Source organism: Mustela lutreola, chromosome 13 (assembly GCF_030435805.1).
Source record: "Mustela lutreola isolate mMusLut2 chromosome 13, mMusLut2.pri, whole genome shotgun sequence".
Taxonomy (NCBI): domain Eukaryota; kingdom Metazoa; phylum Chordata; class Mammalia; order Carnivora; family Mustelidae; genus Mustela; species Mustela lutreola.
Window position 1 is genome coordinate 27,317,615 of NC_081302.1, and position 72,089 is coordinate 27,389,703.

The following is a 72,089-nucleotide window of genomic DNA, read 5'->3' on the forward strand; positions in this document are numbered from 1 at the left end:
GAAACACGATAGTAATATTTCCCTATTTATCTTTTTAGTATGGTTTCCCAAAGGCAAATCAATAATGATTGTGAAAAAAAATTGTCCATGAAAACTTGGAACATGGATGAGGAGAATATGTAAAAAAGAATGAATCTGTTGAAAATCTGTTCAGTTTGGGGAATATCTGTTGGCGTGTGTTGATTAACTCTAGGAAATTTCATTTAAAATTTTTAAAATTTAAAAAAATGCCTTTAAGTGTAGTCCATATACTGGTCATTGAATCTGAAAAGCTAATTCTTTTGGCAATTCTTTTGGCAGTTCAGTAATAAAACAAAACAGCATTTGTTCAACTAGACTCTGTAACATAATTTAATGAACAACTTGATCTTAACATTTTAGGAATTAGTTCAGTTTCCTAAAAATTTTATTCTGAGAATAAATTTGAAACTATTGCTAATATTGGTTACTGGAATAAATGCATTATTAGATCAGGTAAGATGTAGCTCAAGATTCTGAATGTGTTTTTCCTCTAACTTCTGAGAAAATAAGCCAGACAGAAATTACTCTTTAGCTAACATCAATAACCTCATAATAACAATCCCCACAATTTTGTTCTTTGGACTTGAGTTTCTGCACCCAGGCTCCCGCGGGCTTAAGGACCCATCTTGTCCTCTGACCTTGTGTCTCACCAGCTTTCCCAGAGGCAAATCATTTTCTCTTCCTCTTGGAAATGATGCCAAGGTTGGAGCATCTGACTCTTAATGGTGTGAGTGACAGAAAGTCTCTAGGCTTTAAGATGCAGTTTTAAAAGGGCCATAAGCAGGGCTAACATCCCTCAAGACCAAGGCTTCCCTCTCCTCCTGAGCCTTAAATTTATTACACTTTTATATTGGTGTGCGTGTTCCCACCACACAGTGAATGAAAAATCAAGCTGAGTTTGTCCCCAAAACTGAATGAGATACCCATGAACCTTAGGTCAGACAGTATGTGCTCCACATCCTCACCCTGTCTGTCTTCAGCCCCCAAAGATGCATAAGTTTAGCAGCAAGTATCTGGGGAAATTCCTGTTTATGATTTCTGGAGTACCTTTTAGTTATAAACAGTTGCTTCTAGCCCAAGAGGTAACAACTTACAATAGCTTTGAGCTTCTCCTGATACCAGCTACTTCTGGGGTTGGCAGATGTATTCTAACATCTGTTTTCATGTCATCCTAATTGTCTCATATGTCAAACAGCTCCTAAGGCCCCCTAGAACTGAGGAGTATACCTTCCACAACACAAGACTAATATCTCCATGAGGTTGATTTTACTCTCTTGTGCTACCTAAGCTTGAGAAATGTGACCTCTGATTTCACTTGAATTAAAGTAAATTTTAGTTGAAATGGTGAACCTGCCCTTCTCTGCCAACCTCTGTCCACTCTCAAATGCCCTGACAGATTGAAAATAACCCCACCTTTTCCTTGACTACAAAACCCCCTCCTTCCTACTGTATAAGTACATTTGTGTCATTCTCTCCTAGTGAACAGCCTGAAGGAGTTCCCATAGGCTTTTACAGAATTAAACCAGCATAATAACTAGGGTGACAGACTTACAGAAAATGTTTTTATGAAAAAATATAAATTGATCTATTACTGAGAAGTGGGGGCTGTGACTTTTAAAACTTGCCTGGCTTTGTTCTGGTGTATTTGTTCACCTTTGAGCTCACTCAAAGCCCTAGTAATTGCCACCATAGACTTTAAATATAAATGGAAAATGTCAGCAGTTCACACATTTCAAAACAAATTTTCAAATCCTTCCCTAATTAGAGAACAGCGTTTTATTATTCTCTTTAGAATCACAGAAGAAGATGAATGGTGAGGAAAAAAGCTAACTAGCTAGGAGAGATGAGGCAAACTTGTTCTACAAGGAGCTGTGCTTTCATTTCTCTCCTGGTATATCTTATTTATGAGGTGTCATTAATACATATTGGGTGGAGGTTTTATACAAGATGATCTGAGGGGGAAAAAAATCCTATTTCTTGCAGAAATATCACCCTGTTTGTTATCTAGTGTTTTATTATTTACCTGTCAGAGGCCAGATCAAAAGGTTTAGTCAGTATTCTTACATGCAAAAGGAGCTTTCCTTTATGCCATATTTGAAATTTCCTGGGACCGCCTATGCATTCACATTTCTTCTGAGCAGGTCAGGTTGTTCAATTTTGCTTTTAACGATTCTCATAATTTAATTTACCTTTATGGGAAATTGTACTTTATTTCAAAACAAAAGGTTCAGCAATTGGGAATGCAATACTACAAAATTTTCCATATTATGTCAATATCAATCCAAAATGTTGCATTTAAATTATTACCTATGGCAGTTGCTTTAACTTTTCATACTTCTGGTATGCTGTTTAGGATTCAGTCAGATGACTCAACTATTCATAATTCTCTGTAAAACTCAGTTGCTTTATGCAGTCTTGGTCTTAGCAAAATTCCACCACTGACTGGGAGTATACCTCTTCTCCCAATTTAAAGCACTTGCTTATTTAAAACACTTCATAACATCGAAAGATTGGCTCAAAACCCCCAATATTTTTGTACAGAAGATGCATACTTCTCTGAGAAGTATTGTAAGAATGTATTTAAATTCCGCTGTATTGTTTATTATTTATCCCCTTTTTATAACATCTGTCTCTCCTTGCATTTGATTTTGAATTCCTCAAGTGTCACTCAGTACATTAGTTTTTGCATCCTTGGCGTATAATACAATACATAGCTGACTAAGCAAAAACACTGCAAAAAAATAACCAGTAAATGAATGAATCGATGTCTGACTAGAATGACCTATGTTTCATTCATTTATTCAGAAAATACTTACTAAGCACCTTCTCCATGGCAGGCAAAGCCTGGTTATACAAGTGTTAAGAAAGGAGACACATATCTGTACTGGTTGTGCTTTAGTTTCTATTTGCCAAAAATGTGGTATGGATTACAATTTAAAGGTCAACCAACTTTTTATTTTTGTAAATGTATGGAAGTGGAACCATTAACCGTGTTCCTAGAGTCAATTTTTCACTCTCAGAATTGCAGCAGAAAAGGCAAGGACACTTGTGGAGATCATCATGAAACATATAATAGCTGAGTGGTAAACTTGTGAGTTTGGATTTGGGACTCTGCTATGTATTACCTGTAGAGCCTGGGGCAAATAGCTTACCCTCTCTCTATGTTTTGTTTTCTTCTCTACAAATAGGGAAATAAAATAGTTGTGATACGTATCCAAAGCACTGCCATGAGACTTCAATAAGTCAATGTATGTGAATAGCTTGGAACAATGCCTAGCACATGGTAAGCTCATGATAAATGTTAGCTATTATTATTCTTTGTAGGATTATTTGTCACTAATGAAAGCATTCTAAACTCTCACCACATAATTTGATGTTTAATTCATGGAGAAAAATATGGATGCCTTACCAAATAAAATGTCCACTTATAATCTCTACTACTACTCTTACATAGCATATGGCTTGATCTCTCAAACTCCTAATTCTTTCTTTAAAAAAATAACTGCACAGATATGTCTGAAAAAAAAAATGTTGTTACTTATTTTGTTTTGAGGGGAGGAGGATTGTCAGGTTTTATTTATGAATTTGTTTTTGTATTTGGGCCTGAGATCCTCAAAACTTGGGAAAGGAAGAGAGAGTATCTTAAGGAGGCTCCATGCCCAGTGCGTAGCCTGGCTTGAGACTCAGTCTCATAACCCTGAGATCATGACCTGAGCCAAAGTCAAGAGTTGAATGCTTAACTGACAGAGCCGCCCAAGCACCCCCCAAATCTTTGGATGAGATTATGCAGCTGGAATGATTTTAGCCACCAAACTCCCAGTTAACAGATGTAAAATAACATCGAGGTAATCTTGCAGAAAAGGGAAGCCTGAAACATATAAAAAGGCAAAGGGCTCCATGAGTTATTTTATAGAATAATGTATGCCCTCTCCTCCACCCCTCCTTACCAAAGTTTGTCTGGTGCAATTATTTTCCCACTCAAAATCTTATGAGGAGTTTTCGCCTCTGAATCTGAACACATGTGTGCACACATACACTTCCACAGACACGTACACTTAATCATTCCACCTTCTGTGTTGTCTCTTTACTCTGCATCTTTCATATTATTACTAAGTGTAAAGAAATTTACCACTGTATGTACATCTGTATTATTCTCCTTCAAATATGGTGTCTACTGAGCATCCTAGCACAAAAATTGTGCTCAATAAAGTTTTATTGAACCAAATTTAATTGATCAAAGTGAATGGAAGAGTTGTTAAAGTAAAGATAGAAGTCCAGAAGTCAGATACTGATTCTACATATAGAGAGAGTTTATTGGTATCAGGGCTGATTTATGTACAGCTTCAGACACCAAAGTCTCTTTCTACCCATTTTTTTAAAATATTTTATTTATTTATTTGACAGACAGAGATCACAAGTAGGCTGAGAGGCAAGCAGAGAGAGAGAGAGGCGGAAGCAGGCTCCCTGCTGAGCAGAGAGCACAATGTGGGGCTCGATCCCAGGACTCTGAGATCATGACCTGAGCCGAAGGCAGAGGTTTTAACCCACTGAGCAACCTAGGCGCCCTTCTTTCTACCCATTCTTAAAACAGCTTCAGTTCCCACAAAACATTTACCTTAACTTGACTGTGAAAATTAATGATAGCATAGTTCTACCTCAGGTCTTTGAAAATACCAAATTCCCAGACATCCTGTGACAATTCAAACATTGAGAAAAAAAAAAATGGAAATAGAGAGGCCATAAGGTTATTGTAAGTAATATTGCCTTGCTTTATATTATTTCTATTAAAATTGTAGTTATAAAATACTATGAGCTAACAATTATAATGTCTGTATGCCTATTAACGTTTCCCCTAGAGTGTCAATAAAATTGAATCTCCAAATTACCCTGGGGACCTGCTATTGGTCAATTTTCCAGTTTTCAAAGGAGGCATATTATCACAAAGTGAGTTTTATTAATTTTCAATGACTCTAAATCAAATGTCAGCCTCTATGACTTCTTTTAAAAAAATGTAATTGTTCTTTCATTTATAGCTGTCGTCTAAGGCAGAGTAAAATTAAATTTCAACAGAAAAGAGGTAATTAGAATATAGTGTGTCCTCTGGGATAGTATCCAGAGAGATTGTACTCTGTAGATTGCAAGATTTCTTGCCTCTGAATTTGATTCAAGGGCATGAAGATTTTCAGATTTAAATAAACTTGGAATTATAAAGTAAACTTCCAACAAAACTAGCAAATTAGTGATTATTTCTTCACTCCTTTGAAACTACAAATCTTAATTATAATCTGTTGTCTTAAAATCTCCCAAGTTCAGTATAATCATGTATAATATGTGGGGATTGGCATATACTGACTGTAGCAGAAATATGACTTTCCTACCCACTTTCATAAGATAATCTAATTATTTCCTGAAAAAAGCACATATGACTGATGGTAGTTCTTGGGAAAAATTACTGATTTGGAGATATACATGTATATATATTTTTTCCATAGCAGTGTTTTATATTAAATGAAAAATGACAAGATTTAGACATTTTTCCCAAAGATATCCAGGCTCAGATCTGTTCACACATGTTGTTTCAGACTTAGCATTTTCAGACTCCATTCTGCAAAGACAAATATACTTGTCTGTGGCCTTATCTCTTATTTGTATTTTTTTTCTAATATCCCTTACATTCCAGTTCTGAGATTATGCCTATTCTTGGTATAAGAGAAAAGTAATTTTTATATGTGAAATGTAGGGGGTTTGAGAATTGATTAGAATAATGATAAACAGTGTTGTTCTCAAAAGGAACTCATACCTTACAATACATCCACTGCAAAGAATAGATTCAGCTTACTTTAACATAAATTTGTGTGATTTTGTTTGCGTGTATTCTTATGCTGTCCTTGAGATAGAAGTGAGTAGTATTCTGGAGCCAGATCATGTAGCCTCTCATGAGCCAATTTTATGCATCTCTTCACAACTCCACATTCAACAATGTCACATTTATTACTTGAAATTGGCCATGATTTGAGTATTTACACCATAGAAATTGGCAAACAGCTTTAATCAGCTTCAGAGCACAGCTGTTGAGCATTTACCATCACAGCATTGGTGATACTACATGCCAAAACTAATAGTCTATAAATATCACTTTTGAATTTAATTCTGCAGTTACCCAAACCTAACTTTTAAAGAAAAATCAAGATTGGTGATGAAGATGTATGACTATTTTATTTCATCCATACTTTAAAGAGGGTGACTATATCCTGTTTCCCTATGACTGGGATGTAGAATATAATTAAACTAAACCAGAATCTTTCATTATTTATGGAAATTTGTAAAAGTTAATCTTTCATACATGTGGCTGGTTTTATATTCTGCTTTCTCCCCTACATACAAATAAAAGGAACTTTTATTGGGCAGCTCTTTGGTGCCAGATAATATGCAAAACAAATTATTTATACACGTGCACACACACACACGTGTATTTGTATATATGTTTATTATATACATTTATATATTATTTTAAAAATATCATTGTAAATATATGCAAACTAGTATGGGGATTTTGTTTTGTTCACTGCTTAACTTCCAGAATAAAATAAGACAGATAATAGAAAATTCAAAAATTCAAAATAAAAGTCATGTGCTCTATTTGAATATATATATGAAGTTTCAATGTGCATTTCTATTCCTTATGTAAATTAATACACTCAACAGCTCTGTGAATTATATATTATGAGGTCCATTTTATGAATGCAAAAAACAATTTTCTTTTCCCACTGCCATTTTGTCCAGATTCTTTTATCTGATTATATTTAGTCAATAAAAATGGTTATTATAGGATGAAGTTTCTAGGTTTATCTACAGTTTTCCTAGCCAGGACCAAATCAAAGTATTTATAATTCATAACCTCTACATGGAAGAATGTAGAGTTTTTAATAATAAATTTTTACCATAAAAGAGTCATATTCTTTGGAGCAGAATGGTCACAGTCTGGTTTATCTTCATTCTAACCTCATTAGTGAGAACTCTTACAATGCAAGATAGTTATGGTTCCTCACTAAAACATATAGAAGTCTGGAAAAGAGAATTAGATTAGTCAAAGTTCTCCAGAGAAACAGAACCAATCTGAGATCTATATCTATATTTGTATATCTATATATCTATGCCTGTATAAATATGTATAGAGAGATTATGGATGGTGGCAAGTCCAAAATCTGCAGTATGGGCCAGCCAGCTAGAGATTTAGGAAAGTAAATATTCAGAGTTGAAGTTTGAACACATTCTGTGAGAGAATTCCCTTTTGTTCTGGGCAGAAGATATTTTTGTTCTGTTCAGAACTTCACCTGATTGAATAAGGCCCACTCACATAATGGAGAGCAATCTGTTTTATTCAGAGTTCACTTGTATAAATGTTAATCTCATCTAAAAGCACCCTCCCACTTGACACATAAATCATGGAATGCAAAATATATCATGATAGATGTAATAAGAAGTTTGCATGTGGATAATTATAGTTGGTCTTTGTGTCATATCCCTTCCAGGAGAAATGCGAATGGTCATACTTTACATGATGTCTACCTCTAAGAGTCTGGGGAGGAAAACATGTCAAATAAAGAAAACGTATGATAATATATTGGGAAATTCACAGCTACTCGTAATATCAACCTCTGTCGATATTTTTCTGTAACACAGTAGCATGCCAACACTTTGCCAGCCAGTCTTTGTAAACTGGCTACAAAAATGATATGCTGGTGTGCAAGATGAGTAGGAGTCATAATGTCTTCCTATTTCTGGCCCTGTGCTTGGAAAGGTACTGTCTCTTGCAACTCAGGAAGGGCAAACATGATACCCTATACAAAAGGAGACATGTAAAATCAATCAAAATGTTTTATGCATGTAATATGATTTATTTTTTGCATTTTCCGAATTCTATTTTCTGTATTCTTATATTCTATCACAAATGAAATTTCCCTGTATTAACTTTTAGATTCTAACCCTTATTCTCCATTATGCCACTTTTTCACTTATTTAGTTGTTGGTGACTATTTTGTTCCCATCAGTGACTATTTATCCTCAGTGAAGCTCTCTTCCTTCTAAACTTTGATTAGTAGCACTTGAAACCGGGAGAATATGGCTGGTTGATTTTATGTCTTTATTACCAAAAATAAGTAATATGTTGTATTAGAAAGACAGAATAAGATGCTAGAAAACATTTTGGGTTGGGAATCAGATATGCCTGTTTGAATATGATCCCTAAGCATGCCTGCGTTGGAACAACTGTCTCAGTTTCTCAACCTAGTCATTAAAATAATAAGGTGGTGAAAGGAGCAGAGATGTGGAAATGTGTCTGTGTGATGTATGTTAGGTTATTACACCTGCTTTAAGGTGTGAGACTAAAGACATAGAGGTATACATAGCATTGTTTATTTTTTTTTAAAGATTTTATTTATTTATTTGAGAGAAAGGAGAGAGAGCGAGCATGAGAGGAGAGAGGTTAGTGGGAGAAGCAGACTCCCTGCTGAGCAGGGAGCCGGATGTGGGACTCGATCCTGGGACTCCAGGACCATGGCCTGAGCCGAAGGCATTCACTCAACCAACTGAGCCACCCAGGCACCCCTATTCGTAGCATTGTTATAGAACCTGATAAACACTTTTGGAAAACCTAAGTCCTCCATGGGACTCTCACACTCCCACATGTTTTGTTAGTATGTCAAGATGGTAAACCCCTGACAGTTCATTCTGTGGGACTTCTGTCAGTGTTTTATTTCCATCAGTCAAGTTACCTCTAGAACAAAAACCAGATTTTTTATAAAACAGCAGAGTCCTGAAGTTTTAGTATTTCTCTCCTACAACATAAACCACTGGATATGCAGGCATCTGTTTGGGCCCAAGTTATGTTGCCTTTGTAGGACTGGGGATACAGGGGAGTGGCTATATACACTGTGCCTGCTACTTGCTTTGCCAGTGTTAATAAAGTGCTTTGTCTTTGTCCCAGGAGCCTCATACCTTTTGCCAGCAGGCATGAAACAACGAGAGGATAGCTGTTTGTCTCATAAGTAGAGTGAAATCAAATATCTCAAAAAATGCTAGAAAAAAATGATTGACGTTGAAACACCAAAACCTGTATGAATAATAAAAATCAACATTGATCTAGTCTACTGACTCTAGTGCTAGATAAATCAACTATCATTTGAGAGGTATTTTAGAGGTTTTCATTACTGAGATTTAAAAAAACATATTGATGACAGAGATGAAGGCTAAGATGATGACACTGGAGGCTCCTGAATTTCCCTTTTCCCTGGACACGGCAAAAGTATACTCATACACAGAAAAACCTTCTATGAAAGAAGTCCAGAAACTGGAAGGGGGACTTCTACACATGGGGCCACAGAGAAAATACCACATAAGATTGAATAAGAAAGGCAAGACACAATCTCACCAAAAACCCTAACCCTAGCACAGAACCATACAATCAGGAGGGAAACCCTAACTCCCATTTGATTCCTGAGGAGTCAAGGGTTTGGACTGCGTGTCTAGCCCCTCAGTCTTTAAGGTTCCCACCTGAGGAAACAGCCAACAAAATGAAAATTTATGGAATAGAGGAAAATTTTCAAAATACCTATATGATAAGAGGTTAATAAACAACATATACAAAAAACTCCTACAATTCAGTATTTATTTTTTTAAAAAGTAGGTAACTTGCTTAACAAATGGGCATAGGACATGAGTTGTCATTTTTTTCAAAGAGGACGTATAAATCACCAACAGGTACATAGAAAAGTACTTAACATTACTAAATCATCAGGGAAGCAAATCAAAACCACAAGATATCACCTCACACCTAACAGAAGGTCTTACCAAAAATGCAAGAGATAACAAATGCTGGCAAGGATATGGAGAAGACAGAACTCTTAAACACCGTTGGTGAGAAGGCAAACTGGTATAGCCACTATGAAAAAAAATTATAGAAATTTCTCAAAAAATTAAAACTTGATCTACCATATGATCCAGAAATATGGATCCAGAATCTACCATATGACCCACTTCTGGGATATATATCCATAGGAAGCTGAAACTCAAAAAAATATTGTACTCCCATATTTACTGCAGCATTATTCACAATAGCCAACACATGGAAAAAAATCTAAGTGTCTAACTTTTTGCTTTCACATGGATAAATGAATAAATAAAATGTGATAAAAAAATCTACAGTAGAATATTATCTTGCCTTAAGAAAGCATTTGTGACAACATGGATGAATCTGGAGGGCATTATTTAAAATAAACCAGATAGAAAAAGACAAATATTTACATGTGGAATCTTAGGAAGAAAAAAAGAAAGAAAGAGATGAAAAGGAAAAACAACAACAACAACTCACAGAAACAGTAGAAAAGTGGTTTCCAGGGGCACCTGGTCAGCTCAGTGGGTTAAGTCCTCTGCCTTCAGCTCAGGTCATGATCTCAGGGTCCTGGGATCAAGCCCTGCATTGGCTCTCTGCTCAGCAGGGAGCCTGCTTCCTCCCTCTCTCTCTGCCTGCCTCTCTGCCTACTTGTAATCTCTGTCTGACAAACAAATAAAATCTTAAAAAAAAAAAAAAAGGTGATTTTCAGGGCTTGTACCAGGGCAGAGGGGTATAGAGAACATTGATAGATGGTACAGACTTTCGGTTATAAGATAAATAGATCTGAGGGTTTAATATTTAATATGGTGATTGTAGTGATAATACTGCATTGTATAATTGAAAATTTTTAAGACACTAGAACTTTTTGCTTTCACATACACCAAACAAAACAAAACAAAACAAAAAGGTAGATATATGAGGTGATGGTTATGTTAATTAATGGAATGGTGGGAATCCTCATACAATGCATACAAATTGTCATGTTGCACATTTTAGATATATTATCATTTTCAGTTATACCTCAGTAAAGCTGAGAAGTAGAAAGAAATTATATTTATAAATGTTTACTTCTGCTTTCTTTTTTTGAAGTTTTAATTACAAGCTTAAATATACACTAAGAATTTGTCAGTTTTCATAGTCTTTATAACTTTTATTACTGTATTTCTCCCTCTGCTTCAAATTTATTCCTTCAAACTTGAATCTTTATTGAATTCATTCATTTTTTCCCCTTAGACTTGGATGTCTAAGTAAGAGTATCCTGGATTTCTTTTAATATTTTAGAATTCTGAGATCAGTAACAGACTTAATGATTAGTATGTCAAGGAGAAGCCCAGGAAATTTGTATTTTAGCAAGCAGTTGGATATTTTTTTAAATGACCTGACATTTTAGACAACACTCCCTTATTGTTAGAAACATTAAAGTTTTTAATCTATGGGTCTTAACAATAGTATACTAGTATACTATTAATAGTATACCGCAATAAAACACCGTCAAACATAGGCATTTTAGTTTTTGACTCAAGTGTCAAATGATAACCCCAAGACTGGAGTATGTAGAAAGTACTATTTCTTATGTATTCATTATATTCATAGAAATTATAGGAAACATGCTAAAATCTTTTCTCATTTTTGTCTAGAGTTAAATCTCTTTTTGATTTAGAAGAACTTAAGGTTATTGAATATTTAATGGGGGATTTAGATTGGGTAAAAATCTAGGATACTTGAAGTTTTTTAAGAAGGATGCTTGTATTAGTCAGAAATGAATGCTTTATACCACCCATTAATTGTGTTGGTTATGTTCTATTAATTTTGATGTGTTTCAGGAAGTTATTGTGACATTTCTTTAAAAGAATGTGCTTTGGATTTAGGCAACCTGCCACTTTTACCTCTGTAAAATTTGGGAAAATGTCTGTCTTTAAGTCTTAATTTCCTTGTCACTGAAATGAAGAAAATTAATCTCCAGTATAATTAGGAGAAGTAAACAAGATTCTGTTGTAAAGCACTTTGTAGAACGTTTGTCCCATACTATAGACTGAAAGTGTATTTCATTGATTTACTTCAAAAGCTTGTTCATATTTTCCATTGGACCCTGCAAGATTCATGACCTTAAATTTGGGAGCATAAATATTGGTGGTCTCAATTGTTTTATATTGATCTCATACTTTAAATAGATTACTGTAAAGTGGCCTGCTTACAAACTAAAAAAATTGGAAACTGCAGGACATACATCTCTCAATCTTTCTCTGATTTTAAGTAATTCACTCTATTGAAAAACAAAAGAACTCTGGCAAAAAAATATATACGTGTAATAATTCATCTCAACTTTTTTTTTCTCTCCTGAATGATGCGTTTTAAATATTTTTAATAGATGAAAATTATTGAAAAGACACTCTAAATAGTATCTAATGTGTATTTATAATGATTGGCATGTATTTTAGAATATGTAAACATTTTCAGAGGTAAAAAGTTTTCTTTACAAAAGACCTTGGTCACATCTCACTTCTTAGTCATGTAATTATAGGAAATTAGATTCTAAGCACTGTCCTAGGCACTGGACACATGCTATTGACTAAGGTAGACTCATTCCTGGACATCACAATTCTTTCCCAACCATTCGAGATCCTGGCCTTCTCTGATCCCTATAGAACTCTCTCTATTATATATTCTAGCACCAAAGCTAATACTTCAGGCTGTTCTCTATGTATGTGTCTTACTATAATGCTAAACATAGACTATGCTCAATAAAAAATGGACTAGTTGAATTGAATTAGACATGAGGTGCGTTGTAAATAAAAAACTTCCAGCACAGAGTAACATTTTCTGTTCTTTTCCAGACAATAAAGACAATAAACCATACCACTAGTTGTTAGAAATACAAAGTAGAGAATTTTCAGCTCAGATTATTTAAAAATTAGTAGTATATTCTATACGTGGTGTATTCCACATTCATTACTCAGAACTATAAAAATTGCACAAATTCATCTGGACATCTTTCAGCGTTTGGTTAGTTTTCTAAAGATTTCTTTGGAGAATTATGAGCTTTCTTGATCCACTTCCTGTTTTTCATTGAGCTCTATTAAAACATTTACTTTTTTTTTAAAGATATGATTTGCTCACAGATTTTAACAAACTGTTTTTCACAATAGCCAGATTTAAAGATTATTTACATTTTATGATAAATGCACTCTGTGTGTGTGCATTGGTATATCTATCTAGCTATCTATCTAAATACCCTATTTTTAAAAAGGCAGCATATGAACTAAACTTTGAAAATATTCAAAGAATAACATATCCATGGTATTTTTTTGCAAACATATCTTCTGTCCTAAAAATATACTTTCATAAATCTACATTATGGATTTATAAAATAATACTAAATTTTATTTTACTATGTGTTTTAAAATACATGTATCTGGTAATAAAAGAATTTATTTTTATTGTATAAATTTAAAATACCATAAATCTTAAACAAATTTTAGATCACCCATTATATTGTTTCCCAGATATAAACTTTATTAAGATTTTCTTTTATTGGGATGCCTGGGTGGCTCAGTGGGTTAAGCCTCTGTCTTCAGCTCAGGTCATGATCTCAGGGTCCTGGGATCAAGCCCTGCATCAGGCTCTCTGCTCAGTAGGGGGAGGCCTGCTTTCCCCCCTACCGAGGCTTGCCTGCTTCACTGCCTACTTGTGATCTCTCTCTCTCTGTCAAACAAATAAATAAAAATCTTAAAAAAAAAAAAAAAGATTTTATTTTATTGCTTTCTCTCTGTCTTTTTCAATGTGTGTGTAAATCTGTGTGAGTACTTATACATCTGTGTATGTATGTATGTTTTTATGTGCATGCATCTACACATATATTACATTTAATATTGCATATGGGTTGTGTTTACATATATACATGTTATACGTCATAAACATTTTATGTGGATTGTGACATGGGCATGCTCAAAGGATGCACACTTTAGTATTTATACTCTTATTTTTAATTTAGCAACATACCGTAACTATTTTAAGTCAAAAATATATTTTATCATACAAAGTTACTATTTAACCAAGCCCCAATGGTTTTTTGTGGGGTTTTTTTTGTTTTTGTTTTTGTTTTTTACCAAGCCTCAACTGTTGAAAAATTAAGTTACCAATTCTGTCATCACAAAAAATTCTATATAAAACCATCTAAGTAATGAATATTTGTGTTTAATTTTTATTTTTGCTCTTCTCTTACATTTATTTTTCTTCTTTCTTTTTCTGTCTTATCTGTGAATATAGCAATAAAATTAAACTGTGTATCCCTTATTTTGGTGGTTTTCATGCTCTTTGTAAGGTGAGGATAAACCCTGTTGTCCTTCACTGATTTCTTCTCATTCTTGGGCCTTGACTCACGATTGGTGCACCTCTGAACACCACTCTGGATACTGGAGGAGATTTTAGGCACCAAGGTAGGCAGGCAAGTAGGCCATAGGAGTTTTCTGACAATTTACAGATTCTCTTCTTTGGAAATAATAGCATGATCAGTGTCTAGGGCATTGAAGAGGGAGGTGATTTTTTTCGGATGAAGGAGCTGATCCCCAAATGTTGCTTTTCACATAAGAGAGAAAATGAAAATCAATTACAGGGCTTCAGGAGAAAGTAGAGGAAAGTAACAACAGCACAGCTTTCCAATTTAATCTTCGTATAAGGGTTAATGTAAAAAACATTTTTTAAGGTAAGAAGAAGCCTACATCTTCTTTGGAAGCTCCAAAATCAGTCAACAAAGAGAAGAATAGAGAATTATATTGCGTCTAAGTGTAGATAATTAATGCTTTGTAAGTACAATAAGAATATTGAGGCTATTATGTTGTATTAAGAAATGAGTAAAATTCATTGTAATTGTAAATATCAGTGTATGTATGAATTAATCAACATTTAAACTTTCAGAGAGATCAAATAGAAACATAGATGCATAAACAGATACTTAAAAGGAATTTTACTGAGTATTTGTCTAGCTTAATTATGAAGTACGTAAGAATCATTGATTTATGAAATGCATAGATTTTTAAAGCTGGAAGAATCTTTACAAACTGAGTAATTCAGCTGCTTTATTTCACTAATTTGGTAACTGAGATTTAAAAAATGAATAGCAATTTATAGGAAACTTAATCTATAAAGCAAAATTTCTACTGTTTGAATGAATGTAAATTAAAATAACTTTGGGAACAATTCAATTTTTGAAAACTTACTAAGAATCGTTGGTAATACAGACTTTATAAAAGCTACAAGTCAGGAGGAATCCTGCTTTTTTTTGAAGCCTATTGAAGGTTTATAGCAAGTAAATGAATGTAATGCACAAGCGTTTACATGCATTTCTAATACAATAAAGTTAAGTGATATGTGAAGACTTCAGAGGAAAGTCATAAATGCCATCATAAGTGGGGTTAGAATACAAATTAGGAACAATTTAGCCAGTTAGAAAAGCTAACGGAAAGGTCAAGGTATTCACGAACCATGAAAATTTCAATTTTCCTGACATTTCCTCCAGAGATGTGAAGTTCACAATATCCAAAGGAGCTTTTAGATTCTCTCTCAAAGACTAGAAGACATTCTTTTTTTTTTTTTTCAGTCAATAAGCAACTAATAAGACAAGTGAATAGAGAAGCAGCAGTCCTAAGAAACTTAGTGAATATGGGAAAACCTTGGAGCTGCTTAATTTGGAAGGTCTACTGATTTCATCAGATCTAGATAGTTTGGAAGATATTCCAATTACTAAAAATACTGCAGCCTGAAGGAGATATACCAAATGTCAGAATGTTAGATCATGGTCATAATAAAGAATAGAAGCTAACTAAATTTTCATGCTGACATTAAGGAAGGCACATTCCAGTTATTTTATTTACCTATTGTCTTGGGCAGGTTATTTCATTTCTCTGAGGTTCAGTTTTCATATTTAGGAAAATAAAATAGGCATATATTCTTTTCAAGATCCTTAAGGACTCTAAGGACTGATGGAATATATGGAAGTTCTTGATAAACAGTGAATGCATATTGACTACCTTTGAAAAACATAGCCCAAAATTTAGATTGTATGATATTTTATGTGATTTGAAAAAATAATTGGAAATGAAATACAATTAAAAATAAAATAAATATATCACTTCCACGCTTACATACATAAAGATGAGTTGAGTTTTTTTCTTAAAAAAACTAACACTATGACCCAGCAATTGCACTATTGGGTATTTACCCTAAAGATACAAACGTAGTGATCCAAAGGGGCACGTGTACTCGAATGTTTATAGCAGCAATGTCCACAATAGCCAATCTATGGAAAGAACCTAGATGTCCATCAACAGATGAATGGATCAAGAAGATGTGGTATATATACACAATGGAATACTATGCAGCCATCAAAAGAAATGAAATCTTGCCATTTGCGACAACATGGATGGAACTAGAGGGTATCATGCTTAGCGAAATAAGTCAGGCGGAGAAAGACAACTATCATATGATCTCCCTGATATGAGGAAGTGGTGTTGCAACATGGGGGCTTAAGTGGGTACGAGAAGAATAAATGAAAGAAGATGGAATTGGGAGGGAGACAAACCATAAGTGACTCTTAATCTCACAAAACAAACTGAGGGTTGCTGGGGGGAGGGGGTTTGGGAGAAGGGGGTGGTATTATGGACATTGGGGAGGGTATGTGCTTTGGTGAGTGCTGTGAAGTGTGTAAACCTGGTGATTCACAGACCTGTACCACTGGGGATAAAAATACATGTTTATAAAAAATAAAAAATTATATTAAAAAAATAAATTAAAAAAAAAAACTAACACTAAATCCTATAAATCTGATTATTTGAAACAAAAACATTCTTATTTAATGAAATTACATGTTCAAAATACTTTTTTTTTAAATTAAAATTTGGCCAGGTAAAGGAACACACTGTATGGTATATTTTGTAAAATCATGTCTTCATGCTGCATTCAATAAGGCCTATCCACTTTACTACAAGCAATATATTGGAATGAGGAGAAAAAATAGTCTTGCAATGTACCTTTCTATTGCTACAAAAAAGGAAGAAGTGTTGGTTTTCATATCAAATTATATTTTCATTGAAGAATTGGAGAATTCTTTCCCCTGTGTATGGGGATAGCAAAGTGTAAAATATGGCTGTTTGGAGGCTACAGATGCTAAATGATATTCAAGGTATCAGACTAGAAATGGGGATACGATGAAAGGCCCCCTCAGTTTCTCTGTCTCTGAATGCAGAGTCACATCTGGCTGGTGTGTCTGCAGAGGTGATCTATACAGGTAGCATGCTGCTTCACTTCAGTGCTAGAGAAACTCAGAGAAAGAAAATTCTGGACATTTGGGAGCCCTTCTCCACAGTGCCTGCGGAAACTCCATCCTGGACTCACAGCTCTTAGACGCTATTTTCCTGAAAGCTTGATGGAAAATTCTCAGAGCAAATAAGAGTGACCACTAGGGAGGGGTTTCTTAGAGTCCTCTCCTCAGGGACTCCGATGCAAGTAATAAAGGCTGTAAAACTGAATGGCAGGGAATATATGCTAGAAGTAAGATACAGAATATTAAAAGACAGTTGGATGGTGTCTAGTCTTTCAGTAACGGCAGACATGCCAGATATATTACTACAAACACTATCAGATATGTAATAGTTTTAATAATTTTTTTAGTATTGTATTTTTTGCTTTTTAATGTGTTGTAGTCACCAATTTAAAAATATACCGCAGAAATATACCCTATTTTGTTTTAACTGTAGAAGGGAGAAAATATATTTTCAAACGGCCAGCAAATACATGTAAATGTTTTAAATGCTTATCACAAAGGGTATCTTTAACATTTAGAGTACTACTCTGCCATCTAGAGGAATACAGAGAGTCTGACACATAATAGGAGGAAATAAAACTAAAATGAATTCTTTATGCATAGAATGTAAAATAATGATAACACGGTAAATAAATAATGTAAAAGCTCCACAGACAGTGAGATTTCCCACTGAGCTTGTTAACATAGATAACACAGGCAATAATGATTAAAAAAAACATACAAATAAATAAATGGACACAGGCACACACGGCAGCAAAGAAGTAAAATGTGCATTTTTCAGCTTTATTGAGATACAGTTGACACATAATATTGTGTAAGTTTAGGATATACATGATTTGATGGTCACATATATTTTAAAATCTTTACCCCAATAAAGTTAGTTAACATAGCTATCACCTCACCTTGTGGTCATTTTGGTGTGTGTGGTGAGAAGTTTTTAAAATCTACTTTCTCAGCACATTTCAAGTATATAATACAGTATTATTAACCAAAGTTACCATGCTGGACCAAAGAGCCCAGAACTTAGTTATCTTATAACTGGAAGTTTTTGTATTCTTTGACTGTCTTCTCCCATTTTCCCCCACCTTTGACAGACACCAGTCAACTGGTTATTTATTTTTTTAGTCTGATTTTAGATTCTGCGTGGAAGTGAGATCACATAGTATTTGTCAAAACATGTACATATTGATCTTTGTTTATTTTTTGTTATAGAGACAATAAGCAATTTTCAAATAAATTACACCTATGAATCATTTTCTCTCTTTCTCTCTCATGAAATTCTTTGGCTATGACTCTGCATCTTGGAATACAGTGTCTTAAGAGTTGATGTCTCCTTTCTAAGTGACTGACCTTTATATTCGGAGCCATATATATATTAGAACCCAGCTTGCACTCTAGTCACTTTCTTGCATACACAGCAAGAGAAAAGAGCACAGTGCCTTCTCAGGTCTCTTCCATGGAAAGCTTAATTCCTTTCAAACATTTCTAATCTGTTAGTGTTTATTCTGAACGAAATTAGAAGGTATAATGTTTAAAGTATTTTTCTGCTCTAGCAGTCAGTATGCTGGTTACTTAATAAAAATATATGTATTTTGACAATACAATGATATACAGATTTTAATGTATCCCTAACTTTTGTTGTCATTGTTGTTGCTCATCTGTGTTCAACACAGCGCATTCCAATTGAACTATTGTATACAGTGTGTGATTTCAGGCAAAAAAAAAAAATAAAGGAAGGTACATGGAAAAGTCACTCTCCACTGTATTGAATGAATTTATGTCAAAGAACAAGAAAACAGTCGGTAGCTATAGTAAACTCCTGTTGTCTTTTAAAAAGGTCTCTGTACAAATTGACATTTTTGTATTGGTCACCTTGTGAACAGAAGCTATTCCAATAAAAGTCGATTTACCTCAAAGCAAGTGTGAAACATGTAGTTTGGAGAATTGGCCTATTCGTTCATTTTGTGGCTAAAAAAAGAGGAAGAAAAAATCTTGCTTCGGGTGGAATCAAAATATCTAAGAAAATGATCATCCTAAAATAAAATAAAATAAAATAAAATAAATGTGTACTTGCTCAAAGTAATTAGGTAATAGGATCTACCAAGTCATCAACAAAGAACTCTTAGAAACTGTCTTCAAAAAGGAATATATTAATATTCTGTGATTCTTCTCACATAAAGAAAAGCATGCTCTTCTTCTGTATTATTATCTCAGTAAGTTTCATAGTCCCCTTCGGAATTATCAAATCTAAATATGTTTAATATGATCTAACTTTTAAAGACTTTTAAAATGTAAAATAAAATGCAGATGCAAAAATCTGTATAAAACCAAATCTAGGGGCACCTGGGTGGCTCAGTCTGTTAAGCCTCTGCCTTCGGCTCAGGTCATGATCCCAGGGTTCTGGGATTGAGCTCCGCATCGGTTCCCTGCTCAGCGGGGAGTCTGCTTCCCCCCACCCCCCACCACCTGCCTCTCTGCCTACTTGTGATCTCTCTCTGTCAAATAAATAAATAAAATCTTAAAAAAAAAAAACCTATATAGCTTCATGGATTATCAGTTTTGATAAAGCAAATACCACCAAAGTCAAGAAAAATAATTAAGCCAGAACTCAACAAGTCCCTCGTAGATTCAGATTCAATCTCAAAACTGGGTCTTTCCTGTCAAGTGTAGCCCTTCTCCTGACCCTCACATTAACCATTTCCTCTCATATCTTCATAACTTTGCATTCCAGCCCTCAGTTTAGTCCTTCCTGTCCATTTGGTTTTAATTAATGTGACTTTAAGTCTTGTTTAACCTACAAGTCTCCCTTCTATACTTTTCATTTCCTTGTAACTAACCTGTTGAAAAGCTCGAAGGATTTTGTAATTTAGGATTTCCCACAGTCTGCATTTTGCTGATTGCACATGTATATACAGTTCGGTATGTTCCCCAACACCCATGTTTCTTGCAGATTGGCAGTCGGATTTACAGTTTCATTAGCGTTATGTACAGTCCCTTTGGCAAGACCTTAGGTAGTGGCGTATTTTATTTTGTTTCATTTTATATCAAGAGATCATTTGTCTCGGTGTTTTTATCAGTTACTGTTCTTCCACAGTTAGATCAATTGGTGCATAGTGCATAGCAAATTGACAATAGTGAAAAAGAAAAAAAGTGCTTCAATTACTATTTTTTTCATTGTACTATAACTCATTTTATTTTATTTTTTATTTTATTTTATTTTATTTTTTCAGTGTTCAGTGTTTCAGTGTTCATTGTTTATGCACCACCCCCAGGGCTCCATGTAATACGTGACCCCCTTAATACCCACCACCAGGCTCACCCCAACCCCCACTCCTCCCAAACTTAGTTTGTTTCTCAGAATCCACAGTCCCATGGTTTGTTATATAGCTCATTTTAAGGGGCAGAAATTTTATTTATTTTCTTTATATTCATTTTAAAGATAATTATTTGCTTCTCTATCATCTTCTGGAGTTGACCAAAAAGATACTCCTATTATTATTCTTATTAAATTATGAATTTAAATCAGTCTTATTTATTATATCATTTAAGAATCAAATGTAGGGACTCCTGGGTGGCTCAGTTGGTTAAGCAGCTGCCTTCGGCTCAGGTCATGATCCCAGCGTCCTGGGATCGAGTCCCACATCAGGCTCCTTGCTCAGCAGGGAGCCTGCTTCTTCCTCTACCTCTTCCTGCCATTCTGTCTGCCTGTGCTCGCTCTCGCTCCCTCTCTCTCTCTGATAAATAAATAAAATCTTAAAAAAAAAAAAACTGAATCAAATTTTATCATATTTGTCCTGTGGAATCCTCTTCATTGTAGCACCTAAGTTCTTTGGTATATAACATTTAACAAACTGAAAGAGGAAGCATGCCCATTACTAGACATAAAGATTTTGTAATTCAACCTCTACTGTTCATACAAGCTAAATGGCCAGCACGCAAAAACAAACAAACAAACAAACAAAACCCTCACCCCCCACACCCAAAGAGTAAATCAACCACATTCAATAAATAAGGCCATCAGCAGAACAAGATATAAAGTGGGTCTAGAGTTGGAATTATTAGGAAAAATATATTTTTTAAAGATTTTATTTATTTATTTGAGAGAGAGAGAGAGAGAGCATGAGAAGTGGGAGGGTCAGAGGGAGAAGCAAACTCCCTGCAGAGCAGGGAGCCTGATGTGGGACTCCAGGATCATGACCTGAGCTGAAGGCAGTCGCTCAACCAACTGAGCCACCCAGGCGTCCCAGGAAAAATATTTTTAAATAACTTTTAATATTATAAAGGATCAGTGGAAAAGGTGTAGAATATGCATTAACAGATATGGAATATCAGCACAGAGATAGAAACTATATGATTAGGCAAATGAAAATGCAAATATATTTTATATATATATACTTGAATGTTTTATATATATATATAGAGAGAGAGAGAGAGCGAGTGAGAAAGAAATGTCTCAGTGGGATTATCAGCAGACTGAATATAGCAGAGGAAAAAAATCATTGAACTTTAAGATAGGTGTATTTAGTTTATTCTGATGGAAAAACAGACTTTTTTTGCAATTAGGAAAAGAAACAGAGCAGAAATATAACTGGTCTCAAGGAAATGAACTTACTTCAACTCAAAAAGTTTTATGTGCATGTTCATTAAAAATCTTATTGGTAATATACAAACCACAAATAATACAAATTAGCACATGGGCTTGAATTTTCCTTCCTAAATCCAAGTAAAGGTAGCTCTCACTGTAACATGTCACATAATATATTTAATGCCTTTTAAAACTATTCACAAAATTAAGCTATTTCCATTATCTTTTTATTTTGTTTCAATATTGCATTTTTAAACCTTTTGAAATAATTGGTCCATACAACATTTATAAATTTTTATATAATTATGCCAATAGAACTACTCTAAATTTTATGGGAAATTCCAGGTTTTTTAAAAAAATTGTATGACTGTATTCTCTGCATTAGAGTAAAAATTATATAATTTCATTTTCATTTATTTAGTTATTTATTTATTAAAGTTTTGTGGGTTGTTTTTTTTTTTTTTTTTTTAATTTGACAGAGATCACAAGTAGGCAGAGAGGCAGGCAGAGAGCAGGCTCCCTGCTAAGCAGAGCCCCATGCGGGACTTGATCCCAGGATCCTGGGATCATGACCGGAGCCAAAGGCAGAGGCTTTAACCCATTGAGCCACCCAGGCGCCCCCAAACTTATACAATTTTAAAGACTTGAGCTTCACTAAGCCCAGAAATGTCATAATACATTTAAATATACTTAATCAAAGTTCAAAAATATGAAATATTGAATAAAAGGAATATTTATAATGTGTGTTTGTTCTCTAATACAAGATAGTTTTATCTTTTCTTATTTATTTAAAGAAGAAATTGATTTTCCAAGGTTTAGAAATTATACCATTTTGTAGTTAAAATTGTAATATGTAATCTTGTAGATGTTAGGCAAACACTGAGAAAAATTCATTTTGTTTCAACTCCTTTGCTAAATAAATTGATTTCTCAAAAAAAAATTAAGAATTCAGAAACTCCCCAATAACCTGAGTTAATAATATTAAAATATGGCTATATGACACGGCTGCGACAGTTATAGTTCCTTTCACAGAGCTAGACTATTTTCCAGATGAACTGTGGCCTCTGTTACAACTTTATTTCTACGTTTAGCTAAAAATTTCCAAAATGGAGTGAATCAGTATTCTATTGTTTCAATAGGTTTTGGTAATTTGCCTACTGATTAAAGGCTAGGATTTAGTTTAGGAAATCAAATATATATTACAGCAGCTAGCACTTTTTCTGTCTTTGATCTGTAACTAATGATTCACAAACCTGAGCTCATCCTTAGATGAAAGAGAGTATTTGGCCATAGCCACTCTGATAGGACCATTTACTTTTTGTGTTAAAGTATCATCATATCAGCCCCATCAAGTCACACAATTATTGTATTGCCTTTATTAGGAAATGTGTACGGGTGATACTTTTCACCTTATTTATCTCTAACCCCACCAAGTTTTCCGGAAACTTTGAGTATCCACATTTATATTAATGTTTTTGTGTAACTTGATTTTAAGAATGCATTATCTTTAAATTTCAGAAAAAATATGAATCACATTTTTGGTCTGTTCAAACTGTTTTTTGAGTATAAATTAGAGTAATACTTTCTGGAAAGAAATTGGTTATATTTTGAATTTCTCTATTAGATAATATAAAACTTCTCTCTCACACACACATACTTTTTAAGTTCATTTTGCCTGACATTTTATAAAGATGCATGTCTTCTTTTATCTGGAATAAAGTTTCTTCTCTTATTTTGCTGCTTATTCTTTTTTATCTTCTATTTTTTCCAGGTTTCCTAATACACATATATCATAACTAGTTCCATTTTCTAATTTGTTCCTCTTGCCATTGCTCTTCGTGAAAATTCATGTATTTCTTCTAAATTTAGGATAATTTATTAGTCTCAGTAAATCAGTGCCTCCTTGGTATTATTTCATTTCAGTGTGTTATTTGTTTCTCTTGTGAAAGCAAATTCTCTGAACTCCAGTTTTGTACCATATGCAATAAAGGGACCAAAAAAAATCTCTTATATATGAAAGCATTTTCTTTTCAGAATCCTAAACTAATTCTTTTTTCCAGCCTTTATATCATTTAGTGTGTCTCTTGGTTTTTCTGTATTCTCTCCTTGACAAATTCAATTTCTTGTTGGAAATTCCAGTGTATTCTACGAGGGACCTCAGAGATCTCTCTTGAGATACTTCTATTACAGGCAAAGGGAGAAGCTTATGTTTACCTGATTTCATTTTGATAGTTGGCTGATCCAGTTTCAGGAAGCTGCTAACTAGACATGGGGTCCATGCTTACAGCAGCTCTTCTTGTATCAGCTCTGGTCGCTATGGATTCTAAGTCATACATAGGGAACATCTCCTCCCCTCTTATCACCACACTTAATAGCCTGGAGCATCTTCAGTGGCTTTCAAACTGGGAGCTTAGTAGGGCTCTTGTCAAGTTAGAATTCTACTGAGATGAATTGCCATGAAGAACACAAAGGGGCAGGAAATGAGACAGCACTGCTCAAGGTTTTATTTTGTTTATCTCTGTGTTTTGGGACTACATCAAAACTAGTTGGTGCATGGCTTCTCTTCTCTTAAGGACACAATTGTCCTTTTACAAAGCCCAGTATGACAATGCCTTAATCTGGCTGCCTTCCATGTCCAGTGATGGCTGGGGATGAGGTCTGTGGCCAGAGCATCTCAGAGGTAGCACCTTCACTATTTTCTAACAGCTTAACTTGTCCCTACCAACAATGCCATTTCTTCACTTTGATCCTGTCTTCTGCTAATCCGACATCAGAGGCTTCCTAGTGCTGTCTTTGATAATCTCATTTATTTCCTTCCAGAAGGTCTCTGTTTGAAAACCAAACCAAGTCAAACCAATGCATCTTCTTTATCTTCTTTAATTATCTTCTTCAATTATGTTGATAACCTTGCCAATTCATTTCTTCATATCCAGTATAGAAATTCCTAGAAGTTTCTAGTGTATTGTTAAATCTCTTTCCTCTTCTGATTTAGGAATTTTACTCCTCTTTATAAAAAAGATCTTATTTATTTATTTGAGAGAGAGAGAAAGAAAGCATGAGTGGGAGCGGTGGGAAAGGCAGAGGGAGAGGGAGAATCAGGCTCCCTGCTCAGCGGGGTTCTATCCCAGGACCCCGAGATCTTGACCTGAGATGAAGGTAGATGCTCAACTTACTGAGCCACCCAGGCATCCCAAATTTTTATTAGCTTTTAGATTTCCTTAAAATACTGATGATTATTACAGACATGATTTTGAAAAAATAGAAGGCCAAGAAGAAATTACTCATTGACATGTCCCAAAATATAATTTGTTTTCATTTGTTTACATTATTTTCTATGACATATCTTTGACTAATAAATATTGACATATTTACAAGTATACATAATGCTCAGATACAGTATTTTATATTATTCCTTAAATATGCCTAGTTGTCTATTTGCTAACATCTTTTTTCCCCTTCCCTTACATCATCTCTCATTCCCTCGCCTGCCCACTGCCGGTGAACAGGATTAGCATTTTGGTGAGTGTTGTTCCTTGCTCATACATACATACATACATACGTGTGTGCATACTGGTATGCACTTTGGAATTTGGTGTTCTGTTGGTTGTTGTTATTTAATTGCTTCTTTTAAAAAACACACTATAGGGGCAACTGGGTGTCTCAGTCTTTAGGCCTCTGCCTTCAGCTCGGGTCATGATCACAGGGTCCTGGGATTCAGCCCCACATCAGGCTCTCTGCTCAGAGGGGAGCCTGCTTCTCCCTCTCCCACTCCCCCTGTTTGTGTTCCCTCTCATTGTCTCTCTCTTTGTCAAATAAATAAATAAATAAATCTTTAAAAAATAAATTAATTAAAAACACACTAAAATACTACGGCTTTTCTTTCCATGTTACTTTTCTCACTTAACAACTTACCATGCAAATTCATCCAGATCTAATGACATAGATTGTTTTGCATAATATTCAATATAACAAATGCAATCATTTTATTTAACTATTCTTCATTGGCATTCATGCTGTTTCTAGCTTTTATAGAACAAAAATATTACATAATATTTATCTCATTCTCTCTTTCTTATGATTTCTCTTAGTACTATGTTCATATGATTCATTCTTGTTGCCATAAGCACATCTAATATTTTGCTTCTAAAAAGTGCTAGACCTCCAGTTACCTCCAACCTCCTGAACAACTAAAAGCAATATTGAAAAAAGACATCTTTATGCATTCTCAGATGGAACTATGTGAATATTTTCCTAGGATGTTTCCCCAGAATTGGAATTCCCGTGTCATTGGGTATAGATATTCTTATTTTGACTAAATAATGCTTAATGAGATTACAGGTAATTCTAGAGTATTTTAGTCTAAAAACCCAAGCTATTTCCTATTCATTCTAGCCAAGACTTTGCATTTTCTAGTTTTCTGTGTTCCTGAAGATTTTGTTTTATTTAATTCCAATTTTTTTTAGATTTTATTTATTTATTTATTTATTTATCTATCTAGGGAGAGAAAGCATGATCAGAGGGAGGGGCAGAGATAGAGGGAGAGAGAGAATCTCAAGTAGAGTCCATGCTGAATGGGAAGCCTGAGGAGGGGCTAGATCTCACAACTCTGAGATCATGACCTGAGCTGAAATCAGGAGTTGGATGCTTAACACACTGATTTTTTTTCTTAAAGGAACTCTTCCCAATGCTTCTATCACAAGGTTATCCTCCTCGATTTTCTTCCAGTAACATCAGGGTTCTTTTTATTTTGATGTAGAATCCCACTTCTGGATATCATTTTATTTAGGAATCCAGTTGTGTTTTCTGCTTAGATGATTCAGTTTCCCAAAATTCCTACTGAAAAATACACATTTTTCTCTTAGATTTACATATTACATTTTAATATTATGTTAGGTGTGTGTGTGTTTTTCTAACTCAATTTTGTTCCATTAGACTGTTTGTGTGTGTCTCTCCTGTCATCAAAATCAGTGTTTTCCCCTAATGTCTCCGTATCATTAAAAAAAAGGGGAGGGGGACTCTGTATCATATCTTCTGTATCTCTGTATCATATCTTCATACTCTTCAGATTTTCCAGACAGATATCTCTGTATCATATCTTCATACTCTTCAGATTTTCCAGACCCTTCTTGGTTTATGTACACCTTAGAGTTAAATGTTTCTAGTTTTCAAACTGTTCAGCTGAATTGGTTTGCTAAGACTGCATTAATTTATGGCTTAATTTTTATAGAATTGATCTATTATAATATTAAATTGTCTCACTCAAGTATTTGTGATATCCTTCTATTTATTCATCATCTCCAATGCCTATTACTAGAATTTTAAATTTATCCCTTAAGTTATTATTGAGTTTTAGTTAAGTAATTCTGATATAATTTAGAAAAGTTCTTCTCAACCAACAGAGGCTATTTTTTTTAAGATTTTATTTATTTATTTAACAGGGAGAGAGAGATCACAAGTAGGTCAAGAGGCAGGCAGAGGGGGAGGGGGAAGCACACTCCCTACTGAGCAGAGAGCCCGATGTGGGGCTCTATCCCACGACCCTGAGATCATGACCTGAGCCGAAGGCAGAGGCTTAACCCACTAAGCCATCCATGTGCCCAACAGAGGCTATTTTGAGTGACATTATATAATGTGAAATGGAAGACATTGCTCTTTTTTGGATGTAATTTGAGATGAACACTGTTTAAGGATATAAACAATATTGGGAAACTTTTAGTGTCACTTACTTCTAATGATAAAGAAAACCTTTCTGACAGTTGGAATGTCTTTAGGCCAATAAAGGAATTTTCCTGAGACAGCCAATATTAAAGTTTAGGAATACATATTCATCTGGGTACAGAAGCCTTACAGTCTATGTATTTGCCTTCTCAGTTGCCTAATTTGTTTTGTTTCTGTGAATTCCAAACATTTGCCAGAAATTTCATTTGGTGAAATATAAGAACAACAAATTTCATTCCATGTGTTTGAGATCCACCTTGTGTTACCCAGGTGATCTCTCTACCAGGTCTTTCTCTGCCATGGATGAATGAAAGTGAGAGTTATTCACTTTTGTCTACCTAGCAGGGGAGCCTCTTTACCTGATTTCAGAATCTGGAATCAAGAGAAAATATAAAATCATGTTTACCTAGTTAGTTATATTTCATGGCTTAGTTTAGTTCTGAATACGAGTCCAGCAACAGCAAGAACTATAGAAAAGTAAGTTTTCTGTAAAGTAAGTTTTCTGGGGAGCTAAGAAGCTCCCCAGTAAATCAAAAAGAACCTTCTTGACTTTAGTAAAGTTTCTGATAATAATATAAATACCATGAAAAGAGAGTCATTGTTTTGTTTTTGTTTGTTTGCTTTTGTTCACTGCTGTATACCAGTGACTAGTCCCAAACACAGTACATTCTACATGGTCATAAATATTTGATAACTGAATAAGAAATTTATTTCTTCTATGTGTTCTTAAACACTGATTGAAAATACAAATGCTAAAAATGTTGGTAAGCATACCTATTTCACCAAATTTTGTTCTTTGTATTGTATTACAAAAGAAGAGAGAATTTTCTATGAGCCTAGGTCATCTATTTTATCTTCCATTTATTTACAAACAGTATGTAATTCTTGCACTGACTAGGTATCTTTAGGGCTCTTATCTTTAGCACTTCAGAAACTTTCAGTTTTCCACATAATTATAATGATTTTAGGAAAATATTTCCTGGAAAATCTATAGTAAGTTTGATACTTTGCCTCTTAAGTGGACACAGACCCCCCCTCCCACCATTAAAGTTAATACGAATTCTATGTCATTCTCATCGGAAAGTGCTTCACTCTGTCACTGATTCCCAGCAGAAGAATATAGATACATGCTGTTCCTCTCTGGGTCCTCCCCAGAGTATTTCAATATGTTTATTAGAGAAATACATCTAGTTGCTTTTTTACTACAAGAGCCCTTACATTTGGATACTCCTTAGGATGAAAACCATTATTCTGAAGAAGCTATGTACTTGCTAAGAGTAGTAGAATTCCAATAGAACGAAAGGTCACATTCAGTGTATCCCCATTGGTAGAAATGTTTATAGAAATAGTTTATTGTCCCCTTCTAAGGGGTATAGATATAATAATTTCAAAGAGTAAAAGGCCCCATGATAAGACATTAGGGCAAATAGGAAAGCCATCAAAATAGACAAGCACTTTCAATCACCTATGTTTCCTGAGATCATTTTGATAATTATATAATCCTCTAATTTATAGTTGAGTATAAACTTGGCAAATCATCTAAATGGTCTAAAAAACAGGGAAAATCTGTCACTCAGGAAAGTGAATAATTTCTACTACTTCAGAAAGCATTAAACAATAACCACAGGCTTTGAATTTTGAATGCACAAAGATTGAGTATAATGATTTACTTTTCTCCATAATCAACAGATATTCATGGAAATTCCTATGGATATTCCATGGACTTGTGTTCAGTAAGTTTCATAATCACCATACATAGATGTAATGTAGGCTTTCAAGAATGTATCATTAACTAAAGTACTCTGTTTTACACAGCCTAAACTTTAGTACTTTTATATCTGGAAACAAAATTGTTGAAAATGAGGTCATTTGATAGTATTAGCGAAAACGATTCTATTTTAAAGTCAAAACTTTTTACTGGCCACTGAATGACTTTATCTCAACAGAAATATTAAAATACCAATTGATAACCTATAATACCACCTATTCTAGAGGAACTTTCCTACTTTTCCAGCACATCAAATATGTGTTAGCAAGTTTTACTCAATTTGGGATATGAGGCATGTGGCTCAAGCAATAACAATCATCTCAGAGTATCTCTGGATACCTATACTTCTGATGAAGAAAATGATGTAATTTCCCAAGAGATCACAAAAACTAAGTAAAGGTAATTTTCTGAAGTAAAATATTCTGTAATTTATAAAAATGGCAAAGGTGATAATGGTAAGCTGATTTTTTTCTTTTTTTTAACAATGTTAAAATATTACCAACGTTTTTGCCCTTGAGTGACCTTCATTCACCTCCTGGGTTCTTCCTATATCTTATCAAGAAAGCATTCAAAAAAAGCTTATAGATGAGTTAATGTCAAATGTTTGAGTAGCAGAAAATGGATTAATGCCCACACTATATCCCAACTAAGGCATGGCCCTGAAGTGGTGGATGGGCTCACAAAAAGTGGTCACTATATATGTAAATGTTTGAATTTCATGTTAATGCCTGCTATAAAATATCCACAACACAGGGGGCATGACTCACTCTCTAGATGTCAGCCAGGCCCTCCTTTTAGCCTTTAGGAGCCCTGAAAGGAAAGATTTTGGTGGAGGGAATGGAAGAGATGTCTTTCCCCAACAGTACGAGATTCTTCTCACTAAGCCTTATCAAGGTAATGCCATTGCTCAATCTCCAGGAAGCCTTCAAAAGAGACAGATGCTGAGCCCTTAGTATGGCTCCATTCCTCAAGAAGTCACTTGGTGTTAGGTTAATTACACTGAATCCTGTCGTGTTGGAAGAATTAATAATTTAACCTCATCTGAATGGACATTTGTCAATATAGGCTTATCCTCACTAGCTGCATTGCCTGAAGTGCATCTGTCATCTTCGGTGTCTAAAGACTTGCAGAATGTCTGATTTATCAATGTGAGATCTTAGAGATGCTTCTCTGACCAAAGAACCTATCTATGAAAAAGAGTTTTAATGGGCATATGAATACCAAGTAAAGTGATCTTTTTCTATCAGCTGGAAGAGTGAGGTATAGCCTGTTGCAAAGTTCAACCTAAGAATCAGTTCATAGACAATACCCTGGAGGTCAGAGACTTGTTCTCCAGACTATAGTATATGCACTGAATCAATTGCTGAGTCATAGGGCTGTGTCCTCAATAACTACAATATATAGGTCTAATTATCAAGATGTAGCACTATTTTTTTTTCTTTCCTTATCTATTAGTTACAATGATCCATTTAGGGAGTTTTCACATCTTAAGTTTTTGCTGTATTGGAAGCCCCATTCTTAAGATTAGTAGACCAAAACTTCCCTTGGGAAGCATCAAAGATTCCACTGAACCAAAAACTACAATTACTACCTAGTTATTTTGACTTTCCCATGCCAGTGAACCCGCAGACAGAAAAATAAGTTGTTACATTGGCAGAGGTGACTGATCCTAATTGCTACGATGAGCTATAGTTGTGACTGCCCATTAGCACCAGGAAAGAACATGTTTGGAAGCACAAGAGTAGATTCACTGGAGTAATTTTGGCACCTCCATGCCTAATTATAAGAATAAATAGGCACCAGCAGTAACCACAGTCTTTGCAAAAGTAAAGAAACTAAGGGATTTAACCCCATGAGTATGAAACTCTGACAATCTAAAGATGTGGAAATGCTGGCTTAGAATGAAGGAAGTCTGGAATGGTCAATGAAAAACAGGGATGATGGATATTAATTTTGACCTTACAACAAGTTTTTAGAGGGTATTATAGCTAGTTTTTCTAACCCTCTTATACTAAATATTTTTGAAGAGACTGTAACTGATTACTACTTTGAAAGTTTTGTTGAAGACTCTACTTCAGGGAGGATACAAGTAGATGTGAATGGTGCAAGTGGGAGATCCTGCTATATGTTTTCGTGCCCCATCTCAGACTCTCTTGGTTAACTTTTGTGTACCAGAGATTGCTGGGGAAACCAGCTCCCCACTGGTTATAGCTTGACAGCAGCTCTCTTCAGGTCCAAATGGAACCTCATGCTTTCTGTCTTGAGGTTCTTTAATGTACTCTGACATGAGGCCAGAGCAAACCTGGAAATATGGCAGAGTTAAGTCTTGTAGGGGCAACCCATGACCGTTAGAGGATGACAGTGTTTCAGGGTGGGCCAGTCTGAGGTGCATTCTACTCAGTTCCCTCAAGTGTCCCCAGGGAGATCAAGCTTCTCTTGCTCACAAAATGCCTACTCAATAATACATCTGTAGACTGCCCTTCTTTCCTTTTTTGTTTCTCTTTCTCTACTTTCTCCAGTTGGTTTCCTGTGGTCACTTAACAGATAAGTTGCCACAGAGAACCCCATGTCTCCTGGTCTCATTTAGGAGAATAATTTAAGTTAGGACACACACTGATATCTAGCATGTTTGATTTTTTAAGATTCATAAAATGTGTTGTAATAGTGTATGTTGAGTCTAGGATTTTATGTTACTCATTAGTCATAAACTATTATTTATATGAGTGATGTTATTTTCAAATATTGTTTTTGAAAATTTATATTCTTTGAAAAATTTTTAAATTCTAATTTTGTCTAAAGAAAAACATGTAACAGTCCAAGGCTATTGTCATCAATGTCTTGGAAATTATAAAAATACTAGTTAAAAATTTCTTCAGTCAAGGTTGGGAATTTCTATTTTTGATGGAAAGGAAGGGAAGTGGGGAGGCATGGACTTGTTCATCAGCCAGCTAAACTTCTAAGTAAACAAATCCATGGGCTACACAATCTATGTTAAATTCTACTATAGTTACAGAAAAGGAAATTTTAATTAGCAGCATTAAAAGCAACAAGTGATTTTGCCCCTTCTAACAAAAAGTCTGAAAAACATATGTTTCTATTTTAAATGCACTGCTAATTGTTACTTTTAAAATGTTTATTGGAAATTATGATTTCTGTGCATTTGGGAATGGTATTATTCCAGAGTATTTTTCAGGTGATTGTAATACAGATGATCTGGAATTATACTTAAAATACATTGATATAAACCATTTCATGTAATAATACTAGATGTTAATCTAGAAATATATTCTAAGAAAGCTTTCAAAGAAATTCCAATAAAGAAGAAGAGTGAAAACTGGACCTATTGACAGACTTATTTTTAGGAAGGATAAGTGTCCTAAATTCAAAAGATTCTAGGCTTTGTTAAGTTCCTGAATTGAGGGGGAACTTAATATTTCCTAAACATTACCTTTTATATTAAAACAAAGTGATACCTTGAAGTGCATTGCTTTTGTGTTTTGTTGCCTTTAATTTGTGCAGTAATTTAGATTTTATAGGTATAGTAAGAACTTTAAGCATGAAAAAATTGATACACTGTTTTATATGCTCATATTTAAATATTATTATAAATAATGTAATGTGAGGGGAGCCTGGGTGGCTCAGTCAGTAAGCATCTGCCTTTGGCTTAGGACATGATCCCAGGGTTCTGGGATTGAGCCCCGCATTGGGCTCCCTGCTCGGCGGGAAGCCTGTTTCTCCCTCTCCCACTCCCCCTGCTTGTGTTCCCCCTCTCTCTGTGTGTATCTCTATCAAATAAATAAAATCTTTAAAAAAAAAAAGTAATGTGAAATCAGTCCAATTTTTTCTTCTTTCAAGAGTTCTGAACAGTTTTGATATCTGGAAACAGTTTTTACTGCAGTGGCAAAATTTCAATTTTTCCATTTGTATGATGATGTTACAAGTTATATGAAATCTGAAAAGCAGAATGTGATAAGAGAAAAATTTTACTACTCAAATATAATAATACAAATAATAGACTCCAAACTCTAGTTTCATCTTCTATCCTTCCCCTCCATCCCTCAGTATATACCAGGCACCTGAAAATTATTTCCCTTTTGTTGACTCTGTTCTTCCTGATGCACAGCTTTTGACTATACTATATCTCTGGGTTAGCACAGTCTTTATCTTTTTACCTTTCCTTACATGTTTATTTTCTGCTTTTTAGTTGTCATGGGATATATTCCCAAAGCTACCTTTACTTTCCCTTCATTGTATTTATTAAAAGTTTGTAGTCCTCTATTTTTGAAGTGATTTGATTAATGGTTTTCTTACTGGATTTTAACTTCTAGGATAGTAAAGAAGGATGTCTGCCTCAATCAACACTTTAACTTCTGTGCCAGGTAAGCATCTTGTACATAGAAAATTCTTGATCAGAATTTGTCGAATGAGTCAAAGAACAAATTAACTCATATTTACTAGGATCGCTAGGATCCTTCTTATATTGTGTATTTGATTTTTCTTGCCACTGTATCAATTTACCACAAGTTTAGTGCCATAAAACAAGAATAATGTATCATTTACATCTCTGTAGGTCAGAATTCCAGATTTTGGAGGCCACCCACATTCACTGGCTGTGGTCCCCTTCCTCCATTTTCAAAGCTAGCAACATTGAATTTCTCTGACACTTTCTCAGTCATTACATATTTCTTAATATGCTTGGAAGTGGTTCTCTTATTTCAAGAACTCATGTAATTGCACTTGACTTACCTGGATAATACAGGATAATCTCTCCATTTTACATTCTTTAGCTTTAGTCCCATCTGCAAAATCCCTTTTGTTATATTAGGTAGCATATTCACAGATTCTGGGAATTAGGGTATGAACATCATGAGTGTGTGTGTGTGTGTGTATGATGCTTATACTTACCACACTTAATAATATTTAATGTCACCTCTCTTTCCATTAATTTAAATTATTAGCCTACTCTGTCTCTCAGATGAACTCCTCTAGCTACACCAGGAAACAAAACCCAATAAACATCTGTTTATTCACTCTTACAGTCAATTTATATTAACTGCCTCCTCTTTCAGTATCTAGTCACTTATAACTTAGTGGCACTAGATGGACAATAAAATATAAATAAATGTCTGTGGAGGTTAGGTGGCTATAATTATTAAAATGAAAAGAAAGAAAGAAAGAGAATGTATATAGAAAGTAAATATGGATTGGTGTTATTTTATACAGGATGGTCGGGGGACATATTATTGGGAAAACGAGATTCCTTGTCATTGAGAATGAGCCATTAAGAAGAGACCCGAAGGCCTTGAGAAACAAGAGAGTCAGTTATGGGGCTACCGGAGGACAAACATCCCATATAAAACAAACAAGAAGTAAAAAGGCTCTGAGATGAAAATATGCGTACATAATAGGGGAGTGTGACTGAGGTAGATTTATCCACAAGTGGAATGGTAGGAAAGCAGCAGAGATGTTACAGAGAAGTCAGGTGTTATGTGCATATGGCATTTTAGAACACGGCAATGGCTTTGGATTTTCCTTTTCTAAGATTTATTTATTTACTTTAGAGAGAGAAAGAGAGAGGGAGCGTGCATGTGAGTGGGGGGAGGGGCAGAGGGAGAGAATCTTCCAAGTAGACTGTTCTGAGCTACAAGCCTGACACAGGAGGAGTGAGAGGGCTTAATCCCATGACCAATGAGATCAAGACCTGAACAGAAACCAGGAGTCAGACTCTCAACCAACTGAGCCACCCAGGCCCCCCAGCTTTGGATTTTAATTTGACTAAAAAGGGAAGCTGCTGAAAGCCATAGAAAAGTGTTACAATCAAACTTAAGTTTTAAAAGTGTTACTGTGATATGTGGAAGACAGTCTCTACAAAAACTTGTCTGAAAACAGGGAAACCACTTGAAAAGTGTATTAGGGTTCTCAGCAGAAGCAGAATGTGTGTGTTTGTGTGTGTGTGTGTGTGTGTGTGTGTATGTGTGTGTTTGGAAAGAGAAAGATTTCAGAGAGAATTAGCTCAAACTCTTTCTGGACATGGGAAGTCTGAAATCTATAGGGCAAGCTCAGGCAGGGTCTCTATGTTGCAGGTTTTAAGTAGAATTGTTTCTTCTTCAGCAAACCTCAGTGTTCCCTCTTAAGGCCTCCAGCTAATTGGAGAGGCCCACTCACATTATGGATGGTAATGTGCTTTATTCAGTCTACTACTGATTTTAGGTGTTAATTGCACCTAAAAACACCCACAGAAAACATGGTGACCGGTGTTTGACCAGACAACTGGAAACTAGCCTAGCTAAATTTACACATGAAATGAACCATCACAGAAGCTTTCACAGTGTATCTGAGTGGAGGTGATGGTGGTGTGGAAGGGGGAGCTGGTAATAGGTGGAAAGGCCAATAAGAAGTCGTCAGATCTGGCTGTATTTTGAATGTTGAGCTGAGAGTATTTGTTGGAAATCTGGATGTAGTCAACCACTTCTTTGTCCTCATCTCAGGCATTTTCTAATCAGATGATGACTTCTTCCTTTTTAAACTCGTTCTGTTTCTTTTCTGATACCCTGTCCTCCATGCTTCTCTCTGATGTATTGTCCTCTTCTTCGTCTCCTTTGCTGTTTTTTCCACTCATTTATGAATTCTAGTGCCCTGAAGTTCATTCTTAATCCTCACAACCTATCTGCATTCCTTCCCCATATGAGAACAACTGAGCTTTACATCACTTCTGCTCACTGACAACTCACACATTTCTGCAGCCAGGTTTGATTCGTAATGTAAGCAGCAGATGTGTCTAGGACTTTCTTGACATAGCAACTTAAATTTAACGATTCTGTATTCAAAACTTCACATATCCAAGGTTAAACATTTGGTTTCCTCCTTAGCAAACCTATTTTCCCAATTTTGTCATCCCAATAATTATATAACACTTAACTAAATAGTAGGCCCCCCCCAAAAATAGTAATTATTCCAAATTTTTATATTTACCTCCACTTCCTGTACCAGTTGAGTTCGTTAATAAGTTCTATCAGCTCAAACAGAAAACAAAATTTAATCCATTTTCTTGTTTACATCCTACACTCCCCTCCTAGGCCAAGTCACTGTCTTCTGCTACCTGAACCAAATCAGTGCCTCCTTTTGGGCCTCCATGTTCCCATTTCATCCATCCTATCCTATCCTCTTAGAGCTATAGTGATCTTCTAAAAGATTTATAATTAGTTTCTGATTACCCCCAACTAAACTGAAAGACTCAGAGAAGAGCAACATGAATTATCAATTTTTCCCTATCCAATTTTTCTAACACTGATCAATCTCAACAAGAAAAATACCTAATAAAATGCCTTTTCCATAACAAGAAACAAAAAATTAATTATAATAAATTGCCAAATTTGATGCATTTTTATAAAAACATAGCACAAGGAAGTACTTGGAAAGTCATATGTTATTATGCTAGTTTATCAAGTATACCATATGATCTTATTTTCTTTTGATTAGTGACAACAGTGCTTGAACATTAGAAGTCATGATATAATTGGAATTTCCCTTTTCAGTAAATACTTATCCATGTGTTTCACAAAATGGCATAGCATGACTTTGGCAAACATGCCTTGGAAGTATCTCAGAGATATATCTTATCTTTCTAAAAATGAAATAACAATGGTTGTGTTTTTTAATAGTGTTGGGTCCCTCAATAATAGGTCTGTGATTAAAGGAGTGACACTGATACAAAGTGAAGGTCAAGCAAAGCTTTATTTCACACCAAGCATCAAGAATCAAACCAACATTCGGGGCCGCACCTCTTACAAGAGAGGGCAGCCTCTCTCTGTTTCACCGACTAACTTTTATTGAACAAAGGCCATGTGGTTAGGCCTGGCCACACACAGGTGGCCAGTGAAATTGCAACACACAGAGAAAGCTGCGCAGTCATGCTAGGTGACCAATTGAATTACAATTTACCCTAGTAGACAGTTGAACCAGCCTATCACCTTGTTCAGAATTGGCGCCCAAAAGGTGCCCAAAGGGCAGGGCCCATACTCCTTGGTAGCTAGGAGACAGTATGCACCCCCACTGATTGAATACCTCCACCTGGCCTGACCCACCCTTTTTACTTGGACTTTGTTATATGAGACTGGTTTCCGGGACTTGTTTTTAAGTAAGTTCCCCTGGGGTGGGGGGCAGAGTCAATTTAAATTTTTTTTTAATTTTTTTTTTAAAATTTATTTATTTGACAGACAGAGATCACAAGTAGGCAGAGAGGCAGGCAGAGAGAGAGGAAGGGAAGCAGGCTCCCAGCTGAGCAGAGAGCCAATGCAGGGCTCGATCCCAGGATCCAGGGCTCGATCCCAGGATCCTGGGATCATCACCTGAGCCAAAGGCAGAGGCTTCAACCCACTGAGCCACTCAGGCGCCCCTCAATATAAGCTTTTACAACAAAATGGAAGTTCAACCAGGGTGGGGGTGCTCTGGCTGATTAGGCCATTACAATGGTATGCTTTATTAGAGTGAGAATTCTTATATTATCATTGTCTGAAAATGTTACCTTTCTTCAAAATATTTCCGTTTTAAATGTAACCAGTAATAGCTGTACAGAATTACCTCTTGGGCTAATAAGGACCATTCCTTCCTTTTAAATGGGGAAGTACCGTATTATATACAACATGTCTTTATTGAAGTTCTTTGCTTTATTTCAACTCTAGCTGCATTTTACTTAGCACCCTTGTTGAACCTTCATATCTTCACCCTTTAAAAAAGTCTCAAGTCCTTTACTAAATACTCTCTCATTTAAGTGATGTCACCAAAGGTAGAAAAAGCATGTGATAAAATCTCCCTTAAACATAGCAAGATGATCCAGTCTTGTGGAATCAGTCTTTATAGGAAAGTATAAAATATTTATAGGAAGAAAGAATTCTAGATTTTACAAATTACAATAAATTTTAAAACATATATATATATATATTAATTTTTATAGGAAAATGATAACAAAATAAATTATTTTGATAGCCCCCATTTCTATTTTTTTACATTAAAAATAATCATAATCGGGTGAGACTTTATCTTTTGGGGGGTGAGACTGCTTAAGTATCACATCCAAAAAATAAATATTTAAAAAAAAATTTTGTTAGATTTATCTATACAATTTTTTTATCCATGCTTGCATTTCAGTAACATACATTTATGCATTTTTTAAAGTATAGCTAATTGCTAAAAAAGTTACAAATTATGATTATCATAATCATTATTAATTTAATTACCTATGTCAAAGCTTACCACATTAAGGGATAAGAGGCTAAAGGTCAATCACATGAACAGTAGGTGAGTGAATCCAATAAAAGCTCTGGATACCAAAGTTTTCTGGACTGGCAGCCCTGTGCATATTGTCCCACATCAGTGTGCAAGGTCAGTAACATGTTCAGGAGACAATAAAAGCTTGTCCCACATCAGTGTGCGAAGTTATGATGTCCTCAAGAGAGGACAGTCTTCCACCTGTGCTGTTATTCTGTGAAATTTAACCTAATTCCAGGTAGTGTCAGGAGTCAGTGTACCCCATAATCTATACTTTCTCTGTGAGGAAATCACTGGCATTCTATTTCTTATATACTCATAAAATGATTGGAAAGCTTATTTTAAGGTATAGGACATTTTTTCTTGAAGAGGCATGACTCAATGGGCTATTCCTTCAAAAATAGTAAATGTGCATTTGAATTGAAAGCCATGTATGCAAAGAAGAGCTATGTTGGGATGTTTCAAGACAATTAAATTGGGAAACATTTTTGAGGAAGAGATTTGGTAATTTATTAAGTAAAATAAGCATCCATTGAGGACGAGCTGTATTCTATAAGCAGGGACACAAAGATGGATAAAGATACAAAGTTTGTACTTACCACAGTCCCCTAGAACCATAAATCACATCAAGTCAGTAACTGGGTATATACTTGGTTAAATACAGTGTTATTTCCCTGGGGGACAGTAAGGGACTTAGGGTCTGACTGCTTTATGAAAAACTTTTCAGTTACTAGTAGGCAGATGAAAGAATGAATGAATACAGACATACAGACAATGGCTAACAGTGGAGAAAATCTTGTACACTCACTATCAGCTTTTAAAAAATTGCATGCTTTGTGAATAATTTACATATAAAGTATTGGAAATGTCTGACATAGGTCAGCTCCTCTGAGTACACAGAGCCTTGTATAAGTAACCTGTAAAATAATTTTCTCAACTGCCCTGTGGTCCACCATCTTTTCTTTTGTAGTTCTGCTGATTTCCAATAGCTTGACAAACTATTTATTCTTCCCTTAAGGCACCAAATTTCTTAGTCAATTCTCATACCTCATTGAGGTATGAGAATTAGTCTCTCAATGAGATGTCTTTTGAAGATTAAAAACTTGACAATTTTAGTCCTCTTTGCATGATTCTAGGACCCTCTCTACATACATACAGACTTCTGGATAGTTCTAACTGGTCATTGATGAAGTGATATTCAAAGTATTTCCAGGAATACAGTGGACTGAGTAGTAAGATCAATATTCCTTTACAAATGAACAAAAATATGTGATAGTTAAAAAAAAATCTTTGTAAAGAAATTGATGAGTAGGAAGAAAGGGATTACTAGAATTAAAGAATTATCAGGCCAGGGTACTGGTGAAGTCTGGAATCTCCAAATAGTAAGTTGAGTCCTGTAGCCACTTTTTGTCTGAGGGGTATTGGCTTAAAAGGCGAGAACAGATTTCTGGATTTAGGTTAAAACTCTATTAGATATGATTTTCATATAAATTGGAGACCATAACGTTACCTATGACAAAGCTCACCACATTAAGGGATAAGAGGCTAAAGGTCAATCACATGAACAGTAGGTGAGTGAATCCAATAATATCTCTGAACACCAAAGTTTTCTGGACTGGCAGCCCTGTGTATATTGTCCCACATCAGTGTGCAATGTCAGTAACATGTTCAGGAGACAACAAAATCTTTGGGACCTTCCCAGACCTTGCCCTATGCATCTTTTCCTTTGACTCGTTCTGATTTGTATCATGTTGCTATAAAATTGTAATTGTAAGTATATTGTTTTCCTTAGTTCTGTGAGTAATTTTAGAGAGTCATCAAACCTGGGGGTTATAGGAATTACAAGAATACATTTGAAATTCTCTCTATATCCCAAAGAATGCAAGGAAACAAACTTTTTCAAATATATTTCTACATGGAAGATTTCCCTTTGTTGCACTTCTTTGGAGCTACATGAGTGGGAGCAAGAGAGCAAGATCCCAATTCTGGCTACCTCTACTATACCGAGCTAACTCATCTCTGACCCTGACCCGAAGGAGACCTTCCCTCTACCGTCAGTTCATTGTTGGGAATACCGCTTAAGCCCCTGGTCATGAGTTGAGGAAAAGGGCTACCTGTTCATAATTTACTCATGTTTTTATGCATTCTTGGACCTAATTTTGCATGTACCATTTTTATTTTATAATGCTACTGGACCTGCTAAAACTTGTGACATAACCAATCTATTAACAATCATTTTGTGAAGAAAGCTCATGTTGATAAGCCCATGGTTATTACAGTGTCCCATCATAGAGAACTGTTAGGAGCCAGCGGCATGACAACAGCTGCTTTGGGAACAGACTTTTCCTCTAGTAAAGGAATGAATGGCCTTATTCCAAATCCCAAGGGTCTTCTCTGAAACTCTCCTTTTGCAATATTCTAGAGATTCCATATGGCACACTATTGACCAGAGATACCGCTAGTATCAGTACATGTGCTGGGTAATGTAGCCACAGTGTCAGAACGGCTTGCTCTTCAGCCTCATCCTGACTTAAGTATGAATATTGTGATTGCTGATATAACCATCCAAGCTGGAAATATTGTGCATTATTCTAAACTAAAAGGAGAAAAACATTAAATGAAAGAAAATAAAAAAGAAAGGATTAAAAAGAGATTAAATAGAACAGATGAAAGAGTTATAGATACAAACTCAAATATGTCAAAAAATTACAAAATTATAAAATTATAAGCCTAACTGTTTTAGCTAACTCATGCTATATATAACCCCTCCTTCCAAGCATAGCTGGGCAGCTATACAATTCTGCTTTGGGAATTTATTTTAAATTCCATTTATAAGTCACGTTTAAAAATCAGTTGTCTTCCAGTGTTACTTAGCAAAATAGTTTTGGTCAATTAATTCATTCACAAGTTAGCTAAGATTGACTTTGGGCTGTTTCCAAGGGGGTGGAATATATATATATTTTTTCATTCCTCAAAAGGAAATGTTTCCCAAATCTTTGTATGTTCAGAAATATGCTGTACTCTAAATTTAGTGTGGACATTGACAGGAACAACCCAGAAAGCTAAACACACTTTCAGTCCCAAAGACTAAAGAACAATAAGACCACCCACCTTGGAAAAGAGGTAATACTCATATTGCCTGAGGGAAGAGTAAACTGGTGAAACCTTCTGGAAGTTAATTAGGAAATACATATAAAAGCCTTTAAAAATGTTTATACCCTTTGACCTGGCAATCCTTGTATCAGAATTTCACCTTAAAATAGCAATAAATGTTGCAAAGAAACATTTATGAGGAATAATTGATTGTAACAGTCAAAATTTTGAAAGCTATTTAAACCTCCAAAAATACTTTAATTCATTTGTATTACATATGGAAAACTACCAAATCATTCATATCACATTTTTAAAATACTTTATTTATTAAGCAACATGCTCCTATGTATGGGATTTGGGGTTATATTAATTTCCTATGGTTTTTATATTTTTAGTTCTACAAGGAACATAATTTTATTAATAAAAAATTAAGCATTAAAATAATTATCAGCTACTTTTACATAAATTATAAGCATGTTAGAGCTTCATGAAGAAATCTTAATACTATCTCTGCATTTATTAAACCACAAAAAAGCAGGACATTGTCAACTATACACAGATGTACCAAACATGGCTCTTATTTAAAAATTAATATTCCTAAGTATAGTTGCCATATGTATTGAATTTAGCAATAATATAACTTCATTATTTCCAGTGTGGCATTTGTAGGATTATATCGCTAAAGTAATTAATGTATATGTATGTATAAAGTAATTAATGTATAATGTATAAAATGTTTTTACATGGAATTTCACAAATCGAACAATTATTAAGGCATTTGTTCTAATTTTGTCTGGTAAACAACATATCTGTAAAGATTCCCAGGAAGGTAAACAAGCAGGGCACTCAGGGACAGGAATTACTCAGCAGCTGTGGAATCAGTGTCCCGAGCTGTGGGCACTGTGGTCCTTCCCAAGAAGCTATAGTTCACTTCCCTGGTTTCAGATGCGGTGCTATATTCCTTTTCAAGATAAATTTCCAGGGAGAATTAGAAATAAAAATAAACGTGTAAGCTAATGAAAGTTATGCTATTAGCTTTCCCTTGGGTTAAATGCCAAGCTTCTTCTTCTATGTCAAAGCTGGAATTTGGAAAATAAACCGGCAAGAATCCATGAACTCGATATTGCTGTGACACATTGTTGGGGGCCCGGTTTTTATATGAAAGTAGGAATGACCTATAGCTATTCTCTAGTTTAGACCATTTAAAGATTATTTTTAGCCAGTCTTAGGTTGTAACACAAAAAAATTAAGAGGCCTAGAATAGCCTTTTTTTTTTTTTTTTTTTTTTTTAAGAAAAGAGTTTGAGACCTTTATTACCTGGCTTTGTGACTTACTATAAAACTAGAATAATCAAAACAGTGTGGTACTGACATAAGGCACAAATATAAATTAGAGGATCATGATGGAAAGTAAATATATATGTATGTGTACACACACACACACACACACACACATTTTATGGTCAACTGTTTTTTGCAAAATGCCAAGATAATTTAATGGGGGAAAGGATAGTATTCAGCACATGGTTCTGGACAATTGGATGTCTTTAAGGGAGTAAATGAAGCTAGACTCAGCCTCATGCATCATGAAAGTTAGTTTGAAATAGATCATAGTCTTAATCAGAAATGCCACAATTATAAAATCTGTAGAAGAATTTATGGGGAGATCTTTGTGTCATTAGGCTAGGCAAGTATATTTCATTTAAGGAAATACTAAGTTGCAATTCATCAAAATTAAGAAAAATTAAGATCTTTTGTCCTTCTAAAGTCATTATTAATGTAATGACAAAGAAGCCACAGGATAAAATATCGGCAAAACATATATCTGAAAAGGAACATGTTTCCACAATATATAAAGGACCATCGCCAATGAAGAGTAAGACAGTCTAATTTTAAAACAGCAGAGGTACACTTCACAGAGGGAGATGTATGAATAACCAATAAGCACATTAAAAGAGGTCAGACATCATTAATCTTCAGGAAAATAGAAATTAAAACCGTGAAATGTACGTGGCCACAATACTAAGTATTGACATTGATAAATAGGAACTAGAACTCTTACGTATTGTTACTAGGAATGTAAAACAGTGCAGCCACTTTGGGGGAAAAATTTTTTTGAGAGTTTCTTAAAAAGTGAAATTATACTTATCACAGAAGCAATAATTCCTCTCCTATGTGTCTGCTCAGATGAAATGAAAACGCATGTCTGCGCAAAGACTGGTGTACTCTGTTTATAGCATCATTATTTATAACTGCCAAATAATGGAAACAACCTATATATCCATTAACTGATGAAAGGACAGATAAGCTTTGATATACATACAATGGAATACGAGTCAGCAGTTAAGAGAAACAAATTACTAATCCAACAAAATGAGTGAACCTCAAGAACATTACACTACGTGGGGTGCCTGGGTGGCTCAGTCGATAAGTGTCTGCCTTCGGCTCAGGTCATGATCCCAGGGTCCTGGGATTGAGCCCCGCATCAGGCTCCCTACTCTGCAGAGAGCCTGCTTCTCCCACTTCCCCTACCTCTGTTCCTTCTCTTATCTGTGTCTCTCTCTGTCAAATAAATAAATAAAATCTTAAAAGGAAAAAAAGAACATTACACAGAGCAAAAGTTTTCAAACACAATAGGCTACGTATTATATATTCTCCTTGATGTGAAATTGTAGAAAAAACCAACTACAGAGACATTCAACATTTTAGTGTTTGCCTGAAGTCAAGAGAGAGATCAGGGATTGACTACGGAGAGAAATACGGGAATTTTTGAGATGATTGAAATGTTTGAGATCTTGATTGTGGTGGTGATGATAGGAATACCCACATTTGTCAAAACTCACCAAACTGTAGACCTAAAAAGGGTGATTTTAAGTGCACCTGTATCAGTTAAGTGTCTGCCTTCAGCTCAGTCATGATATCAGGGCTCTCGCATCAGCCCCTGTGTGGCTGGCTACCTGCTTAGAGGGAAGTCTGCTGCTCCCTCATCCTCTGCTCCTTCCCACTGCTCCTGTGTTCTCGTTCTCTCTCTCAATAAAAAAAAAAAAAACAAAAAAAACAAAAAAGGCAATTTTATTCCATAGAATTTTAATTCAACAAAGTTGTTAAAGATAGGTTTCTTTTTCTTTCTTTTTTTTTTTTAAGATTTATTTATTTATTTATTTGTCAGAGAGAGAGAGAGAATACAAGCAGGCAGGGGAAGCAGTAGACAGAGGGAGAAGCAGGCTCCCCACGGAGCAAGGAGCTTGATGTGGGACTCCATCCCAGGAGCCTGGGATTATGACCTGAGCCAAAGGCAGATGCTTAACTGACTGAGCCACCCAGGCATCCCTAAAGATAGGTTTTTTTATAGTATCTTTTTTTTTGCTATTTACCTATGTAGCATTTTCCCCTCTTTAAGTTTTGTCATTATTTTTCTTCTAAATGGTTGAGCAAGCAAATCAGACAATTTGCCTCCTGGGAATTAAAAGTCTGGTGATGATTATGGGGAAACATAGAATTTCATAGTGCTTCATGGAATGCAAAAGGTACAGAGGACAGAGTATGGGGTGGGAATCAGATAGAGTGGATATATTTATATAGGGAACCCATATTATACTAATTCTGGATGGGGTTCTTAACTCGTACTTTTTTAAAGAAGCAGATGAAGAAAAAATGGTGGTGGGTGAAACTTCCCCAAGGAGATACGTCGGTGTCTTGAAATAACAGTAGCAAACAAAACAGATGGGATGAATTCTGTTTGCAAATACACGCATATACTACGGAGCATGGGCTGTTTGGGAAAGCAGAATTAGTTTAGCCTGTTTGAAGCATAAGAAAAATAAGTGAGGAAAAAGACGGAGAATGACAGTACTGATGGTATAGAGGTCAGTTCAGGAAGGCCGTTTGTGCATCTAGTGTGCCTCGCATTATTTGGAAATGAAGTAAAATACCCTAGCCTCATGGATAATGTGTAGACAAATAGCAGCATGAATGACTTAAATCAAGGTTTGTTCTGATGGGAGATATATGTAGGATCCTGGTTAAAGTTACCAATATGCAGAGTCATTGTCAGTAGACTTAAATTTTGGCATCACTTCACTCAAAAGAACTATATGACCTTTGGGTGAAAGCTTCATGGATACAGTTATTGGGCTTTTGGGGGGGCATGAATAATGGTTTTCAATAATTTAACATATTTACTTGTCCTACAAAATGTACTTATTTTACAAATACTAACAAACACTAAGTAACTATGAATTACCATTGCCCAACTTTTTTTTTTTTTTTAATTTTTTTATTTTTTATAAACATATATTTTTATCCCCAGGGGTACAGGTCTGTGAATCACCAGGTTTACACACTTCACAGCACTCACCAAATCACATGCCCTCCCCAATGTCCATAATCCCACCCCCTTCTCCCAAACCCCCTCCCCCCGGCAACCCTCAGTTTGTTTTGTGAGATTAAGAGTCACTTATGGTTTGTCTCCCTCCCAATCCCATCTTGTTTCATTTATTCTTCTTCTACCCACTTAAGTCTCCATGTTGCATCACCACTTCCTCATATCAGGGAGATCATATGATAGTTGTCTTTCTCTGCTTGACTTATTTCGCTAAGCATGATACGCTCTAGTTCCATCCATGTTGTTGCAAATGGCAAGATTTCATTTCTTTTGATGGCTGCATAGTATTCCATTGTGTATATATACCACATCTTCTTGATCCATTCATCTGTTGATGGACATCTAGGTTCTTTCCATAGTTTGGCTATTGTGGACATTGCTGCTATAAACATTCGGGTGCACGTGCCCCTTTGGATCACTACATTTGTATCTTTAGGGTAAATACCCAATAGTGCAATTGCTGGGTCATAGGGCAGTTCTATTTTCAACATTTTGAGGAACCTCCATGCTGTTTTCCAGAGTGGCTGCACCAGCTTGCATTCCCACCAACAGTGTAGGAGGGTTCCCCTTTCTCCGCATCCTCGCCAGCATCTGTCATTTCCTGACTTGTTGATTTTAGCCATTCTGACTGGTGTGAGGTGATATCTCATTGTGGTTTTGATTTGTATTTCCCTGATGCCGAGTGATATGGAGCACTTTTTCATGTGTCTGTTCGCCATCTGGATGTCTTCTTTGCAGAAATGTCTGTTCATGTCCTCTGCCCATTTCTTGATTGGATTATTTGTTCTTTGGGTGTTGAGTTTGCTAAGTTCTTTATAGATTCTGGACACTAGTCCTTTATCTGATATGTCGTTTGCAAATATCTTCTCCCATTCTGTCAGTTGTCTTTTGATTTTGTTAACTGTTTCCTTTGCTGTGCAAAAGCTTTTGATCTTGATGAAATCCCAGTAGTTCATTTTTTCCCTTGCTTCCCTTGCCTTTTGCGTTGTTCCTAGGAAGATGTTGCTGCGGCAGAGGTCGAAGAGGTTGCTGCCCGTGTTCTCCTCAAGGATTTTGATGGATTCCTTTCGTACATTGAGGTCCTTCATCCATTTTGAGTCTATTTTTGTGTGTGGTGTAAGGAAATGGTCCAATTTCATTTTTCTGCATGTGGCTGTCCAATTTTCCCAGCACCATTTATTGAAAAGGCTGTCTTTTTTCCATTGGACATTCTTTCCTGCTTTGTCGAAGATTAGTTGACCATAGATTTGAGGGTCTATTTCTGGGCTCTCTATTCTGTTCCATTGATCTATGTGTCTGTTTTTGTGCCAGTACCATGCTGTCTTGATGATGACAGCTTTGTAATAGAGCCTGAATTCCGGAATTGTGATGCCACCAACGTTGGCTTTCTTTTTCAATATCCCTTTGGCTATTCGAGGTCTTTTCTGGTTCCATATAAATTTTAGCATTATTTGTTCCATTTCTTTGAAAAAGATGGATGGTACTTTGATAGGAATTGCATTAAATGTGTAGATTGCTTTAGGTAGCATAGACATTTTCACAATATTTATTCTTCCAATCCAGGAGCATGGAACATTTTTCCATTTCTTTGTGTCTTCCTCAATTTCTTTCATGAGTACTTTATAGTTTTCTGAGTATAGATTCTGTGTCTCTTTGGTTAGGTTTATTCCTAGGTATCTTATGGTTTTGGATGCAATTGTAAATGGGATTGACTCCTTAATATCTCTTTCTTCTGTCTTGCTGTTGGTGTAGAGAAATGCAACTGATTTCTGTGCATTGATTTTATATCCTGACACTTTACTGAATTCCTGTATAAGTTCTAGCAGTTTTGGAGTGGAGTCTTTTGGGTTTTCCACATATAGTATCATATCATCTGCGAAGAGTGATAATTTGACTTCTTCTTTGCCGATTTGGATGCCTTTAATTTCCTTTTGTTGTCTGATTGCTGAGGCTAGAACCTCTAGTACGATGTTGAATAGCAGTGGTGATAATGGACATCCCTGCCGTGTTCCTGACCTTAGCGGAAAAGCTTTCAGTTTTTCTCCATTGAGAATGATATTTGCGGTGGGTTTTTCATAGATGGCTTTGATGATATTGAGGTATGTGCCCTCTATCCCTACACTTTGAAGAGTTTTGATCAGGAAGGGATGTTGTACTTTGTCAAATGCTTTTTCAGCATCTATTGAGAGTATCATATGGTTCTTGTTCTTTCTTTTATTGATGTGTTGTATCACATTGACTGATTTGCGGATGTTGAACCAACCTTGCAGCCCTGGAATAAATCCCACTTGGTCGTGGTGAATAATCTTTTTAATGTACTGTTGAATCCTATTGGCTAGTATTTTGTTGAGTATTTTCGCATCTGTGTTCATCAAGGATATCGGTCTATAGCTCTCTTTTTTGGTGGGATCCTTGTCTGGTTTTGGGATCAAGGTGATGCTGGCTTCATAAAATGAGTTTGGAAGTTTTCCTTCCATTTCTATTTTTTGGAACAGTTTCAGGAGAATAGGAATTAGTTCTTCTTTAAATGTTTGGTAGAATTCCCCCGGGAAGCCGTCTGGCACTGGGCTTTTGTTTGTTTGGAGATTTTTAATGACTGTTTCAATCTCCTTACTGGTTATGGGTCTGTTCAGGCTTTCTATTTCTTCCTGGTTCAGTTGTGGTAGTTTATATGTTTCTAGGAATGCATCCATTTCTTCTAGATTGTCAAATTTATTGCCATAGAGTTGCTCATAGTATGTTCTTATAATAGTTTGTATTTCTTTGGTGTTAGTTGTGATCTCTCCTCTTTCATTCATGATTTTATTTATTTGGGTCCTTTCTCTTTTCTTTTTGATAAGTCGGGCCAGGGGTTTATCAATTTTATTAATTCTTTCAAAGAACCAGCTCCTAGTTTCGTTGATTTGTTCTATTGTTTTTTTGTTGTCTATTTCATTGATTTCTGCTCTGATCTTTATGATTTCTCTTCTCCTGCTGGGCTTAGGGTTTCTTTCTTGTTCTTTCTCCAGCTCCTTTAGGTGTAGGGTTAGGTTGTGTACCTGAGACCTTTCTTGTTTCTTGAGAAAGGCTTGTACCGCTATATATTTTCCTCTCAGGACTACCTTTGTTGTGTCCCACAGATTTTGAACCGTTGTATTTTCATTATCATTTGTTTCCATGATTTTTTTCAATTCTTCTTTAATTTCCCGGTTGACCCATTCATTCTTTAGAAGGATACTGTTTAGTCTCCATGTATTTGGGTTCTTTCCAAACTTCCTTTTGTGGTTGAGTTCTAGCTTTAGAGCATTGTGGTCTGAAAATATGCAGGGAATGATCCCAATCTTTTGATACCGGTTGAGTCCTGATTTAGGACCGAGGATGTGATCTATTCTGGAGAATGTTCCATGTGCACTAGAGAAGAATGTGTATTCTGTTGCTTTGGGATGAAATGCTCTGAATATATCTGTGATGTCCATCTGGTCCAGTGTGTCGTTTAAGGCCTTTATTTCCTTGCTGATCTTTTGCTTGGATGACCTGTCTATTTCAGTGAGGGGAGTGTTAAAGTCCCCTACTATTATTGTATTATTGTTGATGTGTTTCTTTGATTTTGTTATTAATTGGTTTATATAGTTGGCTGCTCCCACATTGGGGGCATAGATATTTAAAATTGTTAAATCTTCTTGTTGGACAGACCCTTTGAGTATGATATAGTGTCCTTCCTCATCTCTTATTATAGTCTTTGGCTTAAAATTTAATTGATCTGATATAAGGATTGCCACTCCTGCTTTCTTCTGATGTCCATTAGCATGGTAAATTCTTTTCCACCCCCTCACTTTAAATCTGGAGGTGTCTTCGGGCTTAAAATGTGTTTCTTGGAGGCAACATATAGATGGGTTTTGTTTTTTAATCCATTCTGATACCCTGTGTCTTTTGACAGGGGCATTTAGCCCATTCACATTCAGGGTAAGTATTGAGAGATATGAATTTAGTGCCATTGTATTGCCTGTAAGGTGACTGTTACTGTATATGGTCTCTGTTCCTTTCTGATCTACCACTTGTAGGCTCTCTCTTTGCTTAGAGGACCCCTTTCAATATTTCCTGTAGAGCTGGTTTGGTATTTGCAAATTCTTTCAGTTGTTGTTTGTCCTGGAAGCTTTTAATCTCTCCTTCTATTTTCAATGATAGCCTAGCTGGATATAGTATTCTTGGCTGCATGTTTTTCTCGTTTAGTGCTCTGAAAATATCATGCCAGCTCTTTCTGCATTGCCCAACTTTTAAAATAATTTTATAACGATATTATAAGAAACTGCAATAGTCAGGTGTAATTGTTGTACCAGTATGATTAAGCAGCATTAAAAAAAAAAATTCTTGGGGAACCTGGGTGGCTCAGTGGGTTAAGTCTCTGCCTTTAGCTCAGGTCATGAACTCAGGGTTCTGGGATAGAGCCCCACATCCGGCTCCCTGCTCAGCAGTGAGCCTGCTTCCTCCTCTCTCTCTATACCTGCCTCTCTGCCTACTTGTGATCTCTGTCAAATAAATAAATAAGATCTTAAAAAAAATTCTTAGACATATATATTCTTATCTCTATTGAGAACATTTTCATCTCTTTGCACCTTGACTTTTTAAATATTGTTGGAAATATATACTCTAACTTAAACCTTAGCTTACAATGTTTAAATTTTAATGTAGCTGGTACATTAAAACTCTAAAGTGATATTGCTAGATGGAGTCTAGTGTGTCCATAATGTGGTTTCTAGTAACCTGTTAAGTGATATATTTTTATTTTCATAATATTATTAAGTTTATTATAAAAGAGAAGGAAATCTTTTAGTCTCATTATTTTTTAAAAAATATATATACTACCATTTAAACACTCAAAAATATCTGCTGCTGCTCTTCCAAATCTGGACATTTTAATTTTAAACAAATATTTATAATTAGATCAGATGAAAGAAAAAAAATAGACCAGATTGATACGCCTGATAATTTCACTGAAGAATTTCTGCTCTGGAAAGAAAGGAGTCAGTTGACACAGGCAAGGAGAGAAAAGTGAGAAACCTGCAAGATTACACTTTCCTCCATTGTAATCAAACAGACTAATTTTATGTGGTGAGTCATTAAGGGTATATAACTTTTAAATCTCTACATGGATCTTAAGGGAATTTTTAAAAGATTTTATTTATTTATTTGACAGAGATCACAAGTAGGCAGAGAAGCAGGCAGAGAGAAAGGGGAAAGCAGGCTTCTTGCTGAGCAGAGAGCCCGATGTGGGTGCTGATTCCAGGACCCTGAGATCCTGACCCTAGCTGAAAGCAGAGGTTTTAACCCACTGAGCCACCTAGGAAGCTTTCACCCAAAGGTCATATAGTTCTTTTGAGTGAAGTGATGCCAAAATCCCCCTCTAGGGATTTTTTTAAAAAAATTTTTGAGCTTTTATTTATTTGAGATAGAGAGAGAGAGAGAAAGAGCAAGGAGCCCGATGTGGGACTCGATCCCGGGGTGCTAGGATCATGACCCTAGCTGAAGGCAGACACACAACCAAAAAAGCCACCCAGGCATCTCTCTAGTCAGTACTAGGGAAAACTTTGTTTTATTTAATTTTTTTTAAAGATTTTATTTAATATTGTTAAATGCATCAGACAAAAATAATCAGAATGAGCCCTTGCCTAACAAGGTCATCTCCAAATTGAAACAGAAAGAGAGGAATAGAGAGAAAAATAAATAACTTTAATGAGGTATCTTTTCTTTCTTTCTTTTTTTTTAAATTTTATTTTATTATGAGAGAGAGACAGAGAGAGAGAGAGCATGAGCAGAGGGAGGGGCAGAATCCCTGCTGAGCAGGAAACCCACTGCGGGGCTCAATCCCAGGATCATGAAGGCAGATGCTTAACTGACTGACAACCAGGTGCCCCATAATGAGGTATCTTGAGAGGGAATGTATTTAATAAATATCTGTGTAGTACCTTGCAAGGTACCTGGCATATGAAAAACAATGTCTGTTTTGTTAGTACACAAACACTACTAATGACTATGAACTAAAATTCTTCTTCTTCTTCCAGAGACCACAGAATTAGCCCCCAGGATAGCAAATTATTTACTATTTAGGAAGTTTTTACCCTTTGCTGGAACCCATGCTAAATACTTTGTATGCATTTGCTTATTTAATGCTCAAAGCTACCTTAAGAGTTAGATAATATTTTTCTTCCATTGGATAATAAAATTAAAGTTTAGAGAAGTTATATAACCAACCTGAATACACTTCATAACTGGCAGATTTACATCTGAAACTATAATTCTTCATCATATAACAGCTTGTTTCCTTGATAAGATTTTCTAGCTATATAGTTGTGAGATGAAGGCCAGGAAACCAAAAAAAAAAAAAAAGTTTCCTTCATGATTTCAGAGATCTTTCAGATTCTCCCCAAAGTAAACATTCCTTAGGAATATGTGTCCCAGAAACAGTGTTAAGCTTTCCTTGAGGTCTGTTACCTTGGAACTCTAGAGCAGAGAGGTCAGCAATTTCCTTTTCTCTGTAAAGTTTCAGCAGGTTAAGTATTTCAGACTTTGAAAACCATGGGCTCTGTTGCAGCTGTTCCTTCCTCTCTACCGTGTAGTGCAAAAACAGCCACAGACAGTACGGAAATGAAGTTGGCAGTGTTTCAGCTAACTATTTACAAAAACAAAAGAGGCCTCGATTTGGTCCCTGTATCATCATTTTCCACCTCCTGACCTAAGCGCGTTATAGTGCTTGTTTTAGTCTACACGGTAATGAATCAGAATACCATTCTCAGTGGGATTTGCATACTAATTCCTACTTCTCCTTGACTTGATACAGTGATAGTGTGTGCATGTCTTTTTTCAATAGACTGGTAAATTCCTTAATGGTAAAGCTTGGGTGCTTTGAAAATCGTTCTCATTAGATTAAAAAAAAACACAACATTTAAAAAAATTTTCGACATATGACTTGAGTTAGGAAGCAGATTAGTACTTTTATGAGACAAATAAAACTCCAAGGAGCAGGAGTCATCATTTTCTAGAGTCGTCTTTTTCTAGAAATGGGGTTGATATAGTCAAGACAAGTCATAATGAGTGCTATTTTTGTTTGTTTGTGTTTTAATGGAAACTGGAAGATAAAATCAGTCTCAGAAGGCTTGCAGATGTTAAATAAAAGAGGTTAGAGGAACAGCAATAGTATTTGCACGCCAGAAGCTCTAATTGCCGTGACATTCCTTCTGTCCGTCTAAAACTCTGTTCCCAGATTAAATATGTAGACATTTATGAAAAACACACATCTTTTCCATTCGTGGAGAGTATTGTTCAAAATACAAACAAATAGTGAGGAAGTATGATCTTAACAATTAGAAGTATAAAAGCTGTAGTTTCTTGGATGTCCCATTACCAATTCTACAGTGATGAACTGTGGAGTAATGTTAAACTTAAAAGCTTTAGCGTGAAGAATGTAAAGCATAAAGATTACAAAAATATTACCAGTTTTTTTAACCATTGGATGTGCCAAATAAAAATGTCATTTACTCTCATTTATCAATGCGCGGATTACAGCACTAGCCAGAAGATACCTAATTTTGAAATAAGCAATCCCTTTAATCCAGCCATATATGCTAATGTGAAATGAATCTGTTCTACGTTTTGTAAGGATATTTATCTTATTTGGGGAGACTTTTAAAGTAAAAGCAATTTCGGGGCACCTCGGTGGCTCAGTTATTAAGCATCTGCCTTGAGCTCAGGTTGTGATCCCAGGGGCCTAGTATAGAGCCCCTGATTGGCCTCCCTGCTCAGCAGGAAGCCTGTTCTCTCTCTCCCACTCTCCCTGCTTGTGTTCCCTCTCACACTGTGTCTCCCTCTGTCAAATAAATAAATAAAAACTTTTATAAAAAGGTAAAAATAATTTCGTGATTAGCAGTTTGTGTTTTGGTTTCCAATTTTTCTGACCACATCGTGGTGGAGATAAAGCACAGCCTTAGCCCAGCTGATAAAAAGCGTTGCTGATGTGTATTTAGCATAGGTTGTGGGCAAGTTTAGATTATTTATCACCATTTATTTCTAAGTTTCCTTTACTGGAGTGCAAAAATTACTGTAAAGTAATGTTTTCTGAAAAAAATAAATTTCGAATTTCTACCTAGTGGAGAAAATAGGAATCAGGATGTATTATTTTCCTAGGGCTGCCATAACAAAGTAGCAAGGATTGAGTGGCTTAAATAGTTGCATTTTCCCCCAAGGTTCTGGGGCTGGGAAGTCTGAGATCAAGGTGTTGGCAAAGTTGGTTTCTTCTGGAGCCTCTCTCTTTTGCTTGTGAGTGGCCTCCTCCTGTGACCTCACCTGGCCTTCCCTCTGCATGTCTATGTCCTAATCTCCTCTTCTTATAATGACAACCCTCATCTTGAAATGGGCTCACCCCAAAGATCACATTTATCTTTAAGTACTTCTTTGAAGGTGTTCTCTCCAAATACAGTCACATTCTGAGGTACCCAGGGAATAATAGTTCAACTTATGAATTTTCAGGGACACATGTCAGCCCATAGCAGAGGATCATGTAGGGCTAAAAAATCACATGGCAAATAATCTGTGTTTTATGGCTCATCTTCTAATGTATGCAGGCACCTTAGACCCACTGCTGAGAGGGAAATGAAGGAGACAGTTTCACAGTAACTCTCCTGTGTAAATAAATATCTCTTAAGTAAGCTATGGAAAAATATATTCAGATTAGGGAGAAAATTGACAATACAGTATCTTAATCTTCACTTCTAATAAAAATGAGGTGTAGAAATTCTGACTATGTTTAGTGGAACATTTTTCCATACATTTTTTTTTAAAGCAATTTACATTAAGTTTTGATCTAATAAAGCTGACATTATCACTTTATGGAAGCAATCCATTTAAGGGAAATGTAGTAGTGTACAGTCAACATTTTCATGATAAAAATGTGCCTGTGTAATTTTTTTACATTGACATTTGTAATATTCATAAACATGAATATTAGAGGCACAGGAGTTGTGTTTTATTAGGTAACAGAAGAGTAAATTAGCATAACCAAATCTAATGTTTCATCCAATCCTTTCTGTGCTTAATGTCAAAAAAATTGAATCAGAACCACCATGTATTTTCCTAACATCTTACACTAATACCCTTGCTTACTTTATTTTGATTTATATTCCATATAATATTATTTTCCATCAAGAACCTAATATGTGTGTGTGTGTGTGTGTATATATATATATATATATATAGTGTATATATAGAGAGAGAGTTGAAAACCTAATATATATATGTATATATATATATAAATTCAAATGAGAAAGTTGTTGTTTATCTAATTGTTCCTCTTTAATGAAACACTAGAGGGCACCCTTTCCTTCTGTTAAAACATATTTTCTGCTTCTGAATTGTGCAGTAAAAATATAAACTGCTGCCATGTAAAAATAATATCCTTTTTATTTTTAACTTTGTGGAATTGATTCCATATTTAACTCATTTTACTTTTGATGATCCCCAAGTCATAGCATACTGTTTTAAATAATATTTAGTTCATTCGTAGCTGAAATTAATTATAATATGCCAGAAATGTCAGTGTCACAGACACAAACTGTCCTACTCAGAGCCAGATGTTGCCCTGGTGCTGTGATGGGGAGTAAAAATAAGTCTGTGTTTGACACTGCGTGGAGTGTGTATAAGAATAAGCCAGACTAAAATTCCTGTGTTTAGATTTAGGGGTTATTTGTCTTAAATGTGTTTTCCTATTCTCTGTGTTCTCAAATGAATAGTGTACTACTGCTAGATTAACTCACTGTTTTAAGCAGGAATGCAGTGAGACTAGCCTGGAGGAAATGGTAAGCATTGAGGATTCACTGAAGACCCAGATAGTAGTAATAATTGCCAAAACTTATTTAGTCTCAATTATGTCAAGCCTTTTTCATTACATAATTTCATTGAGAACACTTTCAGTCTTTTGAAATAGTTATTACTATTTTTATTCTCATTTTATATATGACAAAGATACCAAAGTATGAGAGTAGTGCTATTGTATTCAACACAAATGATACTTACACATTTTGGAAAGCAATGAAGATTTGACTTCATTCAGTATAGATGAGAAAGGATCAGAATTTCTTTTTGAGATTCTGTGGGTTTATTTGTAGGTATGGGGGTTGGATTGGAGTGTGGTATTTGCAAAGGATGAGGGCAACTGAATATATTTTGAATCCTTGGTAAACTTGACAGTGTTCCCTGATTATAAAGCATGTTGGTATCCCCTCAATTGTAATCGAGTACAACTAGGAATCTGAGGAAATTAGCTTATTCACTTTCATGTATTATCTAGTCTATAATACTTAGGTTGAAACACAAGTCTAGACTGTGGTACAAAGACACTCCCCAAATGGTTTTAGGTTGGGATAGAGGAGGGCTCAGGTGTAACCTAGAGCAGTATCCTGTCACAGATTTGATGAACTCCCAGAACAGTTGTGCAAAATTGAGACGGGAGGGAGGAATGCCATATATCTACAAGGAGACAGTATTGCAAACTGGCTTACAGAGACTACGTGTTATATGCAAAGCTCAATGTCCTCAGGCATCACCTCTTCCTTACTGTGGAGGGAATTCTGTGCCTTTTGGTGACCAAAAATCTATAAAAACTTCTTGGAGAATATTTGCCAAATCCTGGACTCTGACTTGCCAAAAGGCACAAGATTATGGAGGTCCTCAGTCTTCATGAAGGTCTGAGCACCGACTCGTTGTGTCTGCTCCCTGTTGAATGCAAGTATGTGCAACATATATACACAGATACACACACACAAACACACACACACACACACACCACAGAATAAACAACACACATTTGGAAAGTTTAATAGAAAGCACTGTTTTTCTTAAACCCATCTTTGTAATGAATATTTTTCAGTCATTTGTGACCAGTTTTAAATGAGAATCCTTGTATTTTGCTACAGGCAGCAAGAAGTCACTGAGTGGACAGAGAAATTCTACACAGAGAATTTTTTTTTACAAGTTCAGACTTAAGATAAGTGTAATAGTAGAGATCTTGGTACTTGGGCTTTCCTAACCACTCAGGAACATTCTTTACATAATTTTCAGATGGGAAGAAAGAAGGATAGAAATTTTATAGTCCGTGATAATGGAATGTTGTTATTTTTAGAGCATCTGTATCAATAAGAGATGTATACATTAATTTTTGACAAGCAAAGTAGTGTAATGACTACTTTGAATTATTCCAGGACAAAGAAAAGGGGAGAGATAAACTAAGATGGGCAAAAGTGGTGAACTTGGTATTATGTCTAAAGAGATTTCCAAGAAAAATGTTAAAGGTGCCATCTGTTTTTTTTTTTTTTTTTTGCTCCCTATAATAAAACATGGGAGGATGGTAATTAATTGCCTGAAGAATTCAAACAAACAACAAAAAAGGAACCAGAGCTGGAAAAGTAAAGATTACTCAGAGGGTGGAACCAAGAGCCCAGAATTCAGAATCAAGAGCCCAGAAAGTGCAATCAAATTCCATTATACACAAAATAAATCATGAGGAGGAAGAGAGTTTCCTTTTTACTGAAGTTATTCCCAGGCCTTAAATCTAATCAAGGAACTCCCAACATTTGCTTGGCTAGATTTCATAACTGCTATGGATCAGTAACTTCTTTTCACTCTCCATTTCATTTTTTGAAGGATGATTCTACAGCTGTCAGCCTATGCCTCTCCCCCTATTGTATATTGGGTTTGTAGTGGCAGATAACTTGTGTCTTTAGTTACACAAATCCATGGACAGATGAAACAATGTCCTAGGAGGTACTTAAAGGATTACAGGCAAGATAATTATCAGCCCTTGGATCTTAGTTATATGATGAGATTTTAGGCATTGCTGATGCTATATTTTCTGAGCCGATGTCCTAATAACACAACTCTCTTGGGAACCTTTCGTGTGAAGTAAATGCATTTTGCACATGGGAGGGACATGAATCATAGGGGACAAAGTATCAGAGTATGGAAAACAGATTTTATTCCCCACCTCTTGGTGTTCACACACTTGTGTAACCTCCATTAAGTGTTGGAAGGACTTTTGACTTGCTTCCAAACCAAGAAAATGTGAAAGGTAATTCAGTATTTCTCTCATGATTATAGGACATTCTATAAGACTGAGTCTTGCTAGCTGACTTGCTATGTATATCCCATGTTGACTTGGAAGAAGCAAGTCTCCATGTTGTGAGGTGGTCTATGAAGAGGGTCTTGTGGCCTGAAACTACGAGTGTATGAGTGGGAGACCTCCAACCAAGACTCAGAAAGAAGCTCTCTGTTTCAAGGAAATGAATTTTATTAACAACCAGAGTGAATTTGGATGTGAACCAATTGCAAGTAAATTCTTACTTACTTTCAGATGAGAACTGAGCTCTGACAGACACTTTGGTTACCTTGGTGGGGACACAGCTAAGACATGTCAGAACTCCTGACCTATAGGAACTAAGAGGTAGTGCATGCGTGCTGTTTTAAGTTGTTAGGCTTATAATTTGCTGTGCAGAAGTAGAAAATTAACACACTTAGGTTGATTTTTTTCTACATTTACCTATATGATATTAATCTTTCATGATGATCTTTTTCCCCAGAAACTGAAATGATACTGCCGAGATACACTTAGAAAACATTGAGATAGCATGGCTTCATATGATTCAATTAAAAGTGAAAGTTGTTTTTGTTTTGTTCATTTTCAGGTTTAAATGGGAAATTATATTCAAATTTATTTGGGTAGGGATGGTTATTGTTTGTTTTAGTGTACTCCAATAAATTATTTTGCAAAAACAAAATACTGTATTTTGTATAAAGTATAAAATACTGACAATAAATAATGTATAAATAGGTGAAGAAAAAAAAGTTGTTCTTGACCTAGACAATATAGAGTCTACTTGATTCAGACATTGTTCCACCAGTTATGGAACACATAAACCAAATTGTGCTTAACATTTAATTATGCATTTGTGTATCACCAATATAATATAATAACTGTTTCTTTTTTCCTATTGTTACGCTTTTTTGTTTACTTTTGTCGCAAAATTATTCTGTTTTGCTCTTGAAGAGATAGAGTGTAGTAAGTTCTATTCATTCCATATCTCTTAATTTCCTTTTCATCTTAATTAAGAGAATTTGCTTGTATTATTCTTTAATTTGGGTCATTGCATATGCATATATACAAACAGGAAAGTGCATGAAGAAATTAATAGTGATGGGGCACCTGAGTGTCTCAGTGGGTTAAAGCCTCTGCCTTTGGCTCAGGTCATGATCCCAGGGTTCTGGGATCGAGCCCCACATCAGGCTGTCTGCTGGGCACGGAGACTGCTTCCTCCTCCTCTCTGCCTGCCTCTCTGCCTACTTGTGACCTCTGTCTATCAAATAAATAAATAAAATCTTTTAAAAAAAGAAATTAATAGTGATTATCATAGGATGATGGGATATATCATAATTTTTATTATTATCTGTAATGTTCTCTATTTTTCTTACTTTTCACAATAAATACTTTTAAAGATAAATATAAATGTTTTATTTTAAAATAAAATAAAATCCGGCTGTTGTATGAGTATATACAGGGCCATACCTTAGTTTCTAAATGCCAGTTATTCAATAAGAGTAGCCAGGGGCCTTTGAAGAAATAGCTTATTCTTGGATTTGGGTAGGAAAAATAAACTGTGAAACTTGAGTATACTGCAGTTTTATTGAAAGTAAATAAAGTTTGGAAAAATAGGCTGTTGGGTGGCTCAGTCTACCTTCAGCTCATGTCATGATCCCAGGGTTCTGGGATCAAGTTCCGCATGGCACTCCCTGCTCATCAGGGAGTCTGCTTCTCCTTCTGCCCTCCCCCTGCTGGTGCCCCCGCCCTGAAAATAAATAAATAAAGTCCTTTTAAAAAAGTTTAAGAAAGAAAGTAGGGGGCATGAGACTCATGTCAAAAGGAGAAAGAATTATTCTGAACACGCTCCAATAGTCAAAGCTGTAGTGATTTTAACAACAAAGTAAATAGTGATAGTATTTACTGCAATACAGTGAAAATCCAGGAGTCTATACTAATATAAATAGATGGTTGAATAATTTCCTTTAAAATGGGAGGAGAATGGACAATTTTCCTCACAGAAGACTTCCAAATAAATACATGTAGAAGAAATGAAGATAGAAAACCACCATTAGAATACCATGGTAATAACTGCTGCAAGCAAAATCTTCTAATCAATGCTAAAATTAGCAGGTGAACTTGAAGGGAAAATATTTATTTAAAAATTTATTAAAAACTCTAATTGTTTTAATGTATGTCCACAAATGATTCCCGTGGAAAATATGGAAAGGGAGTAAAAGTAAATTTACAGTGAAGAAACCTGTAACTCACCTTAACTGAGTGACCAAGGTGAATGTTACTAGCAGTATGTCATGTTGATATTATCTGTACCCTCATATGATATGAAGGACAGAAGACTTAAGTTTTTTGGTATTTATTCCCCAAGTGGATAGCTCAGTCTATTTATGAGAAAATATTTTACAAATTGAGGGAAACTCTACAACTTACTTGAACAGTACTCCTCGAAAGTGTCAAAATCCTAAAATACGCCAAGACTGAGAAGTTTTCAGTCTCTGGAGGATATCAAGTAGACATGACATAAAAATTCAGTGCGGAGTTCTGGAGCGTTACCTGAAAAAGGAAGAGGACGTTAGTGGAAAAACTGCCATGTTAGTTTTCTCTTGCCTCTGTAACAAATTGCCCTAAGTCTGGCTCCTTAAAGGGCACAAGTTTGTATGACTTATCGTTCAGATATTCAATAATCTGAAGTGAATCTTCTAGCTCAAATCAAGGCGTTGACAGAGTTGCATTTCTTTTGGAGGTTCTAGAGAAGAATTACATTGGTGTTTGGATACCAATTTTATTCTATGTGTATTTTCTATCATGAAAATTACTGTTTTACTGATCCACTGGTGTATATCAGACTGAAATACAGTTCTTTGTGATGGTTAGCTGACAGGGATAAAAGTCCTGGTTTTCAAAGAGTGCTATGTTATAGAGTGTTGTTGAGCGGAAGTAGATGGTGATACCACTGCTGTGCCTCACTGGGGTAGCCTGGAATCAGATACACATTCATTCTTGAGCTGTTGCTATCAATTTGGATGAGTACACAAGGCATTAAAAAAAAAACAAAAAACAAAACACGTTTGAAGATTGGTTATAAGAGCATGTGGTGAAGACATGTCTGTGGTTGGACGTCCCAGAATGGGCACAGAATGGGAGGATAACTCTGTGTCATGTTAACGGAACCACTAAAAAGAAGTTCTCAGAAACCAAGTGGATAATATGACATGTCAGTCAGCCTCTTTCCCCAGCCACTGAATAATTGCTCAGTAATCCCAAATACAAAGTGTCCACTGTTGCAAAGTTGATGGCTATGCATGATTTCGATTACATGAACTTCCTCTCACCAAGCAGGGTCTGGATACTACTACTGCTAAAAGTCATACCTACCATCAGCAGAGACCAATGTCGACCTACTGATATGTTGCCATTTACTGTGGGGACTAGCTAGGACTGGGAACAAGTTGTTAATAGCGGATTCCTTCACCAAGGAAAGGGCAAAGATTTGTCCTCACTGGAATAGACACAATTCTAGATATGGATTCTTGAATACAAGGATCAGTTACAGTGTCATTTACAAGACAACATCCTGAAAGGATTTGGTTCTGTCTTACAGGATGCAATGTGTGTTCTGCATCAGCAACCAATATATGGACATGTCTTTCCCATAAGCCAGAATACATGGGAACGCATTGGTCTGGAAATCAGGAGGTGGAAGTGGGTGAGGCTCCTCTCACTATTAAAGCTATCCTTTTGTAGAAATCTTGTTTCCTTCCCCTGCCACTTTAAACTACGTTGGTTGGAAATACTAGTTCTTAGTTTAAGAGTGCTTCTATATGAGGATATCGGCATCAGTCAGCTGCCTCCCTCTTCTGGAGCCCAGGCCCGTGAGTTCAGAGACCCTGACATTTGCACAGTAACACCCACTTTCTAGAAATTTGATTTTCAGCTCCATAGGAACCCTCCTCTAAATCTTTGAGTTTTAGAACTTCTAAGTTCTTGTCCTTGGCTTCTGCATCCTAACTCAGCTGCCTCCTAGAGTTCCTTCTCTGACATGTTTGTATTCTCTCTTTACTTTTTTAATAACCGTGAACCAGTCTATTCCTAGTTAACAGTTCTTCATATTAAACTCTGTTACAGTAGCTGGTCATTTCTGTTTACTGACCCGACAGGCTCCTCATTGATATATAATGAGCATTGACTCATGAAGCTACTTGGGGTATATATGAATAATCGAAGGAATAGACATATTCCAGAATTAAAGAATTTACATGTTACAGATTGAATTTTTGCACAGGATTATGAACTAATATATTTGTCACAGCCTTAATAAGTTAATATGGCCTCAGCTAATGGATTTCTGTTGATGACAGTTGAAATCATTCTTGTATTATTAATATGCTGCCAAAATCAACAACATAGTACAGTGTCCTAAAGGACAGACCATGGAACTGACTTCTGGAGTCCTCACCCCAGGCATTTACTAGTTTGAGCTTGAACAGATTACCTAGTATCTCTATACTTAATTTTTTAAAATAGAGAAAAGAGTAATATCCTTTCCATAAGTCATAGTGATAAATAAATGAATTCAACAAAGTGCTTAGAAGAGTGATCCCTGATAGAAAATGTTGTGAATTTCACCACCAGAATATAAATAAGCTCTATGAGTTGAAGGACTTAGGACTTTTTCCTATACAGCTCTTTGCCTAGTAACTAAAATGGTTCCTGGTATGTAGTAGGCCCTCATTATTAATCATTAAAGGAATAAACTCATAAATGAAAGTCAAACTGTAGAGACTTCTGAGGTTGAGAGTTAAGCAATGGACACTGAAAATTCACCAAGAAAGTGGTCATCCTGGAAGAATGTCAGCCTGTTTTCCCCAGATAACACACTTCCGTATCAGAATGAATAATACGTTCTTTTCTATTGGAACAATTTTAACATGTCGCATAAAATCATCTATTCTCTCTTAGAATCACAGACGAAGTCTTGTTGCCTTTAAGTATGATACTTCCTGTAGAGTCTGAGAAGCATACTGAATTTCTATTCTAATCAAATATCACCTAAGTGTTTATGGCCAGAATTATTAACATAATATTTCTTTTGGTATGACTTCAGATGAAACAAGAGTTGCCATAATTTTTGGCTGCAGGGAGGATTTCAAAGAACTGAAATAAAGCTTCTAAGCAATTACACAAGAAAAACTTGGGCAATCACTCTAGGTGGAACTCAACAAATCCTATGACAATATGTTGTATGCTGACATGTTTCCTCCCTGAAAGAATAATGACCTCATACCAGAAAATATGCTTTGCTGCTATGTGAATGATTTTTCCTATGCTTCCCAAGGCTGATTCACTATATAGGTTTGCAGGCATCGTCATCCTTTCTGTTGTATGTGTTCTAACTTGATTTAACTGTAAAAGAATTGTATAACTCAACACAAACTCATTCTGTAGCCCAGTTTCTTTTAGATTACAAGGAATACTGCTCTCCTAGTGCTCCTAGTGTTAAAAATTGCTGGCATTGCAAAAGTTCTGGAATTAGAGGGTGTTTTAAATACAGTAGTAATAGTGGTGGAAGGAAACACTTTTTATTTTCGTTTTTGTTTTTGAGGAAAATAAATCAGTCCTTAGAATGATCTGTTAGACCATAGGGATAAAAAATTACCTCACGAATAATTGGGTAAAAATGATTTTTAAAAAAACCTGAATATGTATAAATCAGTGAACTTGAAGGACTTTCAAGATAAATGCACTAAATGGGTAACGCACCATAAGACTTAGGTTTAGGTTTTCCATGGACCAATACTGAAGCTGAGGAAACAAGAATCGAGGGGCACCTCAATTCTTGGTTAAGCCTCTGCCTTCCACTCAGACCCTGAGATCAAGCCTAGCATCCCGGCTCTCTGCTCAGCAGGGAGTCTGCTTTCCCCTCTCTCTCTGTCTGCCTCTCTCTGCCTATTTGTGATCTCTCTCTCTCTGTCAAATAAATCTTAAAAAAAAAAAAAAAAAGGGGGGGAAAGAAAACAAGAATTGAGAAAATTAGAAACCAGGACAGAAAATATTAACAATGGTATATACACCAAAACCATAATATGCTTTGATCAATTTAAGGCAACTTATATTTTTGAAGATTAAAAAAATAGTGTTGTCAAGTCTCACTACATTGTTCTTAATGCATTCTGTGTTCCTTACAAGGTCATTTTCCTTTTGCAAATGATAACAATAAAAGTATCATGAAAATATTTTACCTCATTATGAGCTAATTTTTCCTTATAAGGAAAACACTACTCTGGCTTCTCTGAAATAACAATGTTTACCTTTCTCAGGGATTACTATGCACTAGGGAGATTCCCCCTTTGGTATTTCCCCCACTTCCCTCATCAAGCCATGTCTACCGCATCCTCCCCCGACAAAACTGTGCAGAGGCACCGTATCACAGAAACACATATGTACCACTTTATACTTTACTGTTAGTAACAGAATTCAAACCCAAGCAAGGTTTAAATCTTTTGTTTTTGAACAGTCTCTGATTAGATTTATTTATTTATTTTTAAATATTTATTTGACAGACAGAGATCACAATTAGGCAGAGAGGCAGACAGAGAGAGAGCGGGGAAGCAGGCTCCGTGCTGAGCAGAGACCCCCCCCCCATGCGGGGCTGGATCCCAGGACCCCGAGATCATGACCTGAGTGGAAGGCAGAGGCTTTAACCCACTGAGCCACCCAGGCGCCCCATGGATTAGATTTATTTTTAATAAACTAACTTTGACCTATCTCCCTTGAAGTAGAAAGTAAGGGGCAATACCAGATAAAAGAAAAGTTAGCAGAGATGAATGGATAATTTATTATTTTTAAACTGAGAAATCTCGAAGGCTCTTAACCCATTAAATGGTAACAAAGCATCGGGGAGAAGAAATCTACAAAGTACTTGAAGAAATCTAAGTTGTTGACTGAATTTGCTGTTGGAGTATTTACTTGGGAAAGGGCAGAAAACAGAACAATACCAAGGTTAAAGCTTCACATCTATTGCATATATGTCTTGTCAATATTTATTACTGGTGACCTAGTCTTCAATATGGCCCTTTTCTGCAGAAAATATTTGTACTTTTATCTTAAAATAATCTCATTACCCATTGGGATAAAACCTGCTGGTGGTGCATTTCATTTCACAAAAGAATAGGAGTCCCCAGATTTTTTTCTGTAAAAGACCAGATAGTCTAGTATTTTAGGCTTTTCAGGCCAATGGTCTCTCTCACAACTACTCAACTCTGCCACTGCAGAGCAGAAGTGGCCAGAGACAATTCATTAACAAATGGGTGTAGTGGGGTTCCCATAAAAGATTGTTTCTATCTATTTAAAATTGAATCAAAATAGGTTTGCTGCCATCTCTTAGAATTCTTTAATTAAAAATATATTATATGGGGATGTGTATCTTTCTGATATATTACTGTTTTTCCTGTTTTAGGCACCATAGTATTTATTGTATACTTAGGTTACATTAATATTAGTTTTTGCTAGTAGGTTGACAATAGAAAGTTTTGTTTTTTTTTTTTTTTTTGTGGGGAGAAATATAAAAGATAATGAGATTTAGAAAATGCTAGAGCAAAGAAATGGAAGAAATCATTGTAACTCCTACTTCTCAACTTAGAGATAATAAATCTCCTAGTTTGAAAATAAGTTGATGTCACTTTTGAGTTGTGACAAAGAAGGATTTGACTTGCAGCTCATGGAACTTTCCTCTCCGTCAAATTATTTGCCATTAAAAAAATTTTCATTTTCTCAATTGTCTTACCTTAGAAATAGGTGACTTGTGTTCATGTTTTAATCATAAGCACATTTTAGTCTTTAAAAAAGTAAAAATACTATTAAAAATTGCTTAAAGAGGGGCGCCTGGGTGGCTCAGTGGGTTAGGCCACTGCCTTTGGCTTAGGTCATGATCCCGGGGTCCTGGGATCGAGTCCCACATCGGGCTCTCTGCTTGGCGGGGAGCCTGCTTCCTCCTCTCTCTCTCTCTCTGCCTGCCTCTCTGCCTACTTGTGATCTCAGTCAAATAAATAAAATAAATTCTTTAAAAAAAAATTGCTTAAAGAATCTAAATATTCTTTTAGATACCTAAATAAGCTCCTGCTAAACAGAATGACTAATAAATAAACAAGCATGTGTATTTTAACAAAAGTATTTTTTTTAACAAAAGTATTTTTAAATTTTAATTATCTTTGTGACATTTCACATTGATGTAATTATAATACAGCATGTTTTTAATACATGATTTGTAAGTGGAAATTAATTATAAATATGCCACATTTAAACTGTGCTCATTTTATTTTTTAAAAGATTTTATTTATTTATTTGACAGAGAGAGAGCACGTGCGCCGAAGAGCACAGGCAGGGGGAGTGGCAGAGGGAGAGCAAGAAGCAGGCTCCCCACTGGGCTGGGTTCCTTAGGCAGGGCTCAATCCCAGGACCTTGGGACCATGACCTGAGCTGAAGGCCAACATTTAGCCGGCTGAGCCACACAGGTTAGCCCCTACACTGTGCTCATTTTATAGACTAAGATATATAGACAGGATCTGATCAAAATGCATGGAGGTGGCAGATACATCAAATGAGTGATGGATAATCTACCAGGAAGAGTTCATGATCTAGCTGGAAGAAGTTAGTCTAGTTGAGGTCTAAAGCTAATAGCATCAAGCATCCAACCAAGGTCTGATAGATACTACGATGGAGTTTGAGGGAGAGAAACAAAGAATTAAGTAGATAGTGAGCAAAGCTAATGAGTATACCTACTGCTAGGCACTATTAATTACTATAAGCCAAGGATGGAGTTCAACATTTTACATATATTATTTCCTATATATCTCTCTACAGTCCATTGAGAATGAGTAAGTATGGACACAATGGCTTAGAGAAAGTAATGTGGCAAAGGTCACATAGCTATTAAATGAGGAGTTGGCACTTAAATCTGTATCTCTCTAATGCCATTAACAATGTCCATTGCCAACACACTCTGGTAAACAAAGAGAGTAAAAGACAGAGGCACAGACACATTCTTTTTGTGAATATCTCTTCTTTTATAGGTTTTCTTTGCCCTCAAGCTCATTTGGAAGTGGTTGTGCTGATAAATGTTTAAAGATTGGGTACTGGCTTTACAGGGAACTTCTGTTTGGGGCCTTCGATGACTTCTGAGGTCATTGGTGGTTTCAATCCACAAATCTGAAGTCCAAACAAGCAGACTTGGGACAAAATGCATATCATCAACTCCCTCAGGCTGGTGCAGCCAACTGCGGTAGAGTTATAGAAGACCTCAACTCAGTGTTTCATGTTTGCAAGTTACCCAGAACCAAGGCAGACAGAGCTGATTGTCACAAAATACAGTATTTTTTAAAAGCAAGAACAGATAATTACCCATTTTTAAGAGTTATTCGTGAACTAGTAGGGCTTACTTGAAGAATATAGTTTGTTACATTTGATGGTTTTAGAACGAAGACTCCATTTAACAATATTCTTATTCATAATAGACCTATAGGACTATCTATGCTTTGCTCTTGGTTGACACCCATGAAACAGTTAAATGCCATTGACTGCCATTCTCACTCTGCTGTACTTGGAAAGATAATGGATGTGCAGCTATGAAGAACTGACATAGGACATTGTCAACCTTAATTCACTTATTCAAAGTTTCTCTGTCATTGCTCAAGAGCCATCAATGGATAATTCTTTCTTTAGTGCTCATCTGATTTGGGGGGTAAGGATTGGCACATTGTAGTCAAATCTTAGAAGAAGAAACAAGAGCTCAATTTGGACCTAAATTTGGTAATACCCAAGAATTACAAAATAGTAAACTAAATAATCATGAATATATGTCTTTCAATAGACTTCTATTCCAGAATTTCTCTTTCTTATGTTTCTTTTTGTCCTCATTTTCTCTTATTTCTGGCATCTATTTGTAGCAACTTTCTTTTCTTTTCTCTGAATAGCTTTTTATTCTTCTCTTCTAATGATTATACTTTACTGTCTTAATATCCAATTCCTGTTAGAAGCAAACCCTCATTTTATTTTTCCACTCGCTCTGCAGCAATCTCACACACTTGGCTTTAGTATAAAGCTCCTGGCTAATCACTCCGCCACTCTCTCACACAGCGAGCTATTCACAATCAGTACAAATCCCCAATTCAATTTTATTCAATGCAGTTCAATTCAGAGCAGCTCAATTCAATTCAGTTCAACTTACTCTACCACATGTTAGTGCCAATTCTAATTCCATCCCCCTTTTTTTCCCCCTTTGTCTCTCTCTCTCTCCCTCCCTCTCTCTCTCTCTCTCTGTAGATGATCAAAGCATACATGAGAAATAGATCTGGTAATTTGATCAATCATTCGTTTGTCCTTTCTTTAGAAGGTGGATGTTTACAATTGTGTGCCACTCTTGACTATTTCCAGTTTTCCATACACATCTTACTTAATGCACCGATACTCTTCTCTTTAGCACTTTTAATAATTATTTATTACTTCCAGAAGTGTTCCCTTTCTTTGATCTGCTCAGTGAACTTTCCATGTTGACTCCCAGTGACAGTTTCTTGTTTTACAAGGACAAGAAGTTACATAATGGTACAATTTGTCATTGCAATAAAAATTAATTAAAGGGCGTTTTTTGTTTCTAACTCAATTTTTATTATGCATAATGACAAAAAAATCTGCCATATATGCCATAAATTACACATCAGCAAAAAATCTGAATTATCCCTACTGTTGTGCTTGTCATAATCCTTTTCTGCGTGTCTGTTTTTCTCCCTCTCCATGTCCTTGTACATACATCAGATCATTTTACTCCTAATGTTCTATCTGGTAGTTTTAATTTTCTGTAAATTGAAGGAATCTGTCCAATATAATTTTTATTGTATGGTTTAGGCCAACTTTCTCTGTTTTTGAAAACTCCTTGTTTTTATACCATTAGTAAATTATTTTCTAATTTATACAGTCATTAAAGTTTAGAGTTTCTGAATCAGGTTATATTTTCATTTTTGGTTGCTTCTGAATTCTGAGATGTCTTTGGAAAAGCTATGTATGTTATTACCATATAAATGTGTTACTATTTCACAAACAATCTGAAGATGGATATATTTATATTTGTACTTTATGTAAACCATGGAAGTGTTAGTGAGAAATATCAATTAAGTATTTATCAGGCAGCAATTGAGTTCAAGGCAGTGATATTATTTATTAATGAATAATGACAGTGGAGTTCTACACCTCTAGCCAAAGGAAAGAATATTTTATATGATTAAATGTAAGGGCAGGATACACGTAAATTTTTTTTTAAGATTTATTTATTTATTTGACAGATTGAGAGAGAGCACAAGTAGGCAGAGCAGCAGGCAGAAGGGAATGTAGAAGCAGACTCCCCACTGAGCAGGGAACCTGAGGCGGGACCCCATCCCCTGACCTGGATCATGACCTGAGCCGTAGGCATTTGCTTAACCACTGAGCCACCCGGGAACCCCTTGGATACACTTAACCATTCGTTCAACCATTAGATTTATTTATTTATTTGACAGAGAGATTACAAGTAGGCAGAGAGGCAGGCAGAGAGAGAGAGGAGGAAGCAGGCTCCCTGCTGAGCAGAGAGCCCGATGTGGGACTCGATCCCAGGACCCTGAGATCATGACCTGAGCCGAAGGCAGTGGCTTAACCCACTGAGCCACCCAGGCGCCCGATACACTTAACCATTAAATATATAAGTAAAAGGACAGGATACCATTTTAAAGATTATTTAAGGATACCATTTAAGATTATTTATTTATTTATTTATTTGACACATAGAGAGAGAGAGAGAGAGAGAGAGCACAGCAGGAGGAGCGGCAGGCAGAGGGAGAGGGAAAAGCAGGCTCACTGAGCAGGAAGCCTGATGTGGGTCTCGATCCCAGGACCCCGGGACCATGACCTGATTAAAGGCCACCCAGGATAACATTTATAAGTATTTTGGTACTATATGCTTTAGTCTACTCAGACTGCTGTCACGAAAATACCGTAGACAGGATGACTTAAAGAACAGAAATTTATTCCTCACAGTTCTAAAGAACAGAAATGTGAGATGATGGTGCCAGCCTGGTTGGGTTCCGGTGAGAGCCTTCCTCCCTTTTTTTGCAGATGGCTCTTCTCACTTACCTTCAGAGGACAGAAAGAGAGCGAGACAAGGCAAGCTGTCTCCTGTCTGTTCTTAAAAGAGCCGTAATCATGGGGTTAAAAGAGGGCTTAAAAGAGCCCCATCATGAGAGTTACCCTCATGGCCTAATTACCTTTTAAAGACCCTACCTCTAAAATACAATCACATTTGGGATCAGGATTCAACATACTATGGTGTGTTAGGGGGCAATAAACATTAAATCCATAGCAATACTTGGTACTTTTAAGAAATACAAGTAAGCTCCACTCTCTGTGTCTTAGTTTTCTCACAAACAAAAGGGGATAATACTGTTTTCTATCTGAAGCTTTGTCTTGAGGTTGCACAACACCAATAGAGACCGTGAGAGATACCGCTGTTCATATTCCTTTATGGACAATATAATAGGGATTCATATTTATCATAAATTTTTCATGAATTAACATCACTAATATAGAAGACTTACTTGAAATAAAATTATGCTTTGGAAATTAAAATAAATATTCCCCATTGAGTTCTAATCAGTTCTGGAATATTTAATTTGAAAATTTAAAGTTTTACTTAGCTTCTATAAACAAATTAGAAAAATAATAAATTAGGTGAAGAAAGTCAAAGAGAAGATAAATTTAACTACTGTATATGTCACTATTTGTCTAAAGGTTATCTAAGATTTTAAAAAAGCACTTCAGATAGAAGTAAGTCTTCTATTAAATTGTGGTGTTTGATCATAGCTCACATGAAATTGTGAGGTCAACTTTCCATAAAAACACAATGAGAGGGGCACCTGGGTGGCTCAGTGGGTTAAGCCGCTGCCTTCGGCTCAGGTCGTGATCTCGGGGTCCTGGGATCGAGTCCCGCATCAGGCTCTCTGCTCAGCAGGGAGCCTGCTTCCTCCTCTGTCTCTGCCTGCCTCTCTGCCTACTTGTGATCTCTCTCTGTCAAATAAATAAATAAAATCTTAAAAAAAAAAAAAAAAACAACACAATGAGAGACCGTGACTCGTGATTATTTTCAAGGCCTTCAGTTCCTTCTTCCTCTAAAGAATCCCTCCTGACAATATTGAGCCAGTATAGAACCTTTTGTGTGTGTGTGTGTGTGCAAATTAAATGAAGTAATTTATATATCAAGTGTGTAGGACAGTATGGGGCACAGGTAAGTGGTAACTATCATTATCATTCTGATTTTAAATCGTGTGATCATTCATCACATGAGCTCATCTCATTATGTCACTATTGGCATCATGCCTGTGAAAATTTACGTAGTTGGAGATCCCTATTTGTATAAAGGCTCCAAATCAAACTTTTTTAAAAATGAGGATTTTTTTCTTATTTACCTCACAAAAGTATTTACCTCCTATGTTTCTTCCAAGTAAACTTTAGTGGTTTGATAGTGAGTCACATTTAGAATCAATTTCAGTGAGTAAGAAATGTTTTTTCTTGTTTTCTTATGGTTATGACTTAAGATAACCCTTTTGATGATAGAAAACAGAAAGCTGATCACCAGAGTACATGTTTTGAATGCCCTCTAGTGGTCACTCAGCCTGTGACTTTCAAGGAATTTGCTATTAAATGCAGCCTAGAAAATCACGATGCAGATTTTCAGTTTCTCCTTGTCCAACAAGACATTAATCCTCAGAGAGGAAAAGTTAATTGCTTTTTTCTACAATTCTTCTAAAAACTCAAGTTAAAGCCAAATTCATTAATAATATTTTAAAATATATATTCTTATTTATTATTTTAATTGAAAGCCATCATGGAAAAATCATAAGAAATGATATAACAAAT